Genomic DNA, 71,531 nt, shown 5'->3' on the forward strand with positions numbered 1-71,531 from the left:
CGCTTGACAGAGTCAGAGTGAAATTTGAAATCATTTTTCGCTCTCACAAATATTATGATTGGTATCAAACTTGGTCATGACATTGATCTGCGTGCCTGCTCCGGTGTTTTCAAAAATTATCTAGCAGTTTTCTCTCAGGTGCTTCAGAGCAAAGTCATGCCAGGGTAACTGGCGCTCACTGATTCACTTCCATGTATTTCTGAAAATTTCTGCACAATTTTTTATCTCATCACTGTTAATTACTGTGAATGAGGTAAATATGAATGTACTATGGAGGCAAATAGCCCTCTCATATACTTCAAGCGGTTTTGAATATGTATTACGGTTCCTGAGCAGAAAAGTTTTTTTCCATGCTTTTTAGTAACTGGCTGGCTCAAAGATTGTCCCCCTGGATGTCTCTACAATGGCAGAGAGGATTATTTACCATGTAGGAACAGGCAGACTGCTGAGACTTCAATGATGCTGGGAACTACAGTTAAACAGAGGAGGACTGAGATGGCCTTTAGAAAAACTTGCTATGGGCATTTATAACTAATTTAACCCTGTTACACACAGGATTGAGTCTATTTTAAATGAAGCTTACTGAAAATTTCAAAATAAAGCCCTTGAAAATTTTACATCAGGTCATTGCTTTTTTGGCTTATGATTTAATCAATACTGTTATGGGATGACTTTGATTTCAAAAAACACAAAATTTCAAAATAAAAGCCTTGGGAATTTTTTTATCATGTAATTGTTTTGGCTTTATGTGACTGGTTTATCCAAAGCACTCTTACATTGGATTAGTGTGGGCATTTAATATGAAGCTTATGCAAATTTCAAAATAAAAGCCTCATATTGCCCTCAGGACATCGCGTGATAATCATTCTGCTGTTTATCAGGTTAGGGAACTGCCTTGCGCAGCAAGCAGTTCATTAAGACCTTTTAGCTATTTCTATTTTTCAGACTTATTAGCCATATTACTAATGTAAGTAAATGACAGTAAACATTATAATGATACCCACATGCTAGTATTTTAATGTTTGCTCATTTAGCTAATGCTTTATTACTGAATGTTGCATGTCAGCCCTTGTTCTTGTGATTCTCATGCTATTGATTACATTGCAGCTTTCTTTAGCATTGATGCAAATTCTTAGCATCAGACGCTGGGTCCAAACGGCGGGCACACTTTGGCAGGCCCCAGTTAAATTTCTTCAGGAATTTTCTAGTTGGGGCCTGTTATTATGAGGAGTGACTGACTTCAAGCAAGTCAGTCACTTTGATACACCTATTGTTCACCCAATAAAATCTCTTTATTATAATTATTTATTTTTCTTCCGTGAGTTAATGCATTTCTCTGAGCCCACCACAAAGTGGTATCAAAAGCGTGATATCGGCATTGGAGCTATTATTTTAAAGAATCGGACTTATGATGGCAAAGCCAAAATTCCAAACGCAGAGCATAACTGACACCAACTGCGCTTTTTTAGGTGAGAATTTAAGCAGATTTTGACCCAGCAATTTGAAATCGCCATCACGACAAATATGCCCTATGGTATCAAACTGGTCATGACATTGATCGCATGCCTTCTCCGGTAAAATGTCTTGATTTTCTCTCTAGCAGTTTTTCTGCCAAGGTGCTTCAGAGTGAAATCATGAGGGTAACAGCTCTCAGGTTCACTTCCATGTATTTCTGAAAAGTTTCTGCACAATTTTTGTCTCATCACTGCAATTACTGTGAATGAGGTAAAAATATGAATTGCGTACTATCGGAAGACAAATAGCCCTCTCATACTTCAACGGTTTTCAAATATGTATTCGGTTCCTGAGCAAAGGTTTGTTGGTGCTTTCCATATTAATTGGCTGGGTGTCTCACGATAGAATTTTTCCCCTTTCTCTCACACAGACATGACAGTTGGCAGCTGATCCATTACCATAGCAACGGAACACATGAGGCCAGAGCAGCTGATTTGGGAGGACACTCTGGAATGAGCTGGCCTTTAGAACTACTTGTGTTTTGGGCATTTTATAACAGATTTTAACAAACCATTGTTACACACAGGATTATGTGTAATTTTAAATAAAGCTTAATGGAAATTTCAATAAAAGCCCCAATATCTCTGTCAGGTGAGTGCAGCGTAATAAATCTGCCTATATTATCTTTTCCTCTCAGGTTATGGCTTTAAAGCAAGCAAATGCTTAACTTTGACCTAATGATAACAAATAGGACTCAAAACACCATATCTGTAGTTCTAACTCAGTTAAAACAGAGCTTCCATTTAGAACTACTGGCTGTTTAGGCCAGTAAATAAAATTTAACAAACACTGTTACATTGGATTAGTGTGAGCATTTAATATGCTTATGTTTATTTTTCAAAATAAAAGCCTTCATATTGCCCTCAGGTTAATGCATCGCCGTGGCGTACAATAATAGAATGCTTTATATTCTTCTCTCAGGTTAGGGATCTGCCTTGCGCAGCAGATCATTAAATAAGACTTTTACCTTAAATAAACTATTAGCTATTTTACTTATTAGTCATTTTAAATATACTGAATTGAGTCAATTACAACATTCTAATGATACCCCACATGCTATTGGCAACACTTAGGTAAAGATATGTTTGGCCTGCTTTGATCAGAAAAACTAACTGCTTCAAACTATTATTCCATCTCTCCTGTGTGTTTCATTCTCATGACAGTTGAGCTGCTCTTTAGAACTACAAGACTGAAGAACTACAACATGGTGGAACTGTCAGTTACTACAGAGGAGGACTGAGCTGGCCTTTAGAACTACTTGTGTTTTGAGCATTATAGAAACGATTTAACATTCACTGTTACATGGGATGAGTTTGGCACTTAAATGAAGATTACAAAATTTCAAAATAAAAGCCTTGGCAATTTTTACATCATGTATTTGCTCTTTTTGGCTTTATGTGACTGGTTTATCCAAAGCACTCTTACAAACTGGATTAGTGTGGGCATTATAATAAAGCTTTTCTGCAAATTTCAAAATAAAAGCCTCAATATGCCCTCAGGTTAATGCATCATACGTCGTATGTATAGAATGCTTATATTCTTCTCTCAGGTTAGCTTAGCCTTTTAGCTTAAATAATCTAGCTATTTTTCTTATTAGCCATGTTTAGTATACTTAATGGTGTAAGTCAAGTATAGACAACATGCTAGTGATTATCATGCTGAATCGTGCATGTCCATGTTAGTCAACATTCTTGTGATTCTCCACATGGTTCTTTGGAAGTTTTTAGCATTGATGCTAATTCTTAGCATCACGCTGGGTCCAAAACGGGCACACTTTGGCAGGCCCCAGTTAAATTTCTTCAGGAATTTTCTAGTTATAATTTCTTCTTCCGTTAGAATGCGGCTGCAGCTGAGCCACCAAAAGTGGTATCAAAAGCGTGCGGCTATGCATTGCTTATTTTTAAACGGACTTACGATGGCAGTAAAAGTGGCGAGCAAAATTTCCAACTGCGGCAGAGCATAACACAACTTTTTAGAGTGAGAATTTAAGCAGATTTGACCCCAAAGCGATTTTGAAATATGTCGCTAAATATCGCCCGATTGGTATCAAACTTGGTCATGACATTGATCGCGTGCCTGCTCCGGTAAAATGTGTTCGATATTTCTCTAGCATTTAGTTTTCTGTCAAGGTGCTTCAGAGTGAAATTATGGGACAGGGTAACTGGCGCTCTCCTGATTCACTTCCATGTATTTCTGAAAAGTTTCTGCACAATTTTGTCTCATCACTGCAATTACTGTGAATGAGGTAAAATAATTACTATCGGAGAAGACAAATAGCCCTCTTATGCTTCAAGCGGTTTTTTGAATATGTATTACGGTTCCTGAGCGGCAAAGGTTTGTTTGCTTTCCATATTAATTGGCTGTGTCTCAAAAGATAGAATTTTCTCCCCTTTCTTTCTCACACATGACAGTAAGCAGCTGATCCATTACCATAGCAGAACACATGAGGCCAGAGCAGCTGATTTATGGGAGGACACTCTGGAATGAGCTGGCCTTTAGAACTACTTGTGTTTTGGGCATTTTATAACAGATTTTAACAAACCATTCTTACACATGGGATTAGTGTGTAATTTTAAATAAAGCTTACTGAAATTTCAATAAAAGCCCCAATATCTCTGTCAGGTGACTGCCTATATTATCTTTTCCTCTCAGGTTATGGCACTGCTTTTCCAGTGCAGTCATTAACCGACCTAATGATATTAAATGACAATCAGAACATATGCTGTATCAATATAGAATGCTTTATTAGTCTTATCTTAAATAAACTATTAGCTATTTTTCTTACTTATTAGTCATTTTATATTTTAATGGAGTAAATGCATTCTAATGATGCAATGGCATTAACTGACCTGATAATTTGGATTAGTGTGGGCATTTAATATGAAGCTTATGTTTATTTTTCAAAATAAAAGCCTCATATTGCCCTCAGGTTAATGCATCGCCGTAGCGATACAATAATATTAGAATGCTTTATATTCTTCTCTCAGGTTAGGGATCTGCCTTGCGCAGCAAGCAGAATCATAAGACTTTTACCTTAAATAAACTATTAGCTATTTTCTTACTTATTAGTCATTTTAAATATACTGAATGAGTAAATCAATTACAGAAAACATTCTAATGATACCCACATGCTATTGCAAAACTTAGGTAAAGATATGTTTGGCCTGCTTTGATCAGAAAAAGTAACTGCTTCAAACATTAGGATTCCATCTCTCCTGTGTTTCACTCACATGACAGTTGAGCTGCTCTTTAGAACTACAAAGACTGAAGGTTAGAACTACAACATGGTGGAACTGTCAGTTACTACAGAGGAGGACTGAGCTGGCCTTTAGAACTACTTGTGTTTTGAGCATTATAAAGCATTTAACACATTCACTGTTACACATGGGATGAGTTTGACCATTTCTTATGATGCTTACTGCAAATTTCAAAATAAAAGCCTCAATATGCCTCTGATGTGCACCGGCAGGCATTATGGTATCATTCTGCATTATCTGGTTCTCTCAGGTTAACCTGCGCCTGCATTAATTAACCAAAAATAAGCTATTACTATTTTCTTACTTATCTGCCATGTTTAGTATTCTGAAGGAATTAAGTAAATTACAGAACATTCTAATAATATCCCACATACTGACAGCATTCATGCTAACATTAGCATTTTTGCTCATTTAGCTAATACACTTACTTTATCATACTGAATGGTGCATGTCCAGTTTACTTAACATTCTTGTGATTCTATTGATTACATTGCAGATTTCTTTAGCATTGATGCAAATTCTTAGCATCAGAACGCTGGTCCAAAGGCACACTTTGGCAGGCCCCAGTTAAATTTCTTCAGGAATTTTCTGGTTACCTGCCCTGTATAAGAGCAGTGACTGACTTTTAAGCAAGTCAGTCCTTTTCATAACACTTTTGTTCTACACCAATAGAATGTTTCTTTAATATTATTATTTATTATTCTTCCGTTACCGTTAATGCACTCGTAGCTGAGCCCACCACAAAGTGGTATCAAAAGCGTCGGCTCGTTAGCTATTATTTTGGTGGGATTTTTACCATGGCGTAAAAGCAGCGAAAATCACTAACGAGCTTGGTGCAATATTTAAGGCTCAGTAAATCCTGAAAATACCCTATTTTTGAGGATTTTCTGTCATAACCTTATGTAGAGCCATTCAAACTTCATTTTGTAGAACGTCCTGATCTCTTAAAGTGAAGACGTCAATATGTATTATGGTTTTATCAACTTCTTTCGCAAAGTTTTTGATTTTTGGAAAATCAGAGTGTGAAGCTCCGCTAAATGAGTCAGAGTGAAATTTGACCCCAAATCATTTTAACTGCCCTGCTCAAATATTACATGATTGGTATCAAACTTGGTCATGACATTGATACGTGCCTGCTCGTCAAATGTTTTAAAAATTATCTAGCGCTTACAGTTTTCTCTCCAGGTGCTTCAGAGCAAAGTCATGCCAGGGTAGCAGACAGATCTCACTGATTCACTTCCATGTATTTCTGAAAATTTCAGACCTTGCACATTTTTTTATCTCATACTTAATACTGTGATGAGGTAAATATGAATGGCGGGACTATGTGACAAATAGCCCTCTCATATGCTTCAAGGTTTTTTGAATATGTATTACGGTTCCTGAGCAAACAGTTGCCATGCTTTTTTTAGTCAAACTTGGCTCAAAGAGAATTTCTCCCCCTGGATGTCTCACTCACAGCTGGCAGAGGATCCATGGAACCCAGAGCAGGAGAGCTGAGGACTACAAATACGATCACTGTGAGAACTAGTAGTTCAGTTAAAACAGAGGAGGACTGAGCTGGCCTTTAGAACTACTTTTGTTATGGGCATTATATAACTCATTTAACCCTGTCACTGTTACACATGGGATGAGTCTATTTAAATGAAAGCTTACTGAAAATTTCAAAATAAAAGCCCTTGAAATTTTACATCAGGTCTGCTTTTTGCGTTATGACTGATTTAATCCAATGACTGTTACATGGGATGACTTTGACCCTTTCAAATGAAGCTTAACAAAAATTTCAAAATAAAAGCCTTGAATTTTTACATCATGTAATTGCTCTTTTTGGCTTTATGTGACTGGTTTATCCAAAGCACTCTTACATTGGATTAGTGTGGGCATTTAATATGAAGCTTACTGCAAATTTCAAAATAAAAGCCTCAATATGCCCTCTGGACATCGCCACAGGTGCAATGTATCATTCTGCATTATCTGTTTATCAGGTTAGGAACTGCCTTGTGCCTTTTAGCCAAATAAGCTATTTTCTATTTTACTTATTAGCCATGTTTAGTATACTGGAGTAAGTAAATGACAGAACATTCTAATGATACATGCTACTGAAAGTAGCTTACATTAGCATATTTGCTCATTTAGCTAATACTTGCTTTATCATACTGAATGTTGCATGTCCAGCTTATAACATTCTTGTGATTCTCCACATGCTATTGATTACATTGCAGCTTTAGCATTGATGCAAATTCTTAGCATCAGACGCTGGGTCCAAACCACACTTTGGCAGGCCCCAGTTAAATTTCTTCAGGAATTTTCTAGTTGGGGCCTGCCATAATAATGCAGGAGCATTGACTGACCAAGTCAGTCACTGCTTACATAACATATTGTTCTACACCCTAGAAGTCTTTATTTATTATTTATTATTCTTTCAGAATGCGGTCATGCTGAGCCCACCACAAAGTGGTATCAAAGCGTGCGGCTCGATCCCAGGTGTGCTATTACTGGTGGGCTTTGGAGTTACCATGGCGACGTAAAGCAAAAACGACCCCAAAATCACTAACGAGCTCACCAGGTGCAATCATGTCAAGGGATGAGGCAACCAGTAAATCCTGAAAATACCCTATTTTGAGGATTTTCTGTGTCGTCATAACTTTATGTAAAGCCATTCAAACTTTTTGTAGATACGTCCGTGATCTCTTTTAAAGTGAAGACAACGTCAATATGTATTATGGTTTGTCCACAACTTCTTTCTGACCCAAAGTTTTTGATTTTGGAAAAATCAGAGTGTGAAAAGCTGCTAAGTGAGAGTCAGAGCGACATTTTGACCCCAAATCATTTTTTAACTTTGCCTCACGCTCACAAATATTGCATGATTGGTATCAAACTTGGTCATGACATTGATCGCGTGCCTGCTCGGTCAAATGTTTCAAAATTATCTAGCTTACAGTTTTCTCTCAGGTGCTTCAGAGCAAAATCATGCACAGGGTAGCAGACAGATCTCACTGATTCACTTCCATGTATTTCTGAAAATTTCAGACCTTGCACACACTTTTTATCTCATCGCTGTTAATACTGTGAGTGAGGTAAGATATGAATTGACTATGTGAGACGACAAATAGCTCTCATATGCTTCAAGCGGTTTTATATGTATTCGGTTTGAGCAGGGAAACAGTTTGCAATGCTTTTTAGTCAAACTGGCTGGCTCAAACAGAATTCTCCCCTGGATGTCTCACTCACAGCTGGCAGAGGATTATTTACCATGGCACGGAACCCAGAGCAGGAGGCTGAGACTACAAATGAGCACTGTAGTTCTAACTAGTAGTTCAGTTAAAACAGAGGAGGACTGAGCTGGCCTTTAGAACAACTTGCTGCTATGGGCATTTATAACTCATTTAACCCTGTCACTGTTACACATGGGATGAGTCTGAAGCTTACTGAAAATTTCAAAATAAAGCCCTTGAACATTTTACATCAGGTCATTGCTTTTTGAGCGTTATATGACTGATTTAATCAATGACTACACATGGGATGACTTTGACCCTTTCAAATGAAGCTTAAATTTCAAAATAAAAGCTTGGAATTTTTACATCATATATTTACTCATTTTTGACTGAGTGGTTTATCCAAAGCACTCTTAGAATTGGATTAGTGTGGGCATTTAATATGAAGCTTATGCAAATTTCAAAATAAAAGCCTTCAATGCCCTCTGGACATGCGCCGGGCGTACAATATCATTCTGCATTATCTGTTTATCCAGGTTAGGGAACTGCCTTGCCGCAAGCAGTTCGTCTTTTAGCTTAAATAAGCTATTTTTCTATTTTCTTATTAGTCATGTTTAGTATACTTAATGGAGTAAGTAAATGACAGTACATTCTAATGATACCCCACATGCTACTGAAAGTATTTATGCTTATATTAGCATATTTGCTCATTTAATTACTTTATCATACTGAATGTTGCATGTCCAGCTTACTTAACATTCTTGTGATTCTCCACATGTTTCTTACATTGCAGCTTTCTTTAGCATTGATGCTAATTCTTAGCATCAGCGCTGGGTCCAAACCGGCAACTTTGGCAGGCCCCAGTTAAATTTCTTCAGGAATTTTCTGATTTATTATTCTTCCGTCAGAATGCTCAAATGCCGCTCTTAGCCCACACAGTGGTATCAAAGCATGCTGATCCCATGTGCTATTATTCTTATTTATTACCATCAAAAAGCGAAAATCACTAAAGCTCACCATGAAACTGTCAGAGCAATCTAAATCTAAAATACTATTTTTGAGGATTTCTGCGTCATAACTTCATGTAGAGCACAACTTTTTAGATAAATTGATCTTTAAGTGAAGACAACACGTCAATATGTATTATGGTTTGTCAACTTCTTTGACCCAAAGTTTTGATTTTTGGAAAAATCAGAGTGAAACTCAGCTAGAGTGAGAGTCAGAGCGACATTTGACCCCAAATCATTTTTTAACTCGCCTCACGCTCAAATATTGCGTTGGTATCAAACTCGCTTGATACGCGCCTGCTCCGGTCAAATGTTTTCATTTCTAGCATTACAGTTTTCTGTCAAGGTGCTTCAGAGCAAAGTCATACAGGGTAGCGACAGATCTCACTGATTCACTTCCATGTATTTCTGAAAAAATTCTGCACATTTTTTTTATCTCATCACTGTTAATTACTGTGAATGAGGTAAAATATGAATGCGGGACTATGTGAAGACAAATAGCCCTCTCTTATGCTTCAAAGCGGTTTTCGAATATGTATTACGGTTCCTGAGCAGAAAAGGTTTGTTACAATGCTTTTTAGTCAAATTGGCTGGCTCACAAAGAGAATTTTTCCCCCTTGTCTCACACAGCTGACAGAGGATTACCATAGCCGGTGAGGCCAGAGCAGCTGATTTATGGGAGGACACTCTGGAATGAGCTGGCCTTTAGAACTACTTGTGTTTTGGGCATTTTATAACTGATTTTTACAAACCATTGTTACACACAGGATTAATGTGTCAATTTTAAATAAAGCTTAATGGAAATTTCCCAATAAAAGCCCCCCAATATCTCTGTCAGGTCAGTGCCTAGGTCTCTGCCTATATAATCTTTTCCTCTCAGGTTATGGCACTGGCTTGCGCAGCAACCAGTGCAATGGCATTAACCTTTGACCTAATGATAATAAATAGGACTATCAGAACACCATATCTGTAGTTCTAACTAACACTCAGTTAAAACAGAGCTTCCATTTAGAACTACTGGCTGTTTAGGCCAGTAAATAAGGAATTTAACCCAAACACTGTTAGGCATTGGATTAGTGTGAGCATTTAATATGAAGCTTATGTTTATATTTCAAAAGAAAAGCCTTCATATTGCCCTCAGGTTAATGCATCGCCGTAAGGCGATGCAATAAAATTAGAATGCTTTATATTCTTCTCTCAGGTTAGGAACTGCCTTTGCAGCAAGGCAGATCAATAAGACAAGACTTTTACCTTAAATAAACTATTAGCTATTTTACTTACTTATTAGTCATTTTAAATATACTGAATTGAGTAAATCAATTACAGAAAACATTCTAATGATACCCCACATGCTATTGGCAACACTTAGGTAAAGATATGTTTGGCCTGCTTTGATCAGAAAAACTAACTGCTTCAAACTATTAGTATTCCATCTCTCCCTGTGTTTCATTGTCATGACAGTTGAGCTGCTCTTTAGAACTACAAAGACTGAAGGTTAGAACTACAACATGGTGGAACTGTCAGTTACTACAGAGGAGGACTGAGCTGGCCTTTAGAACTACTTGTGTTTTGAGCATTATAGAAACGATTTAACACATTCACTGTTACACATGGGATGAGTTTGACCATTTCTTATGATGCTTACTGAAAATTTCAAAATAAAAGCCTTGGCAATTTTTACATCAAATATTTAGTAATTTTTGCTTGACGTGATTGGTTTATCCAAAGCACTCTTAGACACTGGATTAGTGTGGGCATTTAATATGAAGCTTACTGCGAATTTCAAAATAAAAGCCTCAATATGCCCCTCTGAATAGTGCAATGATATCATTCTGCATTATCTGGTTCTCTCAGGATAGGGAGCTGCCTTGCGCAGCAAGGCAGTTCATTAGCATTAGCCTTTTAGCTTAAATAAGCTATTACCTATTTTTCTTACTTATCTGCCATGTTTAGTATTCTGAAGGAATTAAGTAAATTACAGAGAACATTCTAATAATATCCCACATGCTACTGAGAGCATTCACGCTAACATTAGCATTTTTGCTCAATTTAGCTAATACACTTACTTTATCATACTGAATGGTGCATGTCCAGTTTACTGAACATTCTACTGATTCTATTGATTACATTGCAGCTTTCTTTAGCATTGATGCAAATTCTTAGCATCAGAACGCTGGGTCCAAACCGACGGGCACACTTTGGCAGGCCCCAGTTAAATTTCTTCAGGAATTTTCTAGTTACCACTTTTTATTCAACTTTTTGGCTCAAGTCAGACACAGAAGACCCAGAAAGCAATTATGTTGACTTACTGAGTGTGAGCTCTATTTGGAAACAGGACTAGTTACTCAGTATATTATGTAGTGTATGTCTAAAGTGTACAGCTAAATCTTGAAAAAGTTCAACAGTTATTTTTGATGATTATGGCTAACATATAATAAAACCCCAAAATTCAGTGTCTCAAAAAATTTGATTTTGAAAAAGTTGGCAACACTTAATTTGACGGGTTGTGAATATGACTGTCATGACACCGTCCTAAACATGACATAACACCTGTCCTAAACATGACATAACACCTGTCATAAACATGAGTAAGTCTTCAGGAATATTTATGACTGTTGTCATAAAGTGTCATTCTGTAAATCATGACACTTTTGAAACCAAGATGACATTATTTAAAATGTCTTTGTTATGACAACTTGTCATTAACCAAGAAATCACGATCTGACATAAATTTGTTAAAAAAGTATTAATGATTAAACTTCGAAATTATGTAGCTTTATGTTATTAAATCTAAAGTTTAATCAGCAATACTTCTATAACAAATTTATGTCAGATCATGATTTCTTTCTTATGTCCTGATTAGGACGATGTCATTACAGTCTATTCACAACCCGTCAAATAAAGTGTTACCAAGAAGTTAAATATGGAAAACTAATAGCTGCATTTCCACTGAGCATATTGCGCAATTTGACACTGCAACAATAAATTTGCTTAATGTAAACATATCAAGTTTGAAAAAAAACTCTAGTTGTTCCATAAAAAGTTTTGCCATTCAGAGGAGGTGTTTTTCCTTGGTCGTAATGACATTGGTTAATTTCACAAAACTGCAATAAAAACACTTTTTTCACATCACACGAGTCACTTGTTGTAAAAGAACCCAGTGTTTCAGCTGTTTTTTGGAAGTTTGTTCCAGATTTGAGGTGCATAGAAGCTGAATACTGCTTCTCAATGTTTGGTTGGGAACGCAGACCAGAACCAGAACCAGAACCAGAACCAGAAGAGTCAGTTACATCTGATCAACAGGTGGAAACAATTAGCACAGGTGTGTAACACAGATGGTAAGAAAACAACTAAAACCAGAACCAGAATATTTGTGATTTGTAAAAATAAATAAATAAATAAATAAGAAAACAAAGAATGGAACAAACTCAAAAGCAGCATATTTAAATGTAATTTTAGGTACTTCTGGTTTTAACCTTCATGTTTTTGTTCCATATCCATGTGTGGAGAATATATTGAGGTTTATCTCCCAGTTTGAGTCTGGAATTTCACCAAAGTCTGCAGCTCAACACAGATACCAACCCCTACTTTGTTATCTGGACCATACACATGTATTCTACCATGTGGACTCACCATTTATCTGGGAGATTTTTGGGGCAGCATGTACACAAGAGATGCAACATAATCCCACTATGCTGACAAGCATATTGGGGAATGGGACTAATTCCTTTTCGTTTTTTTTCTTTTCTTACTTCTCTTTTACAGCTGAGGAAGGGAACAAACACATCATTAAATCAGCAATGCCCCAATGTTACCAATATAATGAAGCTTTGTCTGATATCAGCATCATTCATTAAAAAAAAATACATGCTGCCATTCAGGATCCCAAGTTCCCTTAGTATTGAAATATTCGTCTAATTTTTGAATCATAGAGGAAAACGGCTCTCTGCTTTGGGAGCATTTTCAGATAATACCATTAAAAATAATAATTGATGGAGTTGGATCTGGGCAAGGGTAATAAGAGCTTTAAAAGCTTTCTGTCCTTTTACAATACAATTTCCAAATCAATATTTCATTAACTGGAGAGAGGTACAATGTTCTCTGTTATTAAGGAGGATTTGGCTCAGTACAGACTTAAAGGTTTGGATCCAGGGAATTTCAGGTCTGAAGGTGAGACTTAATGTTCAGTTTGAAATCTGATAAAAATTCCTGGCTCTCCCTTATTTTGATGCGTTCACGCGCTGTTTAGCAACCATGTCATCAAACAATGTTAAGGTATATGAAGCAACTATTGCCACCCAACAATCTGGGAAGGGAAATAAAACTCTTCCTTAATTATCTGGAATCACAAGTAAAAAAAGCTCTTGCCAGTTACCTCAGGAGTAAATCTCTATATAGTCTGACCCCATAATGCTCAGAGAAACTGCAAAAAATACAAGAGCTCCAAAATTAAAGTTCTGGACAGAACAATTTGAGAAATATTAAACAAGTAAGGCTTGTATAGAAGGGTTGAAAAAGAAAGTATGTTTTCTCCAAATAGAAGTTTAGGTTTGCAGAGCTGTCTTATTTTTGGAAAAAGATTCTTTGGAAGAACAAGTAGTAGAGATCTTTGGCTATTTTGAAAAACTATTTAATTAGAAAAAAGCCAAACAGCATAAAGAAGAAATACCAGATACCAACCAAAGGGCAGTGAAGAGGTAATAATTTGGGCTGGTTTGAGGCATTTTGCAGTCATTCAGTCGATTTTAAACTCCTCTGTGCAACAAATTATACTGAAGTGAACTATGAGGCCATCTGGCTGATAGCTGAAGCTTGGCCCAAACTGAATCATCAACAGAAATATGATCCAAAATGATTCACAGCAGCAAATCTACAGCAGAATATAGGTATGATGGGCTCATAAAAATCAGAACTGGATCTCAGCGTGACTGAAAGAGTTGGCCTGATTTGAAGAATCCTAATTAGTCACTTGGCAAAGTGTGAAAAAAATCAACCCAGTGGAGACAGTTTGGGCAAGAGCTTCTGTTGAGAAACCTTGGCTCCGGCCATCCATGTGGATGTTTCTTTGATACGTACCACCAAATGTCTGACATGCTGGACAAATAAGACTTGTCCATGGAGGCCCCACCTCCGAACTCACACAACTTCCGCTATGCTGGGGCCAGATGCCACAACACACCTCCAGGGGTCCACTGGGGTCAATAGTAGAACAAGCCAGGGCTGTTTTAGCAGCATAAGTAGGACCAAAACACTACAAGGCAGATGGTCATAATGTTATGCCTGATCAGAATATTGTGCTGACAGTAGTGAAAAATAATTCATTGTATCTAATGTCATCCATTTGAAGCAAGGACCCAACCACCTCTACCTATCAGTGGTCCATCTTTTCCCAGAGCATGTTGCTAAGTTGCAAGCTTAATTAGATCATAGAAAACTGTTGTCAACCATCGGAGCCGTTTTCAAGTTAACTGGCCTTTGAAGTAATATGTGAGATTGATGCGATACAAACAAGCGAAGGTTAATTTTGGGTGCATTCGCACCAGTCCAGTTTAGTCCACTTTTAATTCACTGAATAGAAAGTGGAGTTCACTTGGGAAAGCATTATTGTGCAATCGAACTCGAATGTGAACCAAAAAACGTGAACTCAGGTCAGCCTTAAAACCTCAGTCTCTGTTCGATTAAAGTGAATGCCAAACAGACTGGAGACTGCTCCAGCCAAAGTGAACCGCAAACATGAGAGTTTATCGCTAGCAGGAGAAATTACTCAAAATTTTTCACCAAAGACAAAAGAGAAATTCTACAGCTGCTAAAATTTGATACTGCTCCATTTTCATTTACATTTCATAAAGAAGGAAGTTTCACTCAGTGTATTCATTGAAGATTTTCCTATCAGTTTCTTCAGTGGTTCTTGGTGCACAGGTGAGGAAGGAACCGTTTTTCAGTTAGTTTGGATAGTTTGACACAGTCTTCCATGGACTGGCGACCTGTCCAGGGTGACCCGCTGAAATGTCTCGCTGGAGATAAACACCAGCGAGACGTTTCTGCAGAAGAGACAGTGGATGGATGGATGGATGGATGGATGGATGGATGGATGGATGGATGGATGGATGGATGGATGGATGGATGGATGGATGGATGGATGGATGGATGGATGGATGGATGGATGTTTGACACGGTGCAGTATGAAAGCGAACCCCACCAGCTGAAAATGCAACAAATATCAGAATTCTGGGCCCCAATTGAACCGAGTCTACCGGATCATCAGGTGTGAAAACAGCCTTAAACCTGTTTACCTGTTGCTCTTGGCTCCAGAACATGTATGAAAACAATCAAAGGCAACTGAAGGGAAAAAAAGAGTTTCAGAGTCACTTCTTCCTCAGAGAATGACTGATTCCTGTGTGGGATCGGAGGTGAAGTGGAACAAGAGATGGAAAACTGTTTGCTTTGTAAATCTCCTTTCTGACTCTGCACAATGCCCTTTACTCTGATTCGGCTTAAGGTGGATTTGTGTTGAGAGGAAACCACGTGGGGTTCAAGCATCAGTGCAGATGCAGCCGTGCTTGTCATTCAGAGCTGCACTTCTGCACATTTGATTACCTATTGTAAAGCTGTAATGAAATTCAAAACTGCAATATAAGAATTACTGAAAGTTAATTTAACTGTTACAGTCCTTGAAGACGCGTTTTCTCTCAGTCTCCTGCCTCCCGGGTACGCCGCTGCGTGCTGGGAGAGCTGCGGCGTGCGTGACAAATTGAAATATTGAAATTTCATCTCGAGGAATTCAAAGCCACACCGCGCTCAGACCCGGCAGGATTGTGTTAGATTTGTCTCTGGTTTCGTGTGGGATGTGATCCTTCTGAGAGATCTGCGGGACAGTAAAGTGGAGCTGTTTTCTACCCTCCGCTGAAAGACGACTGCCTGCAGGATTCACGAGTGATGCAACACTGACATCCAGAGGATGGAAACATATTTACTTCATGGTGGAAATTACACTTCTAAGTTATTTTTCCAGTTTAAATTCACCATTCTTTTAATGAACATCATCAGTCAATGAGACCTTTAAGAGCCGAATGGGGAGAAAAAGATTTTATTTGGCTGAATCTTCCACCATCTGGCTCCAGGTCCTAAACGTTGTTATTTCTGCTGCTTTTGCTGAAGCAACAACTACATTTCCCCAAAGTCGATCAATGATGCTTCACTGTTCTGCTCTCAAATGTTGTTTTTACCACTAATCTTACATACAAATCACTTTTATGCAGCAACATGCTGAACATAGAGGAAATAAAGAAAAAAAAAAACACTTAAGACACTAGCAAGACAAAAACAGGATGCCAATAATATTGTTTTATTAGAGTAGCATATTCTCATTTCATTTAGAAATTTCATTCTGAGTATTAGGGGCTGCACAGTGGCGCAGTTGGTAGAGCTGTTGCCTTGCAGGAAGAAGGTCCTGGGTTCGATTCCTGGCCGGGGATCCTTCGGAATGGAGTTTGCATGTTCTCCCTGTGCATGCGTGGGTTCTCTCCGGGTTCTCCGGCTTCCTCCCACAGTCCAAAAACATGACTGTCAGGTTAATTGGATTCTCTAAAATTCTCCCTAGGTGTGTGTGAGTGTGTTGTTTGTCTTGTATGTCTTTGTGTTGCCCTCGACAGACTGGCGACCTGTCCAGGGTGAACCCCGCCTCTCCCCCGGGATGCAGCTGGAGATAGGCACCAGCGACCCTCCCGACCCCATTAGGGAAGAAGGGTGTTCAGATAATGGATGGATTCTGAGTATTATTCAATGTGAAAAATATTCACCTCAGAAACATGATTAGCATTGTAAAACTTTGTCAGCAGTACATATTTTGTGCCATTCTCTTTTGCCAATAGGACAGCTCAGTCTTCTTCAGCATTTCTCAAGGTTGGAGCATTCAGAGAAGTGAAACTTTAACTGTTCCTCTTTGCACAATCTCTCTAGATCAGGAATCCCCAAAGCAGGGGTCTCACTCAGTGTCGCTAAGCAACGATTCTTTACAGAAATTGTAATAAGAAACTCAATGGTAAAGCAATGTCATGATGTAAATGTTGAACAAGATTAAAAATACTTTTTATAAAAAAAATAGAATCTGTATATTGCATGGTGTTTGTGTTGTCGTGATTCTGTTTAACTGGATTATTAAAGTTACATTGGATGTTCAACCAGTAGATGAGTTTCTGAAGAGGATTGTAGAACCACTGGAAGGATTCTTGATCAAATCAAGAGGGTTATCCAACTCATTTAAAAATACTTCAAATAAAAAATATTGAATTGAATTGAATTGAGTATTGTCTTCATGAGACTGTTTTACAGCAGAATGTCCACATCCATCAGCAGCAACAATAATAGTTTGAATAACTCTAGATTATATATGAGCCTCAACAACATTTAATTTCCCTCTGGGATTAAAAACATTTTTGAATTGAACTGAATTCCCACAGCAATACAAAACCTCTACTTGAACATGAGGCAAAGAAGGGAGAAATATTTCTCTTCAATGTATAAAGAGTGATTTCATGCACAGAAATTAATTGAATTAATGAAGATAAAGAATAAAATGTGACAAAAAATGGACCATATTCCAAAATCAGTAAAGAGAAAGCATTCAGGATGGCAAATCTGCTAAAACATAAAAATTTTCTGTCTTCAACTATCAAGGGGTTTTTATGAGATATTTCAGATTTATATTGCTTGGATAGTATTTTAAAGCAAATCTCAAAAAGATAAAACATTGAGGTTTTCTTTAGCAGAAAATCTGGGGAGTGTATCCTCTGTGGAGGCCGTCTGCAAAACCAACAAAGTGTAGCGTGTCTGGATTTGTTTCTCAAGGGCAAAGCTCCCACCGTCGGCCAGCAGACAGCCAGTTCTGTGCTGTTTCTGCCAAAAGATTTCATTTGGGAGTTAAAACACTTATTCTGCTGCTGTCGTTCTCTGCACACCATCGCCACCACAGAGATGGAGAGAGAAAGAGAAGGTTGGGGGGGGGACACATAAAATAGAAAAGTTAAAAGGAAATGAATAACACCCCAAGGCGCTGCTGGCACAACTGGCTTCTGATTTCTATTAGTTTCTCAGTCTGAGCCTCCATCGGGCCAAGCTGTGTGTTGACCAACAACCGACATTAAAGACAAATGAAAGGAAGCGTCGTGGCATCCGGGTTTTTCATCAAGGTGTGTGTGTGTGCGTGTGTGTGTGTGTGTGTGTGTGTGTGGTGGGAGTGGGGGGAGTTGCATACAGGGTATTTTCAATGCACAATTTCACTTGTCATGAATAATATAATCCTAAAGACTATTTGACTTGTTCTTCCAGTCAATTCCCAACGCTGGCAGCACATTTTCTTGTCTTATTGCTGGAGGAGCTCATGCTTGGAAAGAGACGGTACATAATTTAGTTCATATAACCACTGAACTCCACCATGGCCTCCCTGTGGAGAGATGTTGGGGCCACAGAGATGGTTAGGAGCACAGTTTCTAAAATTTTTATCATTTATTTATGTGAATTCTGAAATGTTAAATATTTCAAAAAACCTACAATTTGACTTAAGACTTCTTATTCTGGAATCTATGAGTATATTCTCTTTTGTTCAGATACTATGGCTCATTTAAGGGAACTAGATGAAACCACCAAATTCATCAAACCACAACATGGTTTCTTCTAATTTTGTTCCTTGTTTCATTTTGTATTGTAAAAGCTGTTTGCGCTTTTTAAATTTTCTTTTTTGCCCAGTGTTTTGAAAAACAGCTGACCTCTGAATGATGATGATCACGACATGGATGTCAAAATGAAGCTTCAGAGATACATTATAGAAAATTCCCACCACCAATGTTCAACTTTGTGTGCTACTGTCTACTTGTTCCACAAGCTGAAGAAAATCAGGCAATCTTTAGTGCATAATGGAAATGAGATTCCTCTGAAATGGAGAATCTTATTGTTTATTTTGGGTTAGGTCTAGGGTTAGTTAACTAACTAACTAGCTAACTAGTTTTTCTTCTTAGGAATAACCACATAAGTGTTGGTCGAGGATAATTATCTTGACATAAAGCCTGGTGAGAACATAAAACCATTTTGGAAAAAAAAACTTGAATGTCAAAGTTAAAAATCAACTAAAGGAAAATATGAAAAGAAAACTTAGCAGGTAGAGATTGATCCAATAATTTTTTTTTCGGAACACCTGAGGGTTAGTATAGTTAGTATGAGGTGGAGTATTAATCTGCACCTTATACTAACAATAACAACAACTCTTCTCATATTTCAGACCTATTGGATTATGCCAATACAAAAATAAATTTTTCTGTCTGGTATTGAAAGTGGCTAAGTGAAGACATCCCCAACACGTGCAAATCAAATGTGCAAAGTCAGCATTTTTTTAGAACACAAAATGAACAACTTATATTTTAAGTTGGTTATTTATCCTTAAAAGTTTATGTTTTAAAGATTTCATGCTTATAATACAGATATCTTTAATCTTTATTGTTTAATGTGTGTTGCTGTCACTGTTGCTGTTCTAAAAATGAATTATTCTATTCTATATTTAACTGCAATTTTTTTGGCATTTCCTTTCTAGTACATTAATTAATAATGTTTCAAATGATAATAAATTACAACAATTAATTTTAATTAATAGTTTTCGTAGTTGAAATAAAATTTCTGTCCTCTATCATTTTTGCATGAGAGTAAATGGATGTTAAATATGTGCCTTAGAGTTTGTTTGTGGATAATCTCAGAGAAATGAAGATGAAGCAGCCGGGTAGAAAAAGTTGTGCTGTTAAAAAGAGGATGAGGAAGAGGATGAGAGGAAGAAGATGAAGCTGCCTGCTCTTTTCAGAAGTCTGCAGTGTTTTGTGCGGAGGGACCGAGGCGGCCTCCAACCGAGATTGGGGGCACTTGTCTGCTGAAATTGGGGCCAGCAGATGGCATTTCATTTGAAAATGCACTCAAAGCTGTTCAGAGCTGACAAGAGCTTTGGATGGACGCGGTGACGGGCGGACACACAAACTGGACCGGTCACATCAGGAGCAGGAAACTAAAGGCCAATTAGGATCAGCGGAGATTGAAGCTCTGGGCCTGGAAAACAATGAGACACCGTGACCTTTTAGAAAACACACATTTCCAAAGACGGAATGCTTTCAGGTTCGGAGTTTGTTCTCTGAGGGCTGTTTCCTTTTCCTTTCAATTCAATTTGTTAGCAGCATAACATCTAGTGAAGTTGAGAATGAAGCAGACAAATTCAAGGGATGGCCTTTGAATAAACAGATAAAAACCCAAAAGGCTCCACATTTTACAAATAACTTCAAATGTAAGGGCAGTGAAATCAGAAAACGGGAAGAAATAAACAAACAAATGCCATAAGCATTTATTTAATCTGAGAAGTGACGTGAATATTAATATCCTTTAAAGTCAAAAGCCCAGAAAGTAAACAATAAAAAAATAAGACGCATAAAGAAATAGTGAACTGATAATTATAGAAACTGAAATAAGACTAAAAGAAACAGAAATCACTCAATTGCCAAAATAATCAATTGAAGCTTGTCCTTGTTTTATTTACTTCTTTTAAGCTCCTCTCTTCAACTAAATTGTTAGAAAACTTGACTTTTGAAAGATGAGATGTGAAGGAAGGTTGGTTATTTTTGTTTCTTCTATTTTTTTATTGAATTGAGTTTCTTTATTTTTTTCCCAAGTTTTTCTTCTGTTAAAAATAAACCTGAAAATAGTGAACTGTGTTGCATTATTTGATGCACCATTTTGTCAGCATTACATCATCAAATGTGTCAAAATATATGTACAATAAGACATATTGCAATCTGATTGAATGGCTCTAATAAAAATATTTAAAAAAAAAAGAAAAAACAGAAAAAGAAGATGATCAATGAAACCTTTCTCTTTTTGTTTGTCATACAATAGCAAGCAGACAATAAAGGATTTGTATTAGATATTATTTTTTTCTTGATAAATGTTAATTCTAAATGAATATTTGAAATATTTTTAACCTCCTGGAAAGATGAAATTCATGCCTTGTCTAAATTGCATTTTCACTGACCTGTTTAAATTGCACGGTGGAACAATTAGTAGCATTGTTGCTATGCAACAAAAGGATCCTTGGCCTCAGTCTTTTTCTGCATGCAGTTTGCGTGTTCTCCCCAGTCCTGTGTGGGTTCTCATCAGGTACTCCGTTCTGAAGAATTTATCAGCATAGCATCTAGTGAAGCTGAGAATGAAGCAGAGATTCTGATACCTGATATTTGCTACAATTATGATACCCTTAGAATCTGATGTAACAGTACTGTAAGAAATAAGAGACAAAACTGAAAAAGTCCCGTCTAATAAAGTTAGATTTTCGTTACGTTTTAGACCTTTACAGCAACATTTTTCCCCAGCTCTTATAAAACCTCATTTTAAAATCAAAAAGTGTCCATTCATCTCAATCTAAGACAGAGAATAAAAAAAAAATAATAATAATTTTCTGTATTTCATGAAAAAGTCCTGAATCTTTCTTCTTGCAGAGCTTTGGTCGAAGTGACGAGCTGACGATCATTGATGCTGACAGGTTTTGGACTCGGAGGAGGAGGAGGAGTGCTGACTGCTGTCACACTGACACAGCCACCAAACCCATCAGGGTGAAGCAGTGACAGAGCAACTGGCACACACTTAAGGCTCTATTTACGGTTGTCGGATCAAAATAGGCTCCCAAACAGAGCTGCAGTGGGATGTTTGTGCTCCGTCTGCTTTCTTTGATGGCTGCAAATGTGCTGCTGTTGGGGGAGGGGCATCATGAAGGCAGAGCTGTACACAATTATACTTATTTAAATGTTAAACTGCAAAATGATGTAACTACTGCTGTAGTAAACTTTGCGTTTTCTTTATTTTCTTCCATGGAAAGTGTACCTGGTCCAGTTTTTCTCTTCTGCTGAAGGTTATTTCTGTTGAAAGGAGTTGTTCCTCTCGACTGTCACCTTGTGGTTGTTCAGAATGATGGAGAGCAATGAGGGAGGATTCAGTCAGGTGGCTTCCTTGGACAACATGTAAAAAATTGTATTCCTGGCTTACATCTCCAGAGTTTTCAGTAATTTTTAAAGTACGAAGTATAGAAGTTTGCTCAAATTTATGTGACATTTCTGTAATTATCACACCTGTAAAAATCATGATGGGTAGATGTATTGATGGGAAAATAGATGAGAAATAGATAATAGAAATGGATCTCAGCAAAGAGTTGGATAGATGAACACATATTTTAGATATTAGGATAGAGAAGTCTGAATAAATTATTTTTGGGATCTATTTACACTCCACCAGAGAACAGACATTCCTCTCTCCCAGAGGTGAAAGAACAAAATGATTTTCTTCCTTTCATGTAGTCATCTGTAAAGGGGAAATATGCGTCTGAAAACATGGATGATATATTTTGTTTGAATCCTGAATGAAATGTTATCTTGCATCTGTGTTTGAGTTTTGGATTTTTTTCTAACAGTGACATCAGATACAAGCAGTAGCTTGTTCTTGACAAATTCTGTGTAGCATTTCTTTTCTGCTTGTTTGAACTTTTCAGAGGTTCTCCACTTGTTCTTATGAAGCATGAGGTCTTCTGGTCACACATTCCTCTGAACAATGTACAGGTGTTTATACTTCATGGTTTTTTTTTTACTTTTTTAGGACTTATTCAGACCAGGACACAACCTAAATTAAATCCCATACTTTCCCAGGCTGTGTAGAAACCCCGTGGTGTTGACTGAAGGCATCGCTAATGAGCATTTTCAAACAGGATCCAAGAACCATTACTGCTTCATTATGTCTAATGGCTACACATTAAAGCTGCTTCCAGTACAGCTTGAACCATCAGAACTAGTGAGGAAAGAATTCCTCCGATTTTTTTGTCTTATTTTAGAAAAGAAACGGCAGATAGTCATAAAAACCTCAAAGCTTAAAAAAGGAAATCAAATAAAAAGCACATTTTATTGTGTTTTAATTAATTTTTATTTATTTACAAATATAAAATGACACACAAACAGCAGATGAAGGCTGGGTGATCTACAGGCTGTGGATGATGGTCCGATTCTTGAGGCCTTGGACGTACTCTTTGGCTTGATCAAAGCCCGTCCTCTCCTCCGGTTTGGGTGGCAAGCCCTCCACCAGCTTGACAAAGTAGTGACAGTAAACCTTGTCCATGATGCCAAACATGCCTCTACCATGGTAACGTATCCTCTTCAGGTACTTCCCTTTGCCGGAGAATGACTCGGCTGAAGGGAAGAAGAAGAAACGACCGGAGAAAAGATTTAAGATTTATATATATATATATATATATATGGTTGCATTTGCCTTAATCTTTTTGATTGGTCATAAATGTGCACTGAGCATGCACAGGATGAGGTTGAAAGTACCATGCAGCACTCAGAGGGGGCAGTGCTGAGTCCTAAAGGGACAATAGCTAACAGAGTGATGTCTCTGCATACTCTTCTTCTACTATGCATTGAAGACTGAAGACAAAGAAAATAAAACTTCATAAAATTGTGCATCTCACTCCAAAGCAGTCTATGCCTCACTAGTCTTGAATATCACTAGTTAAACTTCTACATACGTACAAAGTTTAACATTTTAATTAGACAAACCTTGGATATAGCAACTGAACATGGTTTTAGATTTAAGACTGTGTAGCAACTACAATGTTTTGTTCTGATATTTTAAAATTCTGTTTTGTGAAATATTTTTCGTGAAATCTCAGTTTTACGTGTCGTTTATGAAAACAGTTGAGCACCAATTTTGTTTCAGAAATGCAACCTTCCCTGCTCTGCACGTGACCAAACTACATCTGAACTGAACATTAACTTCTGTTGGTTTTTGGTTGTCGATTTAAATGTGTATTTTGCTGTGGTTGCAGATACTCACCAACGTAGAGGTTGGATTTATACTCCACATTGTGATTCTTGACCGCCATCTCTTGAGCTTCAAGAAGAACCTGAAACAAGCAAAGAGCAACTCTCAAACTCATGCAGACATTTTTTTTCCCACCAAAATCCAATCAGGTGCAACCACAAACCTCTCTCATGACCTTTGCTCCTTTCTTGTCGTTGAATTCCAGCTGAGCGATGGCCTCGTCGATGCTCATCCCCCTGATCTGTAAGGAATACAATTCAGATTGGAAATAATCTTTCTATTTAATTTGAGGTTGCAGTATCTAAGCACTCAGGCTATAAATTAAGGCTACGATTAAAAGATAAAGGGAAAATTGTTCAAATGTGGGCAGAGTAGTCTGGAAAGCCTCAGACCCCAAACAGTTTGACAAAACAGACAGAAATCTCCTAAGTTTTTTGTGCCTCTAACATCAAACTCTTCATTTGTCTATATTAACAACATCAGGAGAAATTGATAACAGTTTATTTTCTTATTAACAAATTACATTTTGATGCATTTACAAAATAATGTTCCAACTTTTTCAGAGGTTTTATCCCAGGTTTCTGCTGCGAGTCTCACCATCTTGGCCAAATACCACATCTTGTCTTTGCTGTACTTTATTTGCCTCCTGCTGTGATAAACTTCCTGCAGACAAACATCATGTTAGAAAAATGTTACAGTAACAGCAGGTGTTCTGCTCATCCACGGTTTCATTTTAACCAGTGAAGAAACTCACTGCAGGTCTGCGAGGCTCATCCGGCAGCTGAGGAGGATATACTTTCCGGTTGTTCTTCTCCCAGTGTTTTTCATTTAATGAAACGCTCGTGTGGAGACATGAGAGCTGCTGCGATGCGCCACCAAGAACCTGCAACCTGTAACCATGGCGATAAAAGAGGGAAGAGAAAAATTTAGTGGAGGCAGAATTTACCTTGTGAATTACAAAAAGCATGATATGCTACAACTTTCGGAAATTGATCAGACAGTGGGAAGTTTTGAAAATATAAACGGAACAAATTATGACAGAAATTATGTCCTGTCAATTTATTTTAAATTATGACAGAAATGTTCAAACTTTTAACATTTACAATTATTACTTCACTTTGAGCAACTAAATAGCTGACAAATATTAGTTGACAAGTTGTCAGTTCAAATTGTAATTAATAGCTGTATTAACAGCTTTTCAACAATTTGTGAAGATTCCCAAAGAAAAGCTCACAGAATCTTTACTCAGCTGCATTTAAGAAATTTTAAATGATGCCCTGCTTAAAAACCAAACTTATTCCACTAGTTTTAATCCATGTAATCCAAATAATCTTAAAAGAAAGATACAAAAGAGAACATTTAACCCAGAAAATTTCAGATCTCAACATTTATTTGGAGTAGAATAGTAGATCTTAAATACTTTAAATAATTTCACCAATCATGACATGTGAATAATATGAACAATATGACTATAAATAAAAACAATTAGAACAGCAGTTTTTAATCATCTATTCCGTCTAAAGTGGTACTTATGTCTTAAATTGCAGTTTAGTGTGTTTTTACGAATGGAGCAAAGGTTTCACAAGTTACAATTTATGCAATAAAGATTATGTAAACAGCATATTGTCTGGTTCTGGTTTTGGCCAGTTTAAGTATTTTGCATTTTAAACCAAAGCTGATCAAAAATTGCTGCGACTATCAATAGTAAAGCTATTGATTGTCACAGCTCTCCAATCAATAGCTCTGGCAGCCTATGTACGCAAAGTACATAGGCTGCAATAGTACACAGCCTATGTACTATGGCTGTGTACTATAGCATAGCCATAGTACAGAGTGTGTGAAATAGCCATGTACTAGATCATGTGCTTGGTTTTTTAAATACGATTTAAAGGAGTGTTCAAAATACAAATGTTACATGTTAGAAAGGATTACCACAAAATGACAGACATGATTTAGTATTAAAACTGTTCAGTTCATCCTCTCAGACAGCAGCTTCACGGCTAATAGATATATAATGCCCTTACCTCAAGTGTAGCGACCCACCTATGCTCCTAATGAAGGCGACGCCTGAAAAAAACATCAAGATTTGAAAAATATACACATTAAGCAAACAAATTGCCGTTTTTACAAATAAAGAAAGTTGACTTACCACGACCTGACATTGTCGCCGCCATATTGGATCACTTCACGACGTCACAACAGCATCTTTACGGTAGCAGCATTTATCTATTTGGTGTTTAATATCGTTATTACAATTACATGTAGAAATGGACGTATAAATGTATAATTCTGTTTGGCAACACTTGGTATGGCAACACAAACTGGTACAACCTTTAAATCCGGGTTTAAAAAACGGCAAACTCGGTGCGGTTTGACCCTATTAGGATTCCGTACTCGAGACAGGGTTTTTGCGACAACACGCTGCTCCTTAACGTTGCGACTGGAACCCTCCAGGCAGCATGTGAGGAGTTTTTATTTTAGTTTATTTAAACTTACAATTATGAAATAAATTTAACGTTTATCTAAAGTGTCTGAGGCGCCATGCGTGCGAGGTCTCTTCCCGCCTCTCCTAACTGGTACAGCTCGCGCTGCAGTGATGTCAGCAGCAGCGGTTTGCTGGGAGTCGGAGCCAAAAGCGTAATCTACCTGATTGACGTTTCTGCTGCTTCATGCAGGGTTACAGGTGAGTCTGTTCTCACAACTCCACAAATCACGAGGCTTAGTGATTAGTTCTCTGGGACAATTGGTTCAAAAATCTGCTTTGAACTTTTTCCACAGTAGCTTTCTCCTTGTGATAACTTTAATGACTGATTTTTTTAAGTTGCTTGGAATTCTGTCATCTGTTTTGGGTGCTTTCACATTTAGGCATCTTTTTGCAACTGCTATTTAGTCTAGAGCAGTTGTGTCCAAAGTCAGATCTCGTGGTATCCGGCATGTTTTAGTTTTATACCTAATTCATTATACCTGACTGAAATGATGGCTCATCAGCAGACCTTTGTAGAACATTTATTATTTTATTTATTAATCATGACGTGCTGAGCAGCTGTGTTGGAGCAGAGACTCAGCAAAACTGGCCGGACACCAGGGCTGGAGAACTGCAGCAGGACACCCTGACCCATAGGAACCTTCTACAAAAAACAGATTATTTTTTAATAGGGCAATTATTCAGTCCCCCTATTTTTTTTTTGTCTTCTGCAGGAAGTTTTCTTATAATTAAATCTTTTATATCCACTGTTTACCTTTTTTGGGGATCTCATGTCCTTGGAACCAAACTATTTGATTCTGATTTTCAATCAGATCAATCTGATTTTCATTCATTTATTTATTTTGGATAGAAACCATTCCCTTCCTCATCTGCCTCCCAGCCTTTCTATGAAGGAGATATTTTTCATGAACCAGGACAGTTTTCTAGAGCTGTTTTCCTGGCTGTTTTCGACTGTAGGAAGCTTTTCCAGGACCAGTGTGTATTTTCTTTCAGTTCTTCTTATTAATATTTTATTATTTTGACTTTTTGCCAGGACTTTTTTGACATCCGTTATTTTAAGTTCATAAACTTTTCTTGGGCCATTCTATTGCCCCCATTATTTGGACTGAAGCAACCTCATAACAGAATTTCTTGGAACCAGTTTTCAGAAATCTGTTTCCAGGAGCAGTTTTAATTATTCTATTTCTCACTTTGTCCTGTTTTGAAAATGTTTATAAAAATGCTTGGTTTGACCCCAAAAAGGCATTTTCATAAACAAGGATTTTTTTCCTCATTATTTTGAAAGCAGGAACCAGTTTCATATCAGAGTTCAGGGGGAGGATTTCTGCTCTAGAAAAGCCTGCATGATCCTACAGAGTGGGAGAGTTCTGATCATTTCTGAGTGGTTGAAAACTAGAGCCCAAAGGCTCATTAATGAATGAAATGCTTTGTTTGTGTTTTGCAGGTGAACTCGTGGGCCACAGGGACTTGGTGTCTGGCTTTTCGTTCTGCCAGCACCCTGAGCAGAGTCACATTTGTGTCAGCTCGTCCACTGATGGCACTGTACGCTTCTGGGACTCTAATAACAAAACGTTGATCAGAAAAAATGCACCTCATCAGGTTAGCTTAGTATGATTCTGCTGGCCGCTGCCTCACCTGCAACCTTTAGATATGTTTGGGCACGGGTGGGCAACTCCAGGCCTCGAGGGCCGATGTCCTGCAACTTTTAGATGTATCTCTACTTCAACACACCTGAGTAAAATTATGAGGTCATTAGCAGAACTCTGGAGAACTTGACCACACTTAGGAGGTGATTCAGCTGTTGGATTCAGGTGTGTTGGACCAGGGAGACTCTAAGAGTTGCAGGACACAGGCCCTCCAGGACCAGGATCGCCCACCCCTGTTCTTGGGTATAGTTTTTTGCTAAATACTGGATTGTGTGTTACAGAGCCCCATCTCAGCGGTGCACTGGTCCCCTGCGGATAAAAACCTGGTGGTGTCAGGTGACGAGAAGGGAGTGGTGGTCTGCCACTGGTTCCACACCGGCGACACGGCCAGCTTCTTCCCTGAGCCGAGGACCATCTTCTGTCTCACCTGCTCTCCTCACAGCTGGAAGTCTGTGGCTGTTGGGTGGGTAGATCATCATACATCACCTCTCAGTTTAGAGTTCAAGATGGTGGCTTTTAAGGGGTTACAGAGTTTAAAACCCAAACTAAAGTGTGAGTTTGGTTACAAAATGAGCCGCTTCAAAAACCTCCCGAATATTGAGTCACAATCAACAGACACCTCTATGTTACCTAGCAACCCCAGCAGAGCCCAGCCCTCAACTAGTAACCTCAGCCCGTTATTTAGCATCCAGAAAAATTAATCTGGCCTAGCAGATAAAAAAAACTAGGCCTTATTTTGATTTAAAGTGACAAGAGGCCCTAAAACAATTAATTCTGAAAGGAGCATGAAATGGATCAAAATCTAATTATCTAAGAACAATTTTATGTAAAAAATGTAATGACGTTGTTTTGTAAAAAGAAGCATCAAAAGGGTCACTTTTAACAAAAATCAATGGTTCAGTGGAACTTATGTTACAATGACGACAACTAAACTACTGCAGGTACAAAGACGGGATGATCGTGCTGATTGACATTAGTAAAAAGGCGAGGTGATGCAACGCCTCCGAGGACATGACAACGAGATCCACTCGCTGGCGTGGTCTCCGCTGGTCGGGAGGACACACTCTACACCAGAGCTGAGGACCATGATGGTAACTTTATCCTGCCAGCCAAAAAAACATCTGAAGCGCTGCTGTTTTGGTTTTAATTTAAGTCTCGCATTTATTGTGTTTCAGCAACAAATGGAGTTTCAGCTGGGGAAGAATCAGGCTGCTTCCTGGCTTCTGGAAGCAAAGACCAGACGGTGAGGATCTGGAGCACTGCTAAGGGAAAAGGTGAGGGATGAGGTTTCTGAAGGATGAAAATGCTTCAAACTTTTCTTTAATTCAGTATTTAGTTTTGAATTTATTTTTAGTATGCCAATAATATCAATGAGGAAGTTTAGACATTTTAGGATGAAATCACATTTTCTTTCATTTCCAGCTCCTCTCTGCTGTGAATTTAAACCCTAAATCCCTTCATGTTTTCTCCTCCTCTTCTGACAGGCATGATGACGTTGAAGCTGCCATTTCTAAAGAGAAGAGGCTCTGCTGTCGACCCCGGGGTGAAAGAGAGGATCTGGCTCAACGTCCACTGGCCAAAGGGACGAGCGACGCAGCTCGTTTCCAGCTGCTTCAGGTCAGAAGTTTTCCTAAGGGCGGGTTGGGACACACAGGAGGCATAAATGTTTAGAATAAGATGAGTGTTATTAATCTCAGGAATAAGTAGCAGAAATAACAATAAAATGAATCTTTTAATTAAAACTATATTGAAGAATTATTTTCAGAACTAACACTTTGACTAGTGCCATGTGCTCTTATCAAGGAAACTAAGAGTTGAACTTGTTGGAGGCCTTTCTCTGTTTCAAATACTCTGGAAACCCTATTAGTGGCCGGCATTATGATGCAGGACTCTTTGAATACAAATTTTGTGCCAGAAAACTGAAATTGTACAAAGAAACAAAGTCATAAATTAAATAAATTTAATATTAAGGCTATTTTATTTATATTGCTGACAAACGTAAGGCGGTGTTTATATTGTTGAATTCTTTCCTGCTGAAGCGCTCAACCTGACATTTAAATGTTCCTCCCACTCCAGCGGTGAGTTGGCAATGTGGGATTTGGCCAAGAATGGGAAGCAGAAGTGGAGTCTGTTTGGATCGTCGTCTGAGGGTCAGAACCACAGCCGGATCGTCTTCAACATGAGTTCTGTTCAGCTGCAGGACGGCCGAGAGATTCTCATCAGTACATCCATGGATAGAGAGGTGTGTCCCTGGCTTCCACCCCAAAGATAACTAAAGTTTTACCTTTAAATGGCCTACTTTTGTTTTGCTTGATCTTTGAATGCTGAGGTCTTTGGGGGAAAAAAGGAGTTGTCTCTAAGAGTTTTTAAACTTTTACAAATTGTTCTAGAAATAAAAAAATGGTAAAAGACGTTAAAAAAAAAAAATGGGGAAATTACTTTTAATTTAATCCACGTGAAAAGGAATAAATATTCAACTTTACTGCTTCTTAATGTAAATAAAAAAAACAGAAAACTTTAAAAGTTCTTTTTCTCCAGCCAAAGATAAATGTTTTACCTGTAACCTGGATATTGAGAAACTGTTTGTTAAAAGTAAAACTTTTATAACAAAAGTTATGTCACATTAGAAATTTAAATGGAACTAATGCTCTTTTTTTAATCCAGCATAAAATCCATGTTTGTTTGTGCTTCTTTAGACTGCAGCAACCCCAGACAGATTAGGTGGGTTGAAGAGGATTAAGTTGTTCTCTTTTTTTTTTTGCCTCTGGTTCAGATTAAATGCTGGGACCTGGACTCTCTGAGCTGCTGTTGGACCCTGCCCACCCTGGGGGGCCACGTCTACACCCTGACCTTCTCCCCGGTGGGCGTCAGCTGTCTGGCGCTTGGCGTTGGGGACAACCTGATCCGAGTGTGGAATACGCTAAGCACCCAGAACCAGTACGACGTCAGATCTTTCTGGCAGGGCATCAAGTCCAAGGTCACAGCGGTAAGACGTAGCTGTGGGTATCCTACAGTTTTCCAACTCTGTGTGGTTCAAAAGCACGAGACCACAGTAAAACTGCACCCTGAGTGAAACATCATCATGCATCATCATGATGCACGAGGATGTGGTCAGCCTTGAACCTGTCCTGTGAAGGACATGGGTCACATTAGAGCTCGAACAGTTTGAAAATATATATAAAATAAGACTTTCCATTTTTTTAGCAGACGGGTGAACTTTTTAAAACCACTTCCTTACAGTAAAGGTTCTAGAGATGAAAAACATCAATTACGTTTTGCTTTAATTGCAGCTGGCGTGGCACCCAAAAAAAGAGGGATCTTTGGCTTTTGGAACCGATGATGGGAAAGTTGGGATCTACGACGTCTTTTCCAACAAGTAAGATCCTCTATGGCAGGATTTGTATTATTCACTCCAAACTTCCTCCTTCTCCTGATTGTTTTTGACCACTGGTTCCAGAAGGTAATTTCATGTGTTTTTGTATCCGTTCATAACAAAAGACTGAAAAAGTGTCTTTCACCTTCCAAACCCTTTGGCTCATTTTCCTGCAGCGTCACCATCCTCTCTCTCTCTGATTGGCTGCTTGTTCTCCTGCAGGCCTCCTCAGATATCGAGCTCCTATCACAGGAAGACTGTGTACACATTGTCCTGGGGGCCCCCAGTGCCCCCGCTGTCGTTTGGTGAGTCCCTGCTAACTCTGACATCAAAATCAAGAAAACTTTAACCTGAAAATTTTGATGCTGGTCTGAGAGACATGTTTGTGTGACATTTAGGTGCCGAAGGAAAGCAGAGCTACAGTCTGTACAGCTGCGCCGGCGAGGGCGTCATCCTGCAGCACGACCCAGCCAGGCTGAACGGAGAGGCGTCAGACATCGACAAGCTCATCAGAGACACCAACAACATCCAGGTGGGGTGTGTGTGGGGTGTGTGTGTGTCATCAGGATGGCAAAAGTAAAATCTTAACTCATTTCTGATTTTGTTTTTAGCTGAACGTTTAAAAAAGAAACCCTGTTCTGTCTTGTTTCTACTGAACCTCTCCTGCTTTCAAACAGCACAAGTTGTCTCCACACACGGACCTCAGCTGGAAGCCGGATGGGAAGGTTGTCGCCATCGGCAACGAGGATGGGTGAGTGACTCAAATCTGTTTACCCACAGGATCAGGAGATTAGTTCTATTTGAGCTGTTGAGGCTTCGTATTTATTTCTGCGTTCATTTAAAGTTCAGAAACAGGACCAGTAAATTCAGAGTCGTCGAAGGGTCATTGAGATTTTTTAGTTTTAGTATTTATGTATTTTTTTTTTGATTTTTTTGTTGTATGTTTCTAGTCTCAACCAAATTACTTTACTGATTCAACTTTAGTTCAGGATATTTGTGGCATTCTAAGCCAGAAAAGGTTAAAAAAAAGAGGCGGTGATATAGTTTCAGTTTCCTCAATAGAATTAGTTTTCAATAAATTATTGTAAGTTGTTTAACTAGAGAAGGGATACAACTCCTTCTGGAGTTACATTGTTAGGATCATAACAAATTTCTTCTAAATGAATCTGTTATAAACTAGAGGAGAAGCAATGCATTGATTTATATCGGTTAAATGATTAATGATCCAATTACGTTGATGCAAAAATATAAATATCAATCTGTGTCATCAAGTTTAAAATATTTCCTTATTTTGAATTTTTTACTTTTTACTACAATGCTTAGTAAGAAAATAGTCGTCATATTTTAGTTATTGTTTGTGAGTTGGAATAGGTGGTAAGTGGGTATATGATATATTGATTACAGTTTTATGAATTAAATCATATCGTGACAGACGTATCAGCAAACATTGTATTGTTATCCAACTAAATCGATGTGATATTGTGATGAATCTGGTGACTCATACCTGCACACCTTCTGAACATCTGAGCGTTTTGTTTCCCCTGCAGGAGCATTGATGTGTATCAGGCTCCCAGTCTGTTGCTGCTGTGCAGCATCCAGCAGCACCACAAGATCATCAACACGCTGCGATGGCACCACGGCCACGGCACTGCACCGGAGCTCCACTGTCTGCTGGCCTCAGGCTCCAGCAACGCCGTCGTCTACGTCCACGACCTCCGCTCTGTCATTGGTTGGAAACATCTTCTTGTTGTTTTCAGAAATGTCTTTTCCTCCATTCATTTATTGGTATTTCTTCTCGATCCTGATCTCATGCGGTTATAGTTTCTCTTTAAGAATTTGTAGCTATCAAAACATTATTCCAGACCTTTTTTTATAGATTGTTGTGTTTAATATTCCTTAATTAAAAAAAAAAAAAAAAAAAGGAAATAGTTTAAGTTGACATTTTAAGCTGCCTTATTATGTCAGATTAGCAGTTAGTGACTGACAGATTCTATGTTTATTCAGAGAATGTAGATCCCAACCTTAACTTTGACATTTCAAAAAATCTTCACAACTCTTCAGCCTTCCTGTTATCCATTGAAAGTCTGAATAAACATCTCACTGATGAGACCTTTTATCTTTACACAATAACATCCACACTGAAGAGTGTTGCCAATGCAACCAGGTACTGCTGAGGTAGAGGGCATAAAATTCAACTGATGTTCTGGAGCATCTTCGTTTTTGATATTGGAAATATGGCTCTCCTCCCAGGGTGTCATCGCATCAGGGAAAATGAGAGGGGGAAAATGTTTTGTTGCTTTTTTGAGTCCCCAGTGAGTTGGAACTATGTATCTTGTGTTTTGCACAGATTTTTCTAAATTTGTTGTAATTTGTAGATTTTGTTTTCTTTCACATGGAATCAAAGTTTAGTTTATTTCTTTCATCCAGCTGTGGGCAGCGTATATTTGATCATCTCGCTTTCTGCAGAGAATCCTCCGGAGAGCCCGGCGGTGCTGACGAGCATCACGCCCGGCTCTGTGGTCACACGGCTAAAATCACCAGCGTGGCCTGGAGTCCGCACCACAGCCGCCTCGTCACCACCTCGTCTGACACGGCTCAGGTTGGTCTGGACATGTGTCTGGCTACTTTCCTTCTATGCAGTCCTGAACTATATAGAATTAAGTATTTTCCAGGTTTGAAGAAGAAACTATAGGGAGATATTTGTATTTTATTTATTTATTTGGTTATTTTGTTCATTTAAAATGAACATGTCACATTACAAACAGAAGTTTTGAATAAAAAGGTAGTTGGAAGAAAGAAATCTTATACCGTCTACCTCTTCTTTCAAAAGTCAGTTAGCAGTTAAACATCAATCAGCCGTCCATATACCGGTAGATTTATCTTTAGCTCTGAACAAACATCTTCCTACAGTTCATTTACCCAGTTGAACTGTTTGAATAGGACGGTGATATTTAATGGTGTCTCTCCATGTAGGTGTGGGACGTCCTGGAGGAAGCGGCTGTCTCCAACTACCGCGGTCACACTGGGTATCTGCTGTGTGTGGACTGGTCTCCAACTGATCCAGATGTGATCTGGACTGGAGGGAAAGACTTCACAGTGCAGGAGTGGAAGGTCTCCCAGCAGGAGTTCACCAAGCCTCCTAAAGGTAGACACGGACATGAAGCAGGTCTGTGTGCCGACACAAACAGCTTTCTGTGACGCTGTGCTGCTTTTAATCTCAGGGAAGAAGATGGTCCTGATGCAGGAAAAGAAGCAGAAGAAGAAGAGCAAGGCAGCGTCAGGATCTGTTGGACCGGCAGAGCCGAAGATCAACGGCGAGCCGGCGACTGAAGGAAAGCAGGCAGAGCAGGGTCTGTCTGAGGAAGACGAAGAGGAAGAAGTCCGGTCAACAAACAGTCTGGAATCTCCAGCTGGTAGGTGAACAAAGTGCAGTAAAGGGAACTTGTTTTAATTATTATTTTACATGAAACAATTTTGTTATTCTTAGCAGTTAACGAGGTACCAAAGAAATTCACTCCTGCTGCAAAACCTAAAGACAAACCAGGTGGGTGAAACATGAAGAACTGATCAGCTTGGTTGTGAAAATGAGAGGAAGTCAGTATCTCATAATGTTTCATGTGTTGCCTCTCCAGACCTGATGAAGAAGAAGAAGCCTCGCTCTATGTTGCCTCTCAGCACATCCATGGACCACCGGCCCAAAGAGGAGCTGCTGCAGGACTGCCTGACTCTGGCTTCAGTCAAACACTCCAGTGGTGAGAAGCTGAAAGTCAGAGGGTTCATGTCTTCAATCCATCTAGAGAAATATTTACACGTTTTTAAACTAAAGCAAAACAAATCTACTCACCTGTTGATCTGTCTCCATAACTGAAGGCATCTGATTGGTTGGTTTCATTCATTTGGTTTCATGTTATTAAACAAAAAAAACAAATGGAAAGCAGCAGGTTGAGTGACATTGAAAATACATTTCAGTAGTGGTGCAGCAATGGATCAGACTTGATTTCCTTAATCATGTCTGATCTCCTGTTATGTTCGTTTCTGAGGCACAGCAATAATATTTGTGGGTCAGTTTGACCCGCGACATAACAGTAGGATTCATTTTGAGAGAGCTGCAGTCTTCCAACACTTAAATGAGAAACTGAGCTTGTTTCCCTCCACAGAGGTCTCAAAATCAGCAGTTAACAATAATCACCACACTGTTTCCAATTTTGTCGCTGCATTTTGCGACTTTTCAGATATTGGCCAAAATCAGAATCAGCAGGTCAGACTTTATAAAGATTGTCCAGAAAACTGTAGCCGTTACACCTCTACATTTCAGCAAATGTCACAAATGGAAATCTGGATTTAAATTGCACACAACTTGATTCTGTTTAATAATTTGGTGACGTCTGAAAGCAATTAGGTGCACAGTTTGCACTACTTTGTGTTTCTATGTCACATAAAGTCACATTATGTGGAAAGGTTCAAGGGGTGTGAATAGTTATTGCTGTATTTGAGGTTCTATATTTTAACTTATGCACTAAACATTTGTTCCTTTATTTTGCAAAAGTTACTACATACAAAGTGGTCAAAAACCCGTTGATGAAAACATTTTTGTGTTTTTAGCGCCACCTGCAGGCTGTGTCCCTGGTCGAGGAGATTATATCCACCTGGGTCTGTTTCATGACAGAGAGGCTCTGTACCGCATGTTTGAGGCTGAAGGTTTGTGGGATTTCTCTTCTTCCGCTGCTGGATGTTAAGAAGTTCAGAGTGGAAGCCTGAACTATTTTTCTTCTCTTGTTGTTAAGAGAAGAGCCATGTGGAGGCGGGCCACTACGACTCTGTGGTGTATCTGCGGCTGTGGAGCGGAGACCTGCAGGGGGCGCTGCAGCTCGCCACAGAGAGAGGAGAGCTCAACGACCACCTGCTCTCCATCGCTCCCATGGGTAACAGCTTCACCTCAGCAGGCTGTGCTTTTATTGCTGTGCACAAGGGCTCCCTCTAGTGGTGAACAGGAGACTTTTAGATTTATTCTAGTATAAAACAGTTTGGTTTTATTTTTCTCCTCGTGCAGCTGGCTTCGAGGTGTGGAGCCGTACGGTGGAGGCCTTCGTCAAGCAGCTGTGTCTGCAGGAGCAGTTCCTGAAGGCGGCGTCCCACCTGCTGTCCATCAACAAGCTGTACGAGGCTGTGGACCTGCTGAGGTCCAACAAGCTCTACAGGTTCATGTCTCCGCTCCACACCAGGATGTCTGTGGAACTTACTGTTGCTCTCTGTTTAATTTAAGTTTACATCCACTCATCATGGGCATTAGGTTCCACTTTTAGGATAATTGCACAACATATGGCTTCAAAGACTTTATAAAACAAGAAATGGGTGTACAAGATCGAGTCTGTTGTGGAAATTCATGTTCCTTTATTTAACTGATGTTCTGACGAAGCCTATCTAAAAGGCTTTGTGAATGCTGATGTTGTGGGCAGGAAGAATCTGCAGTAACAGTCAGTCTCGGAACAAATCTGAAGTGACTTCTGACTGAAGACGGTTGCTGTAGGACAGTTTCATGATTGTCATGATATGCAAACAGCTTAACATCTGGGAAGAACAAATTATTTCACAGTAACATGTCCTGGATGACTCAGTCAGTTGTTAGCAAGCTAATCCACCTCAGTTTCTTTTGCTGAAGATGTTTCAGCTGAAATAATAGAGGTGGTGGGACTAAAGTGTAATTTAGCAAATGGATCTAAGGAGATCTAAGGAGTGGATCCAAACACAAAAAGGTTCAAATAAATCAATAAAAGTTTAGAAATAAGTGACATAAATGCCTTTCCAAAAGCACAGTGAGAAGCAGGACATTTATGACACAGACTTTAGTTTTAATGCCGTTGATTTTTGTGCTGTTTCTGCGTCTGGTCTGGTGTTCCTCAGGGAGGCCATTGCTCTGGTGAAAGCCCGGCTGCCTGCAGACCAGCCTCTGCTGAAGGATCTCTACACTTGCTGGGCTGCTGTGCTGGAGAAAAGGCGGACATTTATCTGCTGCCGCTAAATGGTCCGAATCAGAACCACAGAACTAGACCCAGAATTCAGATTGTGAATTCTGGGTTTATATTTTCTCTCCTCCCACGTTTGTACTCAGTTACCTCGGTGCCGGCTGCAGTTTTGACGCAGCCAAAGTCATCGCCAGGAAGAACGACGCCCCGTCTCTGAGGACGGCGGCTGATCTGGCCAGAATTTCCGGAGAGGAAGTTCTGGGCCAGACGCTGGCTCTGAGATGCGCTAAAGACCTGGCAGCTGCTCAGGACTGGGTCGGAGCGCAAGAGGTTCTGAGCTCGCAGAGCCCCCTGCTGGTCAGAGTCTGTCATATCCTGAATCCACTCCTTTCTATAAGTATTCAGAGGATTTAATGTGGCAGTTTGTGTCCTGCAGGCCCACAGGCTCCATCTGTGTGTGGCTGAGCTGCTGGCCACGGTGCTGGAGGACTCCGGCGTCCTCGCCCCGGCTTCCTGCGTCTCCACTCATCGGTGGGCAACCCTGAACGGTTCCAACACCCTGCAGGACAGAGCAAGAGACATCTGGGAGGAAGAGTTTAACATTTGCCTGAATTCAGTTGGAGATCAGAGCATCAGCGCGCTTCTGGAAGAGCTGAAGTCTGTGGAGACTCCGGCACGGAGCGCCAGCATTCCCCTCAGACAGGTTCGCTGCGAAGACCACCCACTGAGAGCATTCACAAAACAGGAACCTCTTGGGTTGCTGAATTAAAAAATGAAAAGAATACAAATATTTGAAATAGAGAGATGCATGCAGCCATCTGTGGTTGCTAAATGCTGAAACTTCTCTTTCTTGTTCTGGTTTGGCTCTGCCGTTTATTTTTCCTGCATCAACCAGCTCTGCTTCTGGGTGGAGGCCAAACTACAACTCTGAAATAATGTCCAAGAAGGCTTTAATTGATTGGAGCTCATTTTGACCTATGAAACCTTTAATTGACAAGTAATTGTAAGTTAATTATTCATTTCAATTTATTACACAAACCCATTTCTGTCCATGTTCAGGTCCTGCTGTACTCCTCGGTCCATCTGACTCGCTCGCTGCTCAGCTGGCTGCTGAGCGACGACGGGCGGCTGACGACGGAGCTGTGGCAGGCTGCGGCTTGGATCGGAGACTCTGGACACTTTGAGGTCTCTGCGGCGTTCTGCCGGCTGCTGTTCCCTGAAGGTATCAGTACTGCTTCAAGCTTTTATTTAAGCTGATTTGAAATCATTCTAGAGATTTTAGTTAATAATAATTAGAGCTGGGTGATACAGTTTGAAAATACAATTAGATTGTTTTCAGAGCAAATCTGATTTAAATTTGTTTGGTTTTTTTATTAAGATGACAGAAACCATTTTCAAAAGTGACTTATTTCAGTCATCCCTCCTGAGTTGTGCGATGGAGTATTGGGGACCAGCTACAAGAGTCTTTAATTATGAAAATATAGTCATTAGCAGAATAAATGCAACTCTGCTAGAAGAACTTCTTAAATATGAGAAGTCATTTAATAAAAATAGCCTGAATAATGTTTTATTTTTTTGGTTGTTTTTGTAAGAGTTTTTGTAAAATGATTCTGCTATTATTTCAACATTAATGTCATTCTGCTGTATTCTTGTAATATGATCCTATTCTTGTAGTATACCTGAATTTATAGTGCAAATATATGGCACCTTCCCAAGCAAGATGGCGCCTTTGGTCGATTTAACATCACTCTGAACTAAGGAAAGCTCTAGTGGGGAAAAAAATCCAGATGTTCCAAAAATTAGATTAACGGATAAAATGAATTTATCTCCCAGCCCTAATATTAACTAATCGATCGGTTTGTCATACAGGTGACGTCAGGATATTTTCCAGGAAACATTCCAAAACACTCCACCTCTCTGAAGCTGAAGCTGGCAGCCTGCAGGCCGTTTGTTACCACCGTCTGTATGAGTGCTGGTGGAGGGACTTGGTGGTCCAAAACGGACCCGGCTTCTGCAGCAACGACGAGCCGAAGCGAGGCAGGAGCGGCGGAGGTGAAAGAGCGGTGCTCTCAAGGACTGGACTTTGAGCCATCAGTGCTTCTGTCAGAGCCTCACGCCGCCTGTCAGGCCGCTCAGAGGTCAGTCAGAGAGACCCAGGAGCGACTGTCCACCATGGTTCTGCAGCACAGCCGTGTCCGGGACGGACAGACGGACTCTGGGAACCAACAGGAAGGCAGTCCGTTTCAGACAGCAACCTCAGGCGTTGAGCAACGGTCAGGATTGTTCTCGCTCATTTCCATTTTTGTTATCTGGAGAAGTGGCTCTTAAAAAAATCATAAAAAAGGTCTAAATTTAAAACAAAATTTCCTCATCAGGTTTCACATTTTGTTAAGCTGTGCCTCATATTTGTACATTTGAGCAGCTGTGTTAAATCTTTCATTAAGCTTACTGTGTCTTTAAAAGTCCCAACCCTAGATGTAATAACACTTGACTTGTATGGCGGAGCTGGTTTGAGTTTTACAAGTCAAATTCTTTGGAACATTTCAGACCAAAGTGACTCTGTTGCTCTTCCTCCTGATGTTTCCCTCCTTTTTTGCAGATCTGAGGAAGAGGAGACTTTCCTCTCTTTGTCCTCAAAGATGTCCAAACTCCAACAGGCCCTGGAAAACATTCCCAACACAATCAAGGTAATGCAAGTCTGGATACCAACAACTCCAAGAAATGGACAACTCCTTTGCATGTTTTTGTCTTGCAGATGTTTCCTCGTCCAGATGTGGTGGAATGTTGCCTTGTTCTCTTGCATCTCGACAAGTCGTCTTCCGTCTCAGACGTCCTTCGACAGCAGGCCAAAGATCTGCTCCGAAAATACGGAACCAGTCTGCCTGTCCTGAAAGCGTCCCGAGGATTCCTGACATGATCTGGTTTTCCTTTAGACTCAAACGTCTCACTCGCACAGTTTTTTTGGAAATGAAATAAATCTTTGAAACAGATCCTGAGTCGAGTAAAACTACATCGCAACGTCCTCTACCTGGTCAGAAGATGAACTCTTATGCTCTCAACAAACCAGGAAGCAGAAAACAGAACGACTGAACCCACAGAGCATTTACCTCATTCAGAATGAGCTAAAACACTTTTAATTTTTGTTGAAATTATACATTTTAATTTACAGACCCTTTCAGCATTAACTTAAAAAAATAAATCCCTGCAGGGGGGGAAAATAAAAGGGGTAGAGGGAATCTGTCTGAGAAGTCTTTAAAATCCCAGGATGTCAGGCGCTGGTCCCACGCTGTAAAAACAAACACGTTTAAAAAAAATGATCCGACTTGTTTGGCCTGAGAGACTCGGCTAAAAAGTGACATGGAAAGAAACGAGTCGGCCGCTAAGGGATCTGTTCCCGCTCCGAGTCCACTGAAAAAGTCGCTCAGACATGTTCACACAAGTTTCTTGTTGGAGAGCAGAAATCTTTTTTTTTTTTCTTTTTTTTTTTAAAAACGAGCGAAGTTGAGCAGCTGCTCAGTGTTTGTTGTTGGTCTCCTCCTGTCCCGACCCAGAGATCCCGTTCTGTGGCTGGCTGGATCCAGACCCCAGGCCGTATAGCCGACCGCAGTACTTGGCGTCATCGATGTGGTCTTCAAAGAAAAGCTGCAAAGACAAGAACAGCTTAAATTAAAAACAGGGCTGTGCTAAAGTTTTCAACTACCATGAATTTCTTTTTATTTTCCCTTTCAAGGAGTTCTGATAAACAGATTCTGAGGGTTTTTCTCCCTGGACTTCAGCTGCTTTTCAACACAGTCCTTGAAAAACTTACGTTTTGCCAGGCATAACCAAAACTGAACATGTTACAAGTTTAATAGGCAGGTAAATATGGTAAAAATCAGAAAAACAAGTGGAGAAGTGCAAAACCTTCAAAAGAGTCCTGAGACAAAGTCTGAATATTATTGAAAGGGGGGGTGGAAGGGGAATAAAAATTTTCTACTTGAACTCCAATTTCAAAAAGGTACAAAATTGATTTGATGCAATACTGCTAACATGTGAGGCCATCCTAAAGTTTAAACATTTATTTGATAACTGCAGGAACTGGTCAGAAACCCACAAATGAGACCAAATGAACACCCTTCAGTGTGGAAGTTGTTACTGGGGGCAGCATACTCCATGTTTTCACCATCTGTGAGATGTGTAAATGTTATTTAGAGGAAGCGGGTGTAGCTGCTGAAGAGGAAACAATTGTTAGATAACAGGAATGCTGTAAAGAAAACAAGTTATCAGTTTTACTTTTTAGAGCTTTAAACGTTTGTTACAGAACAAGACAGGAAATGTTGGTAGCTTTTGGGGAATCTGATAATTGAGGTAAAGGTCCAATTACTCCAGGGAATTCACCCTGACACTCTTATTTACACAGTTGGTGAGGATAGTTGGGCTAATTTCTAGCTTGTTGAAAATGGTATAAATATTGTTTTACAGTATTTCTCCTTCCGTCTGCTCCAAATACAAGCAACTCAAAGAACAAAAACATTTTACACAAAACTCTGATCGTGCCATTAAACACAAAACAACTCGGAATCTCAGGGAAAATCATTCTGTTTTAGACCCTTTTCATTACTGCTTAGCATTTTTAGCAAAAAATAAAAACATAAATATAATTTTAATGGTTTTGGTGAAACATCAATTGTCATTAAAAGGAAAAAAAACAACTCTGTACAGAACAATTTCAAAATGTATAAAATACAGAGGACTACTTCAGTTGCATAACTTCCACGGTTGAGGCTCAGTTTACCTCTTTCATCCTGAAGAAAGCCATCCCTGTGAGCAGTGAGTCGGATCCGGCCTGATGCTGCCGTCCGATCCTCTTCAGCTCCAGCTGATCGGCTACTTCCTGCAGGCCTCCCTGCAGCACAAACACAGCAGGCGGGTGAATCCTGGCTCCTCCAGTGACCAAACTAGATCAAATATAAGACGTGGTTACATTTCAGCAAACCTTGAGACTTTTGCAGCTCTTCATCAGGTACTTGACGTCGTAGATAGCAGGAAAAAACAAGTTGAGGATCTGAAAGAAGTCGTGCTCCTCCTCAGGAAGCCGAGCATCAGTCAGAAGCTTCACCAGATAGCCAAAGTCGTAACCGCTGAAAAATCAAAGATGAGAATGTTCATCACAATACTTATGAATCACAGGGGTTACATCTGCTAGGTTTAAAAAAAAAAAAAGAGTTTAAAAACAGCCAACCTGTGGAAGGAGAGCCACTTGACGTTTTCACAGAGCACCAGGCCGGACGTCATGAGGAGTTCTGCAAAGTACAGCGTATCGATTCCTTCTTCTTCGTGTTTCTTGAACTGGAGGCCGGAGTTCTGCAGCAGGTCGATGGAGTCCTGCGAATACATGTCTTCTCTGAGGAGAAGATCAACGTCACATTACACAAACAAAACTAAACGTTCATCATCAAAAGATATTTTGTTCACCCTGAATCACCAGGGAAACGGTTTTCCACCTACGTGAGGTTGAATTTGAAGTTGAACTGCCACGTCGTCGTGCCTGGAGGGTAAGTGCCGTCCTCGTTCATGAACGTGAGTCCGAGCTGGATGATCTTCAGGAGGTCCACGTTGCACCTCAGCAGCTGGTACTGGTAGTCCACCGTGCTGCGAAACTCTCCGATTGGCCGCACGACGACCCCAGGGAACTCTGTGTCCTGTGTGAGACATAAACATCACTGATCTGTTAAAGTGACAAGAGTCAGCCACTTCATCTAATCTCTCAAAGGAAAGTAAACAGGAGTAGTTCAGGTATGGTTTAGATTTAGATTTGTGAGCACAGTGGATCAATTGATTATTAACAGCTTATTAACAGCTTAGGATGCATGTATGTAAAATCTGTTATGCTTAACCAACAGTCAAAACTCTCACCATGGCGACGTAGTTGTAGCTTTGGATAATCTGTCTGATCTTTCTCATCTCTTCTTCCACATTACTACGACTTCACAGATGATCTGACTGGAATCTGCAAGTGCAGCTGGCATGTTGGTGGGTTGGATGAGAAGCTAAAATCCCAGCAGTCCTGCGGCACTCAGTGGGAGGCAAAGAGTGAATCTGATACAGAAAAGAGGGACAATCCTGGAAGAAGAAGAAAGGAAAATGTCAGCCAATTTACCCCTAATTAGCAGAGAACATGCAGAAAAACCTGCAATACCAACTAAAGCCTATCACATTCTAGTCTGTAAAAACACCCGAAAAACTCATCTTCTCTGATGCACCTGTATCAAGATTACAAACATATCTTTCAACGCATAAACATGGATTTATAAAATAACGCTGTTTTATAACTATAATTGTTTATATATTTGAAACAAACATAATGGGCTGGCATGCCTGATTCAAGAACTGGACAAAAAGGAGCAAAACATCAGACAAAGCACATAACAAAACCGCCAGAAAGCCTGTAGGACTGTGGTTTGAGCTACTTTAAGAAAAATCTAGCTCCTCTGTAGGGAATAATAACTTATTATTAATGCACAATAACTTTGACCCTATTTGCTATTCGTGATCATTTTAGTTTTTTCATGTTTAATCATCATCAAAATGTAATGCCCAACATTTAGATTAAACAGGTAGATTAGATTAGATAGAATATTAAGAATTTTTCATCCTGTTGCCATGACAGCAGAAAGAGCAACCGTTGGCTTAGTTAGTTCAAATTCAACTAGAAAGCACCAAATACAAAGAAAAATGTTAACTTCAAGTCAGTCAAAGGAGTATGCTTACACAACATTAATTAAATTCACTGTAAGCAACCAGCTTGAAACAAAAACAAACGACGCAACGACGGGGACACTAGCATTTAGCTTAGCATCAAAGCTAACTTCGACTGGAAGCGGCACAAAAACAAGCGGAAATAAGAAGGGCTTCCCTGTTCCACTCCCCGGTGTGTTGTACTCGAGCTTTATTTGCCGTAAGGATGACACACTGGCGTTGGAAAAATTATTAAAATGTAATTTTACCTGCTGTTTTCTTCAATCAAAGCCTATCAGCCTGGTTGATGATGATGTTTTCTTATTCGTTTTCTTTTCGCCTCTTCGTCTTCAAAACGCACAGTAGCACCACCTACTGACAGGGAGGGATTGCGTGATGACGTGATATCTACTAGCCCCTACAGGTACTCAATGGTTAAAATACCAGAACAAATTCAAGCATTATTTTACAGCAGCATACTGTTTTTTTCTGATTTGTTGTGATTGCTTGATATGGATAAATATTTGTTACCGTTTCTCCTTTTTTCCCAGTGGCTACTGATATGTTTGTTCTTTTTTAAAGAAAATGTTTTTAAAATTATATACAAAACTATAAAACACATACTGCTCCTGCATTTAACTTTTTTAGTGATAAGCCCGGCTGTTTGGATCAAAATGTTGTAATATTTTTAACCCTGCATGTTGCTTTCATATACTGGACTGTATTTTAAACTTCCATTATGTTGTTTTATATTGTTTTCAGACATGAGTCTAATTTCTATCAGAAGCAAATATCTCAGTTGAGAGAAAATCATTCAAAATGTAAATCTGTCAGGGGTTGGAATAATTTTAGGCTTTAATGCATGTTGCTGGGATTATCTCTCACTTCATTTATTCCATATTGACAATATATCCATTCAGTAAAGAAAAAGAATCCATCGTCATTCCATTTAGCTTTTTATTTAGTTGAGACTGAAGCAGGATAATACTTCTGATCTATTTCCACATGATATTTTTGAAAATAAAGAGTTCTTTGAGACCGTTTTGATCTGTGTGGTGTTGCCGCTTCATGTTTATATTTCCTTTTTGTTTTCTCAGATCAGAACTGGCAGATCCAAATACTCCAGATCAGGACCCCAGAAAGTCAATTTACTGTACAGAACATGTAAAACAACAACAACAACAAAATAACACTGAGTGACAGAGAGCTATTTATAAAAGTGTTGAGACTTTGTGTCAGTCTTCTGATGGTGTCGGTTCCCAAAGCAGTAGAGGTCAGAAATCACTGCTCCGCCCGTCCAGCTCTCCTCTGGATGTGGGAAATCTCCAGTATCGGCATGAGGAGCTGGAAGGCATCCTGGATGTAAGATGCACTGTTGGAAGCCTGAGCAAGATAAAAATTGATTTAATTTTGTAAATGTCATAAAGTTAAAAAAAAAAGAAAAAAAAAGAAAAGCAAACTTGAAATGCAGTGCATAAAATTATAAATGGAGTGATGGACCAAGACATCATCCCTGCTGGACGACAAAACAAAGCAATTTACAAAACTGGCAACAGTTCCTACCCAGACTTCCACCCACCTTCCATCTCTTATTTAAGTAACTCAAAAGTGTGGACCGACACACCTTTCCAGTAAAAACCACTGTCTCATGCTTTGTGGTGCCAATCCCTATTGAATCTTTCAAGTCAACCTTTTTGCCACACAAACATACTGCTCTTCAAAAACATTTCCATGTGGAAAATGCCTCTTTAATAAGGTGTGATTTACATCACTAAACTGCTCACAGTGACTGTGTTTATTCATATTTTCAAATTTATTGATATTCTTAATAAAGAAAAAACAATGGAGAAATATAGTAAAAATAACAATGCTGACAATACAGACAGTTTTAGGATTTTTCTAAACACATCATTAACTGGAATTTATCATCACAATAAATCCAAATTTTATCACAAGGAATTTATCACAATAAATGATACAATAAATGTCTAACCTTAGATGCAAGTTACTTTAATTTGATTCCTGTTCTTGATTCAATTAAACATTAATGTTTAAAGCTTATTATAAAGTAAGTGTTTGTTACAAAACATAAAATGAGCACAAACCTCGAGAAAGATTCCTGTAATCAGCGGGTTCAGGACATCTCCCTTCTCTTTAAACTGTAAAAAACACAGCGATCAGAACTCTAACTATTATCTAAAAACGTTGTATTTATTCAGATTAAAAATATTAACTGCTGCGGTTCTGAGTGCAAAATTAAAATGAAACATGAATACTCGTCCTGCAGGCTAACAGTTGACAAAGCATCAGTACACTCACCCCCGCTGTGGTCAGGCAGGAGGTGAACTTCTTGGAAAGCAGAGAAATTTCTTTACACAGGACAACAGTGAGTCTGAAAACAGATAAAATTAATGCAATTGGCTTCCGTCACCATGTCTGTGTGTGTGGAAACTAGGAAATGTAACATGGCATTACTGCGACAGGACGTTGGCGTCTGTGCTGCTGTTGGAGAACAGGATCATCTCAGCCAGTTTGTGGAAAAGCTCAATGGAGCGAGCAGTCAGCTCTGCGAGTCTCCGGATGGTCAGAGCATGTACATCCTAAAGAATTTTACAAAATCTGTTTATACTTTCTAGGAATTACAAATTTCAACTTCCAGAAGCGCACCAAACTCTAAAAACACTGTTCTGTTTTCCTCTTTTCAACGTATCCTTTCTTTGTGACTTTACAAACTGACGATGGACTCACCTCTGCAGAGTGCGTCCTCTCACTCTCTTCGCCATCTTCCTGTGGTTTGCTCATGTCGCTGATCGTGCTGCGGGCTTTCTGACAGGCCTGGTGGATTACAGAGATGATGCCGTTATTCCTAACATTTAAAATACAATCATTGAACATAAGAAATGGAGCAACTCCAATTCCTCAAATCTGATAGATGAGTTGAAAAGTTATTCCATTCCATATGTAATGGTAGCATAATGTATTTAAATTTGGATGGCTTTTGTAAAATTAGACTAAACATTACCCTTTATGACTATGGCTGCTAGCAATTTGGACACTAATTGTTTGGAGGTCGACCACATCTTGACAGCTCTTGATATTTAACCTCGCACATTCATCCTCCAGCACTGGAACACATTTAGATCTGTCATAGCATAATTATTATAAGTAGCTAGCTACTCCAGAACCCTCCATCTAACTTCATAAAATCCAGACAGGAATCGGTCACAGACGTAATAAAGTCATACCTTAATGAGTTTTTCTGCTGTAGCAGAAACACTGAGACCATCAACGGCTGACGTTAAATCCTTCTCAAACTCTGTGCCGTCTTCGTCTGGGATCAGATGAACAAAGACAGTTTCATCACATTCAAACTGGTGACTTTTAGTCCTGGTGACTTTCATGCTGGTGCAGACGTGCTAACCCAAAAAAAACTAAGTCCTACCTTTCTTGTCATCGACCTCCTCGTCATCAAACTCCACCATGGAGAAAGATTCCTTGATTTGGTCCAGCTCCTCTCTGAGCTGGATCAGCTCGTCTCCAGACAGAGTCGTCAGCACAGACTTCACCTAAATGAAACACACAGAACTAAGATTAAAAACCGAGGGCACCTTGTCCTATAACCCTTTAATTTGATGAGCAGAAACATTAACTTTCAAGGTCGTTGTCAGTGTTGGACACTTTTCTGCTCATAGCAAATATCATTTTTGGTGTAACAGCTAAACATTTTTGCTAAGTTTTAAAATGTCTAGATTCCCTTAAATTAAATGTCCAGAGAAATTCTAAAGTGCTAAATTTACTTGGTTGTTTTGTAAACTATCAGTTGAGTAAAGTTCAACATGTTGAAGTTTTGGTAATGGATTAAAGAATTCTTAACACTGAGATCCAGTAAGAGGAGTGCTTAATGTGCCACGTTCACAGGATGATTGCCTTTTAAAACTTTTAGTAATGATAAAATGCCAAGACTTGATCAGATTAGACATAAAAGTAAAATATCTTGCATAATATCTTTCATTTCAATATAACCTTTTTTAAAAGTAACTAGAGAAGTTGTACCTTAGATTCACTCTCTCTGGACAGGATCTCCAGGGCTTCAAGGTGTGACAAACCCTGGAATTCATCAAACAGCATCCCGTAGTGCGCCACCACCTTCTTCTCTGACTCTGAAGACTCTTTCTTTGCTGTTTGCAGCTCCTCTCGCTCTTTAGCCTCCCGCAAAACCTGACAAAGAAGCAGAAGAAGAAATAAATTGGGATTTTTACTTTAGCTTCCTCTATCAACTCATTTAGACTTTACCCACCTGAGACAGAGAGGCGTTCCTGTTCATCAGTCCTTTGGTCTTCTTAAAGCCAGGATCTCCTTCAGCTATCACATCCATCGTCTTCTTCCCAATGAACTCCAGAGCATCCAGACCTCCCGTGATCACAGTCTTCCCCTATGGAGACGTTTACTTCATTTAAGATCATTTAGCTGGATAAAAAGTGACCAGCACCACATGCAGTAAAACATTTCCTCACTGTGGTCTGAACAACGCTGGTCAGAGACGAGAACATTCCCATCGCGCTTCCTACTGGTGAGGATCCATCAGCTGCAGATTTTTCTGTCTCGCTGCTGCCTTCGCCTGCAGGAGAACAATCCAAAATTTGATGAAAAACATAAAATGTTTTGATTTATTCTATCTTCCCTTCAACTGATAAGCATGTCTCACCCTGATGTTTCTCCTCTTCTTCCACCTTAGCTGACAGTTCAGTCGGACTGGGAATTCCCAGAGATGTTTCTGCCTTTTCGATGACTTGAGTGAGCCCCTGGCCTGGACAAGCAGAAAATAACAAGTGGTGACGAAGAAACACAAACAGGGTATGGTCATAGGAACGAACAATTGTCAAATACGTTCCAGGCCAGTACCTAAAATATATATGAATAGTTTTAACATACATTCTTCCCTTTCCTTTTAATGTTAGTTAGCTCAGAGTTAGGAAAACCGGGAGCTCGTCCGTTTAATAGAACTAAACGAAGTTGGAAAGTTTTTCCAGACTTCTTTTCTTCTTTTCCTCTTTGTAGTCTCACTCTCAATGTCCCTTTTTAAGGAGAGTACAATGGTTTAACCAAAATTGCAAGATATCATGTTGGCAAGAAAGTATTTTATAAAATTATTTCTATTAAACAGATATCACAGACATTTTCCTCAGCAACTGCTGCAATTTGCAAAACTGTCTGTAAATTTTGAAAGAGAGCAGCCAAAGAAAAACAAAAACAAAAAAAAATCCAGACTGGTCTTTAAAGAGACAGCTTGGTGTTCTGGAAACTCACCCACAGTGGTGACAGTAGCTGTTGCTGTGGACAGGATGGATTTACCCCAGCTACCCCAGTACCCCCATCCACCTTGAGAGACAGTTGATTCACTTGGCGTCTGTGAGAGAAAAGGGAGGAAAATAAAATATGGAACACAAAGACTTCAAGTTGATGCAACAATAAATAATTCTTGGGCAATTCAAATAACCACAAAAATGTTCAATTAGTTTAGTCCTGTTACGTGGTTAAAACTTGAACTTAGCTTCTGTGAAAGTTTCAGATTTTTATTAAACCTCTTAAAAGATGCAATAGATTTCTTGGATGCAACTATGTGGAATGTCATTGCATTTATTGGCTTCATGTATTCAAACTTGGCTTGCCAATAACAAATGTATATTGGACCATTTATATTTGTCCAATTCACAGCTACAATAATAGGCTATTTAATAAAAAATAAGAAATCTATGCTATGTTTAATCACCAAACAATTTGAGACTTATTTTATTTGTGAATAAATAAAGGATCATTTAGTGGCTACCTTTGCTGGCTGCGGTTCCTCCTCTGCTTTTGGTGTTGGCTCGGTTTCCTCTGCAGGTTTGGTGTCTGGTCTCCTCCTGGCTTTCCTGGTTGGGGCTACATCAGTAGAGTTGTCTGGTGTTGACGCTGAGGAGCTGCCCGGTGTTTCAGCTGGAGACGGGTTTTGGATCCCAGGCGCTCCCTCTGTCCCATCGCTTTCTGAATGAGGTGCTTCGCTGTCTGACATCTTCTCAGACATCTCAGCCCAACATGTCTGCAGAAAATAACAGACAGCATTAAGTGTGAAGGATTTTTTTAAATGCACCATTTGGGGCTATGAACATTAACAGTCAGCCTAACAACAAAACTAAAGAAGCCTTTGACTGAAGGCTGTTGCTGTATGACATGCTAATAGCTCAATTTCTGAGCAGCAGATAATGACTTGTTGGAAATGGGAAGCACTGTTAATCCAAATAATTTGCTTTTGCTGCTTCTCTTTCAATCTTTTTTCTGGCCTTATGGTTAGACAACCATAAGGCACAGACAGAGACGTTGGAGATATGATCGATGGAACAGATGGTTCAGCTAATCTAATTCTAATCTACAGGTATTATTTGAGCATTCGAGATGCTAATTAGTTGCTTCTACTTGTAAAAACCATACTTTGTTGCCACAGTTACGCATCATACACATGTATCTTTCATTTATGTGATCCAGAGACCAGATTAAAAGTTGCCGGACACCGGCACTGTTTGATATTCAGGCTTTAGCATATTATAGACTTGAACCTCTGGTTTCCCCACAGACTCTTACAATTAGCACTGGGTGTCAATGTGTTTCAAATCTGTTATTATTGTTGATGTTGTCAAAGATTTATCACGTAGAACGTTTCTGTTAAAACAGTAAATTGAACTAAACATTAACGTTATATTAATGTTATTTAACAATTTAACAAGAGTCATGAAATCAACCAGAAATTAGGCAAATGAGTTTTTACAACAAACAAACTTGTACTGATCTTAGTCTTGATGCTAGTAGCTAACGTTTACCTCAAATCTGCTTGTTGTTTCCTTCCCAAAAGTAATTAGAATAATTTCCCGTTTTAATTACAGTTTGGAATTCCTAATCCAGGTCTAAAATTTATGTTAATTTTTCAGATTACAGAAATAATTCAGGTTTCTTGTTGTCCAGAAAGATTAGCCACGTCACATTCTGTTTTCAAAGGTTAGGTCTGTCAGCAGCTGGGGGAGGAGGGACTTCCGTCTGATGCCTTCAAAATAAAAGTAGGCCCGAAAAACGAACATCGTTCAAATATGTATAAATTGTAAATGTAATTTTTTCCTCATGATTTTGATTTATTATTTCTTCACCTTTGTTTCAGACAAATTTAGTCCATATTATTAACAAAAGGAAAATAGATAATCAATGTTATTAGAAGCACGTATGTGCCCCTTGTGCCATCATGTGTTACAACAGTCAAGGCACATGAGCATTTGGGTGTGGTGATGTTAGGTGTGGACAGGTGTGCAAAGTCAATACAAACTGCCCTACACTTAGGGCAAGTTTGTATTGACTTTGTTATTCCACTAGTAGGACAAGCCCATAGTAGAGGAATAACATCATTAATCCAGTCATTATGCTCCTGCATGAACAGCACAGGGAGAATTTCATCTTCACGGACAACAAAGCTCCAGCTCATTGAGGTTGGATCATTATATTGCAGCATTGCTCTTCATTTGAAAGGTTTTATTTTGAAAGGTGTTATGTTATGTTGTGTCCTGTTTGGAAAACTTTATGCATAAAAGGATACGGAAGTAAAATGTTGAATATTTCAAAATAAATTCATTAAAACGAGTTTATAGAGGGAATAAACGTGTTTCTTTACTTTTTACCATCTTCTCTTTAAAGTAAATAATCTATCAACTTATTTTTTGCAAAATAAAAAAAAAAAAAAAACAATGTGCTATTAATAAATCCAATCAAATATTTTCACTTAACCAAATAACATATCACAATTGGTCTATGTATTTTTTTAAGTAAATGTTTTATTTACTTATTTTATTTTATTTTATTTTACTTTATTTTATTTTGTTTTGTTTTTTTCTAAAGTGTTTCACAGGTAAATATTAGGCCACGCCCACTTCAGCACCTGTTCCAGGAAGTTGTTGGAGTGTAAAGTATGTGCTCGATTTCAGCACTGGAGGGAATATATCTATGAATTAAGTTTCTGTCTTTGGGTCTAAAATAAGCTTAAATCTGTTGAAGACTCAGTGTGTTGTCACTTAGCAGCAGGTGAGTAGGTTACATGGCACCTGGTTGTTTGAAATTCCTTCATTGTCTGAGTAGAATCAGAGTTGATCTTATCTGAGGTATAGTGACTTTTATTTTCCACGGGTCGTCTGTTTCATGAACTGTTAAAAACAAGATGTATTCAAATATAAATACATTTGTATATGCGTTTAAAAAGCTTTAACATTAATATTTAATATTCTGACATATTGCCATCTAACTTTTCTGAGGTATTCAATGTGCTAATTGTTTCATAAAGGGTCAGTTTAATATCATTTAGTTACAATTAATTAGTGTAAGTGTAATAGAAAACCAATATCTTACTAGAGACAATATAATAATTAATGCCATTATACTTGAATTAGAAACACTGCTCAAAATGTAAATCTCTTTTTATAAAAATATGTAGTATACCATTCAAGTTAGATTAACTGAAATAGGAATGTCAGTAATCCCTGTATGAATCATAATATTATGTACTGTAATCTATAGGTTAGATTACAGTTGTCTGTAATCTAAGAATATTCTTTATTCTTAGAGCATAAGGAAAAAGGAATCAGGTACATCTCAGTCATCCTGTAAAGACTAAAAAAGTGCATATTTGATTTTAGTTTAAATTCAACATTAGTGCTGCGATACCAAGAGTTTGTAATATTAAAATTTAATGTACAAAAAAAGATACTGACAAAATAAAAAAAGAAAAATGGGTCAGTTCTGTTGTGTCATAGCCACCAACTCTACCTGTTTTACAGGATTTTCTGGTCTAGCTGTGATGTCAGCCTGAAACTCCACTCAACATGTTATCTAAGAAGCACTGCCTGTCACACACGTTCCTCCTGCTGCTTGGCTGCTGGACAGCAGATGGAGCTCACAATGACTCGGAAGCAGGGTCCATCACTGAGCTGGCCCCAGTCGCCTCTAGCAGGTACATCTTGGCAAAGGAAGGGTCCAGCACGCTCATCGAGTGTAACGTGACTGAAGTTCAAGAGGACGTGCGGTGGTACAACTCTAAAGGACTTCTTCTTGGAGAAGAAGAAGGTAACAGGATTTTATTATTAGCAGTTTTTATTTGATAATTTACCTTTTAAGTTGTCAAGAAACATCTAATTATCAGTTCATGACTTCTCAATTCCCTCTCATATTCTCATAGCACAATCCAAAGACTCATTTCTTTTAGCCACTCCAAAATGAGAAAGACAAAGGAGCATCCCCTTCAAAAAGGGAAGATTTGTTCATGTTTATGTGGAGCACAACAATGGGATTCACTTGTTGAGTTGGTTTCCATATTCCCGCACATCTCAATCCAAATGATCATCTTTGCGTTCAGACGTACAAAAAAAAAAAGTCACATTTATGGAGGCTCCACCTTGCAACTAACAGAACTTTCAGGTTGCCGGTGCCAGGTACCAAAGCTCTCCAGACGAAGTTTGTATATTCATGTGGAAATACAGCTCTTAAATTCCATTAATAACGGTCTTAAAAAGTCTTAAATTTGAGATGGCAAAATATGTAAAAGCTCTGAACACATTGCAGGTGTTTACTTGTCTTTTCTAATTTTAGGCGGGAAGTGGCAGATCCAGGAGAGGGGTGCCCTAAACATCAGTTCGGTGTCCTTTGAGGACCGTGGGCGCTACACCTGCGTAGCCTCAACAGGCATCGGCCTCACCAGAAACTATACGGTCATTCTGCGTGTGGCGTACACCAACAGTGGCCTGGGGCTGTACTTTGTCATTGTGTGTTTGGTGGCTTTCGCCATCACGATGGTTCTCAACGTGGCGCGCTTGTGCATGGTCAGCAGCCACCTCAAAGAGACAGAGAAGACCATCAACGAGTTCTTCCGCTCTGAGGGCACCGAGAAGCTGCAGAAGGCATTTGACATTGCCAAAAGCATTCCCATAGTCACCTCGGCGAAGACGGTGGAGTTCGCCAAGGTCACGCAGTTTAAGACCATGGAGTTCGCCCGTCACATCGAGGAGTTGGCACACAGCATTCCTCTTCCGCCGCTCATTCTGAACTGCAGATCGTTTTCAGAGGAGAACATGAACCCAGAGAGTGATCCTGGAAAGAGGAGCAGGCAGGCCTTCAGCCCGCCGTGCACTGACCAAATTGAAGAGGAAAAGGCAATGCTGTCAAGTGAAAGACAAAGGAATGATGGGATCGGTGAAGACTTGAATGTGTCTCTGCATAAAGTAAAGGTTGACATTGAGGATGAAGAGAGCAGCGCATAAACTCAGTGGGAATTCCAGCAAAGAACATTTTTACAGCCAGATAAATTAGGTTTTTGTCCTTGAAGATTGCCTTTCATCTTGAATGTAGCAATTTACGATTTATTTTCATCTCATTCTTATTCCTGCAGCTCAAGTTCTCAAACATAAGCTAAAACTAACTTTAGATTAGATTTTTATTTTATGTTTCTGCAATTTTAGATCATTTCACTCATTCAAAGTTCCTTTATGTCTTTGTTTCCTTCTATGTTCCCTTTGACAGGCTGGTCAGCCTTCACTGAGAAAATATTGCCTGGTAAAATGATTATCACTCCACCTCCATTGTTGTCACATCACTCACAGGTAATTGGTTTTGTTGGACTTCACTGATATTACACATGTATTGTTTGCCTGAAAAATATTTAACTGCAAAGCTTGAAATGAGGATTTTAAATAAAGTAGCAAACATTTAAATGTAAAAGGAAGATTCTTACACAGTAAGACGGAATATTTACCATGGAAAATGTCATATTTGGTCTGCAAATTAAATTAATTAAATTATCTGATTATATAGAGAAGAAGACTTTGATTTTCTGACGAAGTTGTTTTGTATGGACATAGGGAGGTGTGAAAGGCAAATTAGTTACTCATTTGGATGCTAACCCAGCATGTTTGTCTCAACAGAAGTCGAAAACAAAGATTTGTAAAATGTATAAATGTGATAATGTAGATAAAACTTGATCCTGTCTCTTCTTCTCTGTGTCTCTGAAGGATGTAAAAATTAAACAAAGCAATGTGATCAATCTGGGAATTTACTGAAAAAGGTCATTCTGAAACTGGTTTGCTTTTTCCTCTTTCTACTTCACATTGATGGAGAAGAGCTGAAGGCGTGAAAAAAGCTGAAATCAGTCTAATTAGCAGACTGATTACTGTAGAAGTGAGGAAGATACACTTAAAATTCTTATTATTTTGTGTTAGCTGTGATTACATGGAAGGAGAATCATGCAGCTGTTATCAATTTGAATCATCACCGTTTCCATCTGGTGAGTAGATGAAAGAGGAGTTTTATTAAAGCTTAGAAGTTTAGCTGCTGCAAACAAGGCATTAACATGTCCAATGTATATTAACACAAACAGCTGAGCTTGGTCAAAATTGACAGTGTTAATCTGGGTGAAATAATGGCAGCAAAGTAACAAAGATGTCCTGCAAAAGCAGATATTTTAAAAAATCTAGCAACAGCTTATTGATGATCTATCAATAAGCTTCTTGCATTTTAGAGCAGCGTGCCACAAGGCTGGAGTGATAAGAAAGTGACTCAAAGATTAAAACTTTACTAGACTTTTGGTCAGAAAACTCTTCCAATCTAAAACCCACTGATAATCTGATCAGTTCTCCAAAGTCAGGTGCAGAAATAGAAGCCAAATAACTCGGAATATAGATCATAACGGCTGAAGATCGGTCAGAAATCAGGATTTGGTCCAGGAGTTGATATCCTGAGTGAGGGATAAGGGTCAACACTAAAAATGTTGATGCTTTGCATGAATTTTATGCGTTATTCACTTGTCTTCATAGTAATAATAATGCTAAATATCTTGAAACTATAATAATTAATAGTAATAAGGTCTGATCGGATGTGCAGTAGTATAAAGAAGCCACATGATGGCGCTGTTGGATATCACAATTTTATGTGAGCTGCGGCGCTCTAACACCCTGACACGTTTTTGAGACGTTTCAGTTTAGTAGTCGGTGAAAGTATCAACTACTGTTCAAATCCTGGGTGAATTCTTCGGTATTAAATATTGAAACATTGCAAAATGAGAGATGCATTTACCAGTAAAACATTTCATGAAGCAATAAATTTTAAATTTGATAGAAAATACAAAATTAGGAAATGACCTGAAATGTCATGCAGGTTTTTAACTTTCAACTTTACATGCAATAAAGTTGGAAGGTTCATAAAATAGTGAGAAAAACTAATTTTTTGCCTGGGGCTTAAAAATATTTTAATGTTTGCACATTTGCAAGACCTAATTAACACAATCAGAGGGATTTTGTCCATTAAGTAAAAATGAACGTTGGCCTCATACTATTTGATAATTAAAAACATGTTTTGTGAGGAAAAGGTGAAAGAAAAAACCAAAGCAGAATATTTATGGGGTTTGACTCCCTTCAGGTAAGGCAAGGTAAGTTTAGAGGAGGATTTTCATATTCCTTTGTATTTATTAGTGGACTGATGTTAGTCGTTTTCCTAAGTTGATGATTTTGTGTATTTGTTCAGCTTCTTTTGTGCTTATTAGTCACCTTCCCACAGTGTCCCTGGTCTGGTTCTATTTTTCTCCTTATTAGTCACACCTGGTTCTCATGCCACTCATCAATTCTCCAAGTAGTGATAAGCTTGTCAGTTTCCTCGCCAGATTCTCCTATTTTTCACTGTCAAGTATCCTCCATGTTAGCTTGTCTGTGCTCCAGTTGCTTTGCAGTTTCCAGTCAGTTGTTTTCTCAAGTCTCCTGTGCCAGAGCTTCAGTTGCTCTGTACAGCTCGGGACACGATACAACTTTCACAGTAAATCACAGACGGAAGGATTGGGTCCTGGGTGTTTAGCTCCCATCCTCAAGGGTTGGTGTAGATGTGTCTCGGCTCCAACACAGCTCGCTGAAATGGTCCAAATATCCTCAGTGGGTGAAAGTTCTGCTGAGGTTTTGCTACTCAACCATCATCTGATTGATCTGAAATGACTAAACCTTGCAGAATGTCATCCCTTGAAAACTGACACTAACAAATAGGTAACGTAGGCCCCTTAGTATGCTGAATACAGGTTATATAATATTTGCTAAAATACTAGCTATGCTGTTAGAAAAAGTGGCTCCTTTATTGGTTCATTTTGACCAAGAAGGGTTTGTAAAAGGTCGCCATGCTGCAAATTACATGAGAAGATGATTTGAAATAATTAATGGAACCACATCTCTGCAACATCCGGTGATTTTATTGTCACTGGATTCTAAAAAAAGCATTTGACAAGCTTGAGTGGACATATTTACTTAAAACTCTACAGAGACATGGCTTTAGTCCAGTATGCATGCAGCACTTTGTTGTTAACCACTGGCCTTTGGTAAAATTGACAGAATTATGTTGGATGTTTGAGCATTCTTACGAAACATTAAATTCATGCACCAAAAACTAAGGCCTTAAAAAAATCTTAAATAATAAAAAAAAAAAAAAATATGTTGCAATAAATCCATTTATCATGGGTGTTAAATTTGTTCATGGCAGAACAATTTAATCTTGAATTATTCTGTGTAGTTTTTCTTTTTCTTTTCGGTCAGGCTAAAGTTTGAGTCACCTGCAGACATCTTCACCACGTTTTGTGACTCCAGGTGTTTGAGGTTACTAGTAACTAGATGCTAACATACCCACCACAGCTAGCCAGACTTTTTACATTCAACATGGGTAAGTGCAAATTCATTGCCAACTTATTGTCTTTTGTACACTTCTGTGGCAGTACAGGTCTTAAATGTCATACTGGTTTTGAAACTGTATGAAAAATCTTAAACTTGAGTTTGAGAAAGCTGCAGTAACCCTGTTATGTTTGGGTTGAAAAGATCTACATGACAACATGTTCAGTTTCACCAATATTTGCTGCAAACCACACAAGAGGCATGATCATGTATGAATTTGATTTGAAAATAAACCTGTTTGCAGAGCACATATTATCAACTTTGACAAAAAGAAAAAAAATTCAGAGAGCTCAGTGGAACATTTTATTTGAACCTATGAATGTTTGTTTTATTTTTTACCCTCTTGAGTATGTATTGGAATTTAGATTTTTGTGCTTTTACCTCGTTTGACGTTTAAATTGTTTGACTGCGACTGAGGTTGGCTGGTCCTGTTTCCTTCAAAATTCCACTTTTCACCTCTTCTCACACCAACAGGTCTTTGTGCTGACAGACCACGGCTGCTCCAAACTGACACAAACTTTCCCTGATTAGGAATATGGTCTGAAATGGTGGAGCAAAAATTGTAGTTTGTCCCCAGCTTAAGTCTTTTTCTTCAGTAAACTCATTAACAACATAAGGTTAACACTATCTTGTCTGCACTTGGATCCAACACCAACAGAAAAACAGGAAAACCATTCAGACGTTCATACATGGGACAATTCACAAAGAAAATCAAGGGTATAGAGATATTTAATTAAAAATAGACTGAACTGGAGATGCAACAGAGAAACTATGAACAAAAAGGGAGTGACCAGACTTTACTTCTGGTGTTTGCAGTAAGATGTTACTTTATCTAAGTCTGTTGTGGAGAATTCCATCTCTGCTATTTGTCACATTTAACCCACTTTTAAGAAAACTTAATTTCTTATTATTTTGATTGAATAAACAACTAAGGAACAAAAACAGATGGACTTTATTTCTAACAACCGTCAAGAATAATCAAATGTTTATAGTGGGCCAAAAACAAAGTGGTAATGCAAGGAAAAAAATGTTTAATCTGCCTTTGTAATTAAATATAGCAGAATTCTAATTAGATTGACATAAACTGTATTTATTTGATGCTGTATTGAACTCACCTCCCCTGTAAAGTGCTCTGAGATTACTTTTGTTGTACAGGGAGACTAAATAAATAGTAGCGAATAAGGTTGCAGGCGCTTTATCGAGCTCTGCTTGCGCTGGGCCTTTTCTGTGTCTAGTGGTATTTTTCCCAGAGGTTAATCTCCAGTAATACAGTTACTCAGTTTGCCCTACCTGTGAAAATATCAGGTTGGCCGGCATCCCAAATAACAATAACCTTGGGCCTCTGTGTTGAATAACTCTAAAATCCATCTGTCTTCCGTTTTCTGCTTTTTTTTTGTCCTCTCCAGAAGTGAGCATATCTAAACAGAATTGATTGGTGCGGCGATCATTCATCATAGCGAGCCTGAGCAGGCGTTTAGAGGAAGGGAAGGAAGATTTTAGGGAGGAATATTTCCGGCGGGCTTCAGTGTCATTGAGGTAAACCGAATGAATCGATTGGGCTAAAAGGACTGGCGCGGGCGTGCAAGGAAAGTTGTGGGAGAGAAAAATCTTCCCCTGCCTTGCTGAGGGCGTGTGACTGATTAAGGATGCTTGTAAAAACGAATGAAGCCTGCATGCTGCAAATTTGGGCCTCTTCAAATTAAATTGGTTATAAAATTAGGTTAGAATAAGACTGCTGCTAATTTGATTTCGTTTGCAATCAACTAGAAGAAACAAGACAAGGGGAGAAGATGATGAGTCACATGAGACAATGAGAGAAGAATGCTTCGATGAGGTCTGCAGGCCTCCATGCAGATGATGGAATCTGCTGTTCAGCCTGTTTGTATTAATGGCTCTTCTGTTTGTGGCCCTGATCTCAACCACAATGTTGTCCTTATAGCTCATCTACTTGACTAGTGAATGAAAAACAGATTGTTTTTTTCTTTCTTTCTTATGATTAGTTGTTTATTACAGCACCTTCAAGAGGTTTTTCCTTTCATAACTCACTACTGCATGTTGCAAACACTAATAAATTCTGTTCATGTTATATTGAGGTGGTAATATGCAGCCAGGTTTCACAGCAGACTGTGGAAGTTAGGAGAGAGCAGAAAGCTGCACTGTTTCCAAGAATAGCTCCATGGATCAGTGGTTCATACTGAGAACAATGACCTGTAATTAAATCTGAGGAAAGTGGTAATTCCAGCAGGAACTTTTGAAATTACTTTCCTTTAGAAAAAATACAATGGAGCTCCAACCGAGATTTGTCCCAAACTGATATATTTTATTCAGTTGTTGTTTTCAGCAAATCCTGAGGTTAAGCTGCTGAACTAACATTGTTACTACATTGAAAACAAGTTAGTGTGACCATCAGAAACTGCAGCCTTGGGGGTTTACTAATGCTTTCTTTTACTGTTGGCAAAAATATTAGTTTCATATTAGAAATGCAGTTGTGAATTTTGCCCTTTTAAGCAACAAACAGGTTCCACAGTTTAATCCAATGTGATAATTAAACAGTTGGAGGTGAGTCAGCTGAACGGTTTAGGTCAAATCTTTATTGAATGCTCTTATAGAGCTCATACAAAATAAAATCAGGTGAAAGTTCTAGAGTTCTTCCTAAAACATTTGTGTTGAATGCATATTGAATGTTTGAAAACAGCTCCGCTTTTAAAACTGAGTGACTCTATTTCATCTCCAAGGAAACAGAAATAAAACATGATTTCAATGGTTGAAGTTTAAAACCTTTGAGTGAAGTTTAAGTTCAGAAAGTTTACTTCAAGAAGCATCTAAATTGGAACAGGAAATTGCCTCTATTAAGCTCTCCAGGTTTGTTCTTTATACTCAAAGCAGTTTGATGTTCTGGAACTGCAAACAGCATGTTAGAGGCTGTAATTTCCTCCATTATGCAAGCCTTACCTAGACCATACTTAAGTGCCTTAAATTAGTGGCTCCAGGTTGGGAGAAATTGCCAAAGAGGCCCCTTACGTTCCACTCTGATTCTTCAAATGAGTCAAGTCAATTGTGAGATTTTCTGTTTTGCCCCTTTATTCACTTTCTTGCACAGCTTCAGTGGAGGATAGCTTCAGTACTTGCCTCACTCGCCTGTTTTGCCATTCATTATTCATCCAATCTTAAAATCCACAGGCTTCACGTCCGGCTTATTTCCAGGCAGCCAGCATCACAAGCTGCTCGCTTGTCAGAATTATTCATATTTCAAGCTCATTTGACTTTCAGCTCTTTTTGAATATGAAGAGAAGTGGAAAGTCAAAAAACAGGGACTCCATCTGTGATGTAAAAAAAGAAAAAAAAACATCCCTAAGGAAGCGTTGTCAAAGTACATGGTGTGTCCCCACCAGTGCTTTTTTTAAAGAGTTGGAACGAACAAGTTGCCAAATGCTTTCACTCAGGAATGTCCAGTTCTGTAAACCAAGGCAAACATCAAAAACATGGTGTCCTTCATGTTTTTGATGTTTGCCTGGTTCGACAAACCTGAATAAAATGAGTCATAATCACACTTCTGCAGAATTTTACAGAATAGTGAGGGTAACTCTCTCATTTGAATGGGCTGTGTAGAAGCAGGACACATCAAAAACATGCAAGACACCAGTCACTTCAGGACTGGAAGTGGATCCTGTATTATGGAGGAGGTTCAACTTATCCAGGCTTACCAAAAGATATCAAGCTAAACTAAGCTTGACATCGACATCATCAATTTACTGACTCTGCATGTGGTCCTTGATGAACAAACAGTGGAACATATAATGGAACAAGTGAAGTGAAGAATAAGAAAGCTGCTAATGAAGAAAGAAAGATCTGAGTAGTTTTGACAGGGATGATGTGGCTCCATCCCCAGAGTGCCACAGACTAAACCTTTTCTTTTTTCTGTTGCCTATTTACTGGATCAGACAATTGGATGCTTTGTATTGAGCAGTAACACTGCATTTTATGTGATCTAATTCTATTTTAATATCACTGAACCCTAGTTAATTAGCAAAGAAAGCCTGTTAGATGTTAGAAGGAATCCTGCAGGAATGCTCTGACTTTGGAAGGAGGTTGAATGCCAGTTCACGCCTCATATTTCTTTCTTTTTTTTTTTTTACATATAGTTTTAATGAAGTAACTTCAAAGGGTTGCCATTGCAGTGCGACAAAATGGAAATAAATTTTAACTGCAGCACGTAAATCTGATTAAAAAGTATGTTTTCTGCATATTTGTTAAAACTGCCTCTATGTCGTGACAGAATAACATAAGACAGAAAAGATGTGAAAAGATTGAGGTGCTTTGCTTTTTCCCAGTGCTCCCAGTGCTAACTGCAGAAACACACAGCTCTGTCAGAAACAACCAATCAGAGCCTGAAGGAGAGTCTTACTGCTGTCAATTATGCTGCTGTACAGGCTGCTCACACTCTCCCCCTTGGTCTCTGCTATGCTGCAGATGGTTCACCACAACAAATTACCTGTCTCATAACAAACTATCACAATGCAGGGACAGTTTTAACAAATATGTTAAAAACAGAATTTTAAAGAAATGAAACTTATAAGAGAGATATGTCTTTGCTCTGAGTTCTTCTGACCTGAACCACAATATTTGAATCTGTAGGAAAATAAAGAGACACAAATGGATGGAAGGATCAAAGCTTAAAAATTGTTGAGGGATGAATCCATGGAAACACAAATTGATTAATTTGATTATAGTAATGATCTGTGATAGACGTGACATTCACCTTTCCCAGTGTTTCACTTCTATTTCAACCTGATTTCCTTGGACTAACAAAGCAGCCTTTCAGTTGGCACTCTTCCCCTTTAACAGCATGTCTTCACCACATTGTTCGCTGTTAAACCGGTTGCACCATTTTTACTTATTTCCTTCCCATCACGCTGGATGAGCTGATAGTGGCACTCCAAATAAATAAAACAGCACTGGCTCTCTGTCAGGTATGAGCTTCCTCACTTTAAATTGTGTCCCGACGCTTTCTAAGACAAACTTTGCAGATAACTACATTCCACCGGTGCAGTCAGACCTCGGAGAGTAACGACTGTGAGGACATAAGTTGACAGGACAGTTAAATTAGATGACTCAGCCGTTCTCTCCGTTACACGGTGCGACTTTGTGGGCCAGAGACTCTTTCTCCAGCATAGACTTGGGTAATTTACTGAAGTGGCAGACTCACTATAAATATGCAATAATGAAGCTTATGAAATATTTATTGACCATCTTCTCCTTTTATCTTTATTCAGGCAGGTGGGATGTGCTCCTCAGTGAGCGTCCCGGATGACATTACTTTAATGGTTACAAGTTCCCATTCAGGCCTCTTGTTCATTTTTGAGGTTTCAGCTCAGGTTGCATTTGCATAAGTCAGCCAAAGCAAGCCCTCAGTCCTGGAAGTCCCAGGCTGCGCAGCATCAATTTACTGGCTCGCCGTACGAGCTGCATGGCGATACCATTCTGTCACATTCAGGTCATGGCAACCTGCAAGCCGGTTATCTGGTCTGTTAGCTCAATCTTCTAAACGCCACACATGGCCAGATGTTTACTATTCATGAGTGTTTGCATTGGCATGACAGAAAAAGACCAAACTCTACACACATGCTCCATAACTCCACAGTTTGGGTGAAAAGCCACTACAGCTTTCCTAATATCCTGCTTCTCTACAAGCCGTAATTAATTGTGAAATATATTAGTGTCATGTAGGGCTGGACGATGCAGCTGAAAAATATCATGATGCAAAAACTCTCCATCCTACCAAGTATTTTATGTCTAGCTTCTATTGCAAACATCTTACTATACTTGAAATGAGATGAAACTAACTTACAAGAACGTTTTCAGTAGGATGTATCAGTTTTAAGTCAATAATTCCTTAAGATTGTTGAAAAAGATATATTAGTGGCAGATTATTTCACTTGTGGAAAAACGTTTTTGCTGTTAGCACCATTATCTGTTGTTTTTTAATGCACACATACACAATTTAAACATTTTTTAAAATGGTTTGCACGTTCCTTTGGATCAGAGTATGCTGTTGTGAAAACCTGCACCATGTTTTTGGTTGAAATTTTGCCCAAATAATGGAGCTGACCCAGGCAACAGTGGACCTCTGCCTATTCAATAAACTCTAAATTATTTGTGGAAAATGTGCATATTCACAGATGTTTTCAGAGAATATCTTGAATATTCAAAGGAAAATGCAGCTTGGGAAGCTGAGATAAATACACATAATGTTACTTGACAAGCTACAGGCTAACATTTGCAAAGCAGCCAATCAAGGAGCCCCATTTATTTTCCTTTGTGCTCATTAGGTGTACTCCACAAGGGAAATCGTTAATATGTTAGCATATTTAGTGGGGCTAATACAATTTCAACTCTGCATATTAATGAGTAGTAGGGCATATTTGTGTTTTAACCATTAAAATGGTCAGTTTTCAGTGCAGTCCCTTCCCTTCAGGGGATCCATTGTATATCTTGGTGCCTGGACTTTAACAAACTTAGAATCTCAGGCAGAATATTTAAACATCTAACAGCATTATCTGGCCACACCAAGCTGTGTAAAAAGGTACATCTGTCCTGTTTTGTTACCTAAGATGATCATAAAAATTATTTCAATTAAAGTCAGGCTGATGATGATAAGCGCTTTAAACTCATTCCCATAAAACACACAGGTTCCCTAACAATCAAGTACTTGCTCCAAAGAAATTATTTAAACTTTTAATGCAAGCTGGCTGCTTTTTCCAACTCGGCAGGCCTGTTTGAGTGGGCCCACGCGGGGAATATGGCAGCAGATGAGAAGGATATGGAGGGTGATTTTTAGGATTAAAGCAGAGTGTCCTTGTGCAACTCGTAGAGCTGAAAGAGAGCGCTCTTTCCCCCCCCGGGCCCACGAGACGTCCTATCGTTTTAATGCCTCATTTCTCCTCCGTCTACAGCCTTGGGTTCATTTCTCTGATCTTTTCATTAAGCTGTCCTGTGTGACTGCTCTTGTATGACATTGAAAATTTATGTAAATGTCTCGTTTTACGTCATGTATTTCAAACTGCAGTCAGGACCTGAAAGGCCTCTTTGGGTCAGAGGTAGTTGATTTACATGCTGGGATCCGGACATTATTCACACAAATCATGATGAAAAAGCAAAAAAAAAAAAAAAAAGTCTTTTTTTTTGTCCTTAGAGGACTGCTGGATTTTTGTCTAATAAGATAGTATTGTCACCAAGAGCTCCGGCTTGACACTGAATGAGAAAATTAGGGTCCTGAGAAGTGAAATGGATCTTGGAGTGGATGGAATGATCCTCCTAAAGGCTTTGTTTTTATCAGTTTCAGTCCCACGGCTGAGCAGTGTCGCAGACAAACGATGGCGTCGTGCGTTTGCTCATTTGGCATCGCTCGTAGCACTTCTTGAGTTTTTCCAGGAAGCTTTTTATGCAAGAAGAAACCCCACATGGGAGCAACGACTTGTGTAAACAAAAATCTGAAGCAAAGCCACCCACCCATAAAGAGCCGACGGCCCCGAGTTCACGCGCAAACATTTCTGTTGTCCCAGTACTACATAGAAAAGCACTTTTTTCATTAAGGGGAATCAGCCAGAAGCTTTCTCATGTCTTCATGTGAAAGCTTTAGACATTATTAACAGAGGACTGAGCAGCTGAGATAGTAAAACCAATTAGGAGTCTGAATATGCTAGCGTAGTGGAGAGATGACACTGGGGGGCTCAGGCTGTGGAGGGAGACCTGTCAGCTGGCAGTGGAAGAGCTTCACAACTTCAACTCTGTCACCAGACAGAGGTGTGCATGAAAGGAGCATATAGTATTTAACCTTTTACACAACTGGTGTCCAAACTTTTTGCACCAAAATCTAAATTCACCAAACAGTAAGTATTCTGGGCCTGCAGGGATTTTTCTTTCCCCATTCAGAAATGCAAACTAACTTTATTTTAAATTCTTTCCTTTCTTCTTGTCCAGTAATTTATAAAACCTACAATGTTTTATTGAGACCAAAAGTAGAAATGCAAGGTTGGAAAAGGAACAGAAAGAAAGGAGGAGAGCTTTCAAACTTAAAGGGTTGAATGTTTTCTATTTTGTTGGTCTAGAAAATATGTTAGTCTATTCCCAGCAAGAAAAACTAGAAATTTCCTTAGAAAAGCTTTTGCTGAGTTTAACCAGGCTTCAGACATATATTGATATAACATCAAAATCAGTTTTTTGAGTAAAAAGTCAAAGGCGTTTGTGTCCCTACTTCCTAAAAAACCAAAAATAAAATAAAAATACTTTTTTTTTTTTCAAGGACGTGTATATTTGTCATTGAAGGCTCATCCAAAACCATTTTGCTATAAAGCTCCACTGTGCAGTCAAAGCATAACCCATGTAGTCATACTGGATTTGTTAATGATCCCATTTGCAGTCCAGCACATTTTTCTTCTGTTCAATGCATTTTTAGGTTCTGTCATAATTTCCTGATCATTAGTCCTCCCACACTATTAGAAAAACAGATAAAACACATTTCAGTCAGAAAAGCTGTGATGTGACTTTAGGTTAAACATGCAGAACAAACAAAATAAATCTAACGGGATCTGCCACTTTTACAATCCATAAAGCATTTTTGCCCTCAGTACATAAAACATGTTGAGAGCCACACATATTACCTGAAGTAAAAAAAAAAAAGTTATTTTATAATTTTTGATAAACAGCTTCCTCAGGAATTCTGTTATTTTTAAAGATTTTTATTTTTATTCCTACTTTTAGGTTTTGATACAAAGAAAATCATCAAACTTTTTCAAAACGGTCTCGATTTTTACACAGTTTCCATTCTAATAACGAGAAAAATGAATCTAAATTCCTTTTTCTTGGAACTTTTAATGTCATCATGTTTTGGTATTTAAATGTAATTATTCTATAATTCCATAAAATCTGAAAAATATCTAAAACTTTCTTTTTATTCCATCTATTTTCAAAACTTACATTTTTGTCTTGTAAAACACTTTTAGCCAGTGTGGAAGATCCAAAGGGCCAGTAGTGGCTCCGGAGCCACAGGTTGAAGACCCCTGTTTTATCCTATGTCAGTTCTGAATCACATTAAGGGGCGAATCCCATTGGCATCATTTGGTGTACACACAAAACACTCTGCTGTGAAAGAAATTTAGTTTGGTCTGGTTTTGGTTTGTTAAACTATTTGAAAATAAATTGTAGCTATAAAATTCCAATTACCTGTGCAGAGGATTTTCGGAGGTGTACACCGTGAGTAAAAAGTATTCATCACTTGTAGTGCAGTTATCTCTGCATTTTGTGTCATCTGGCACAGTAAAGCCCATCTACCACAGCTACGTACAACACCTTCCCTGTTGCTCCACGAGTTTTAAAGCGATCCTGTTCTGGCAAACGCTTCCTCTGCTTGACATGCTGAAGAGCTCAACATATTGATTTCCAGAGCAGCCGGGTTTCCTTCTCCTCCCAGAGTGTTTGCATCCCGAGGAGTCAGTTAATGGTGTGTTACTGACTCCGGCTCAGTGATCCTTTACATGCTGCGCTCACACGGCCCTCCCTTCGCCCTGAATATCCATCACAGCCGGAGTGGCCAGCCCTGCACATAACGTATTTATGAATGCAGCCTGGGGAGGGAGGAGGCTTCTGCTCTATGTACTAATACACATTTAAGAGGTTGCATTTTTATCACTCTTCCTCTACTTTCTGTCCTCTTTTTCAGCCACAATGGTGATACTGTTGGGATGAAACATTTGCATTAAATTGTTAACATGCTGCCACCCCTGCTGGTCACAGGAAACAGTGAAGTGGGAAGTGATTGTTCAACACAACTGAAATGGGTTGAAGTAGTTTAACGGAGTGACTCTGAACAAAATCAGGGACAAACTTGTTTCATTGTAAGTGTTTATACTTGAAAGAAACTTGTGCATCTTTACTCAGAGGATTCTTCCTTTAAACACACTGGAGGTCTGTGATATTGCAGATATTCTCAGTCTGATACTGAGTCAATGCAAAGCCTCTAACACCAATACTGATACCAAACCTTCTATTTAAGTTTGACACTTCAAACTTCTGACTGTCAGGTTTTGCTCAAACCTATAGGACCAAATTTTTACTACGTGGATATTTTTTTGTTTCCAGATGTTTTTTCTTGAGTTTAACTCAAGAAAATGAAATGACTGGTGCAAAGTTTGCTTTCTTGATATTAACTTGTTATCTTGAGAAAATCATCGGAAAGAAATACATGCAAGTATCCTCTAAAAACATCCACTCTTGGCTTCCATAGGACAGAATTTGGACTAAGATTATAGGTGTCTAAAAAATACTTTAATAAAAAAATTAACATGACAACAAGTAAAAATAGAAAAACAAAAAGTGTAAAATTAGAGCATCTGAGAGCAATTTAAAACGTCTTTTTGAGGTAGCTGAGAAACTATATGAAAGTTGAAATAAAGTGTCAGTCTGAAACTAACGTACAGTTCTTACGGTACGTTACGGTAACATTGATCCGATACGGATACGGTTATAAAAAACAACTGAAGGAAAATAAAGCTCTGCTCCGTAGAGATGACACAACTTGATAGTTACCATAAATAGTTAATGGAAATGCAGGAGGCGTGGGCTAATCTAATTTATTTAAGAAGACTTGGTGTTTGAACCAAATTACACAGATTATAAATGGGCATGGAGCTATAAATGTGTTTTTAGTGTATAAAGAGGTCAGAAAATGTAGAACACCATCTCTTATTTTATGCACATATGTGGTTGTTCAAAGAAACCACAGGAATCGAAAAGTCGCCTGATAGTGTTGATTTTATAGTTATTGAAGAATGTGCAAGAAACAGTTGCAGACTCTACTAATGTAGATAAAAAAGCTAAACCTCTCATGATCTATTTTGGACCAAATATCTTAATGAACACTCGAGTCACTTACAGTTTATGGTCAGATGCCTAAAAGCTCTTATCATAGATAACATATCAAATTCATTTTTTGCTTTTAATTAGTTATTTGAATCACACTTTTTACTGGGTGGAGTGATTATACAGCAGCCAAATGATTTTTAAAAACAAGAACTGGATGCAAAAGTTTGAAGTCACTGTGGAATTTTTCTAATTTGTCCTCATTGTTTTGGGGTTAAAAGCCTCTTTCTAACATTTGGCACAATTAATATTTTTCCCTCTGTCCTTGTCAGAAGTGATGGAATTCATTTCAAGGTTATTTATTCCCGTTAAATAAACTGTGTTTTAATTCACAAAAGGAGAATTAAAACAGAGTTTCATTTACATTTTCAGAAAAGAAACATCTGCAAAATGGGAATGAGCAGAGGAGAGTAGTAACTAGTTACATTTACCCGTGTAATATATTTCTAAAAAGGATTTTTAAGAGCAGTTATATTGCTCCATATATTTTACTCTTACTTAATATTATTTTGAAGTTTTGCTACTTCTACTTGTTTAACATTTCTGGATTCTCTACCCACTGGAGGAAAACTTGCTGAATGAAAAACAAACATATTCACCAAAACTACCAGATGAAGATGCAGATCTGCAGTTTATGTTTTTTCAAAAGTTTTATTTTGAAATAATTTGATTGAAAATGTTTCTTTTCCTTAAAATGTGTAATTTCATAATTATTTTTTATTTTTTATATTTTTTTAGTCTTTAAAATAACACAACTTTATAATTTTTTTTACAAAATACTTTAGCACTTTTACTTGAGTAATTTTTTGGATGGATAATTTTTACTTTAATAAAGACATAATGAATTAGCACTATGCTTACTTCAGTACATGTTTTGAGTACTGCACACACCTCAGAGAAAGAAAGTCCAGTTTGAATAAAAGCTGGATATTTGTTCTGTTGATTTTTCTTGTATTCAGCTCCAGGTTGGAATGGTCAGCCTCAATCACTGAGGTCAAGTGAAACTACTTTAACCGTAGAAGCTGATGCTCAGTCAGTCATTAAAAGTCAGAAACTGCAGGAAAAGCTCCAGTGACAGGTGCATGAGGAGCAATTTTCCCCTGTCACATTACGTTTCCTATCATCCTACTTTCTTCTTCGTCATTATGTTTGAATTAAACGGTCTGTCCAAAGAAGGAGCTCTCATCCTTTTCAGTTATGTAGATGTCAAACCCCAGAGAAAATGCTGGTGATGAGGTTCTCTGCCCTACATAAGTTCTCCTTAATAACAAATATGTAAATAAATAAATAAATAAAAATAAGAAGCTCTTTGTAAATCAACTCTAAAGTCCCCAGTGGAGCCAGTGTTTCAAAAACGTGCTGATGAAAGCCCACAGGTCTGCCTCGTGTGGTGTGACTTAATCAAAGTGAGCGAGTTCTCCTTTGATCAGAGCGTGTGGCATCTCGTTTTAAATCCACACCAGAAGTGTCAATTTAAACACCAATTTGGTCGTCGTGAACAGAGCCGTACGCTGAACAAGGACAAAACCTTTTGATGTTCCAATTTGCTTTTTTTCCCCATCCCCCACCCCTTATTTTTTATGAACACAGAAAGCATTTGTGCTGGTAAAATTCCCTTTGACAAGCAGCCTGACGAGCCTGTTGCTGCTTTATCAGACGAGGCAAGTCTTTGGAGTGAGGCCATTATCCTCCCAGAAATCTTGAAATATACATGAGGCGCAATAAGCAAAAGCTGTAAGAAAAACGTTTGATTCCCAGTAGAACATGGTTCAGATCTCTTGAACACATTGAAATGTGTTTAAAAAAGAGATCAATTTATTTGATTTAAAAATGTATCAGCAGCAATATTCTTTGTCAAATATGGAGGTTTTTTTCTCATATGAAGTTCATTTAATAAAGTCAGGATAAGTCTGCTTTGCCCCAATTTTTGCAAGAAAGGGCCAGATAACACCTCTGCAGACCCCACACATCCTGGACACAAACTATTTGGATGTTTATCTGCAGAGATGTGGATATTTACTCTGGATCATGCTTGTGTTCATATTTTGTGAACAGATAAAAAATACTGCATATATGCTTATTTACAAGAGAGGCTTTTATTTTTACCTAACTTCTTACATTTCTACACTATAAATGTCTTTCTGATAGCAGAGTGGAACTGGTGTCAAATTCTTCGTATGTATGTTCAAATTTGGAAATGAAGATAATTTTGGTATTCCAGATAGAAATGATTTTATTCTTTCTTGTAGATCCTTTCTTCTTCTCCTATTTTGACTGGACATAACTACTTCATGTCTAATTCTTTTCTTTCTACCTTTAGTGGTCAGGAGGACTTCCATATTGTGAAACAAGTTTTATACTTTGTGGTATTTTTGCTATTTGCAGAATACTTTTTACCGCCTGCATTTCCTGTGGTTGCAGCATTTTTCTCTAGCAGCATTTTTCTGTTGCGTTATTTTTTGTTGTTTGTGTGGTTTGGAGTTTGCATCATTCATGTGTTTGCAGCAGATTGAGGTGCGTTTCCACCTGTTGGCTGCCATATTGAAGCTTCTGAAAAGAGCGTCTAGTTTATTGTGAGATACAAACATCTCCCAGAAGTGCAGTGGTGAAGTCAGATGAAACTTAGCAAAGGTAAATCATCTTTCTCTAGTCGTTCTCTCATAAACATTAATATTTAACATGTTAAAGTTTTACATTCTGTAATGGGGCTCTTTGGATTTTAGTCATTTCTCAGAGCATTTCATAATCTGACCTACTGGGTGAATTTGCTGAGGGAACTGGTAGGTATGATGGGAACTT

At 38.6% G+C, this 71,531-nt stretch overlaps 4 protein-coding genes, 1 long non-coding RNA gene and 1 pseudogene across 6 annotated transcripts; 3 read left to right on the forward strand and 3 right to left on the reverse strand.

Moving 5' to 3' along the window:
- Positions 1-22,961: 22,961 nt before the first annotated feature.
- Positions 22,962-26,315, reverse strand: LOC122845302 (39S ribosomal protein L22, mitochondrial-like). Its single transcript, XM_044141507.1, has 8 exons — positions 26,209-26,315; positions 26,027-26,103; positions 25,902-25,944; positions 24,632-24,767; positions 24,475-24,540; positions 24,041-24,118; positions 23,890-23,959; positions 22,962-23,243 (listed from the first exon to the last, which is right to left on the reverse strand). Exons 2-8 carry the CDS (start codon positions 26,049-26,051, stop codon positions 23,035-23,037), a joined length of 627 nt encoding a protein of 208 aa, XP_043997442.1. The 5' UTR covers positions 26,052-26,103; positions 26,209-26,315; the 3' UTR covers positions 22,962-23,034.
- Positions 26,316-26,418: 103 nt separating this feature from the next.
- On the forward strand, positions 26,419-40,261 carry LOC122845299 (annotated as a pseudogene).
- A 341-nt stretch (positions 40,262-40,602) lies between these two features.
- On the reverse strand, positions 40,603-44,449 carry LOC122845301 (CCR4-NOT transcription complex subunit 8-like). The gene is given in 8 exon segments (XM_044141505.1): positions 40,603-40,986; positions 42,119-42,229; positions 42,320-42,464; positions 42,566-42,727; positions 42,832-43,025; positions 43,240-43,307; positions 43,310-43,446; positions 44,331-44,449. Coding segments are annotated over 7 exon segments (852 nt in total). The 5' UTR covers positions 43,353-43,446; positions 44,331-44,449; the 3' UTR covers positions 40,603-40,857.
- Positions 44,217-45,235, forward strand: LOC122845303. Its single transcript, XR_006373006.1, has 3 exons — positions 44,217-44,281; positions 44,425-44,485; positions 45,159-45,235. It is a non-coding gene; the product is annotated as an uncharacterized LOC122845303 (long non-coding RNA).
- Positions 45,001-51,117, reverse strand: LOC122845300 (protein FAM114A2-like). The gene is made up of 14 exons (XM_044141504.1): positions 50,916-51,117; positions 49,889-50,140; positions 49,369-49,468; positions 48,767-48,868; positions 48,576-48,679; positions 48,359-48,493; positions 48,115-48,279; positions 47,504-47,627; positions 47,307-47,392; positions 46,810-46,896; positions 46,537-46,661; positions 46,381-46,453; positions 46,167-46,220; positions 45,001-45,444 (listed from the first exon to the last, which is right to left on the reverse strand). Exons 2-14 carry the CDS (start codon positions 50,123-50,125, stop codon positions 45,343-45,345), a joined length of 1,494 nt encoding a protein of 497 aa, XP_043997439.1. The 5' UTR covers positions 50,126-50,140; positions 50,916-51,117; the 3' UTR covers positions 45,001-45,342.
- A 310-nt stretch (positions 51,118-51,427) lies between these two features.
- Positions 51,428-55,095, forward strand: LOC122845304 (microfibrillar-associated protein 3-like). Of its 2 annotated transcripts, none has more exons than XM_044141509.1 (3): positions 51,428-51,569; positions 52,908-53,193; positions 53,716-55,095. In XM_044141509.1, exons 2-3 carry the CDS (start codon positions 52,953-52,955, stop codon positions 54,381-54,383), a joined length of 909 nt encoding a protein of 302 aa, XP_043997444.1. In that variant the 5' UTR covers positions 51,428-51,569; positions 52,908-52,952; the 3' UTR covers positions 54,384-55,095. The 2 variants fall into 2 exon arrangements, with proteins under 2 accessions (XP_043997444.1, XP_043997443.1); XM_044141508.1 differs by lacking the exon at positions 51,428-51,569 and adding an exon at positions 51,995-52,158.
- The last annotated feature ends 16,436 nt before the right edge of the window (positions 55,096-71,531 follow it).

Source organism: Gambusia affinis, linkage group LG15, assembly GCF_019740435.1.
Source record: "Gambusia affinis linkage group LG15, SWU_Gaff_1.0, whole genome shotgun sequence".
NCBI lineage: Eukaryota > Metazoa > Chordata > Actinopteri > Cyprinodontiformes > Poeciliidae > Gambusia > Gambusia affinis.

Coding starts and splice junctions, on each gene's coding strand:
- LOC122845302 (XM_044141507.1), bottom strand. CDS start 26,051: ATGGCGGCGACAATGTCAGGTCGTG. Junction 25,945..26,026: donor GGCGACAATGTCAGGTCGTG/GTAAGTCAACTT, acceptor TGTTTTTTTCAG/GCGTCGCCTTCATTAGGAGC. Junction 24,119..24,474: donor TGTGGTATTTGGCCAAGATG/GTGAGACTCGCA, acceptor TATTCCTTACAG/ATCAGGGGGATGAGCATCGA.
- LOC122845304 (XM_044141509.1), top strand. CDS start 52,953: ATGTTATCTAAGAAGCACTGCCTGTCACACACGTTCCTCCTGCTGCTT. Junction 53,194..53,715: donor TCTTCTTGGAGAAGAAGAAG/GTAACAGGATTT, acceptor TTCTAATTTTAG/GCGGGAAGTGGCAGATCCAG.
- LOC122845300 (XM_044141504.1), bottom strand. CDS start 50,125: ATGTCTGAGAAGATGTCAGACAGCGAAGCACCTCATTCAGAAAGCGAT. Junction 48,494..48,575: donor CCAGCGTTGTTCAGACCACA/GTGAGGAAATGT, acceptor ACGTCTCCATAG/GGGAAGACTGTGATCACGGG. Junction 45,445..46,166: donor TTACAGGAATCTTTCTCGAG/GTTTGTGCTCAT, acceptor TATCTTGCTCAG/GCTTCCAACAGTGCATCTTA.